Source organism: Choristoneura fumiferana, chromosome 12, assembly GCF_025370935.1.
Source record: "Choristoneura fumiferana chromosome 12, NRCan_CFum_1, whole genome shotgun sequence".
NCBI classification, from domain to species: Eukaryota; Metazoa; Arthropoda; class Insecta; order Lepidoptera; family Tortricidae; genus Choristoneura; species Choristoneura fumiferana.
This window is the reverse complement of record NC_133483.1, coordinates 22204456-22275805: the sequence shown is the minus strand read 5'-3', so window position 1 is coordinate 22275805 and position 71350 is coordinate 22204456. Positions and strand designations below refer to the sequence as shown.

Here is a 71350-nt window from a genome sequence, read left to right as displayed (position 1 = left end):
AGGTGGTCCTCGTAGGCTAACGTTCTCGTTGGCATAATGTCTGCAATGTAATAGGAGCAAAATGACCATAAATTAAAAGGCACTATTTGCAATTGTGCAAGGTCCACCCGGATTGCTACCACCGTCTTGCTCGCTAATCCTGCCGTGAAGCAGCAGTGCTTGCACTGTTGTGTTTCGGCGTGGAGAGTAAGACAGCCGGTGAAATTACTGGCACTTGAGGTATCCCATCTTGTGCCTCTAGGTTGGCAATCTCTTACCATCAGGAGACCCATTTGCTCGTCTCCCACCCAGTCGAATAAAAAAAGCAAAATGTCATTATTACTAGAACAACAGCAACTTAAATGGTCACAGGAACAAAACGTCCGCAATGAAAATAGTACTTTTTACATTAGACAAATATCACACATGATCAAAGGCATGTTCAATAAAGAGTAAGCTTTATTTTAGCTGAGTGGCCTGTGTCCAGCAGTGGGACATTAGGGTGGGTTGATGATGATGATAGAATGCAATACCAGCAGGCCTCTTGCGACTGAATTCTATGCAAGCGTTTGCCCGATCGCTCAAGCGCAGCGCAGATTGCCGGCGAGCTAATAAGCCAGCCCGGATGCGGCGTGTGTACACTGCCTTATTTGCCATGGCTCTCTGTTAAGCCACTCGCTTCTCAGTGAGTTGTGTATAAACAGTGCCACTTGAACTCTTGGGGTGTTACTAAGTCGTGTAGCTACATGGTCTGCGTTCATATTGGCTTTCCTTTCGAGCACACATTGAAAAGGCTCTTAGCAAATGGACCCTCTACATCCCCATAAAATTTAGACATGTAACCCATGTATTTTTTTCTTATCAAAGTAAATTATAAATATATACCTTATATTTGTAATTTACTTTGTTTTCCTAGTTTTTATAGTTAAAAGAATTGTAACGTAATATTTGTTTGAAAAGATTTTACAACAAAAACTAGAACCGACTACAAAAAACCATGAAAATAATTTTCTACCAGTCTGAAGTCGGTGCATCAGCACGAGCCAGCAGGAGTGATTGAAACCCAATATACTCGTATAGTTGTAGGTGAGATAGACGATTATAGGTCCACTCCTGCTGGTTCGTGCTGAGGCACCGACTTCAGAGTGGTAGAAAATTATTTTCATGGTTTTTGTAGTCGGTTCTATTTTTTATCATATTTTTTTTTTGGAGTCGGTTTTACTTTTTGTTAGAAATTTTCTTTATTTCTCACTTTTTAGTGATTCGTAGCCAAAGTACATCTCACAACGACTCTATTAAGCCCAAACACGACTTAGTTACGTTGTTTTATAACAGAGTTCCGTTGCCTACCTTCTGACTTCAGCATCAGATCAGTTAAAAAGAATCATTAACTTTAAGCTTCTTTTTAGTCGCTTATCTAGGTACTCGTATATTAATCATGATCGTTTATAGACGAGCGAGCATTACTTAGCTCTGACGAGTTCCATTAGTCATTTACGGTCTTCTTCATCAGGTCCAGGTTACCAAATGATACTTTCTGAATGTAAATGCTTTTTTTAATGCAAAAACTGCCAAAATCGTCATAGGTGTGCCTATTAAATTTGAGGTTTGCTCTCAATTTCCCTAGGATCCCATCATCAAATCTTGACTTAGTGACAATGGAACCACCTCACAAAAATACTCTTTCGAATAAAGAAATAATTTTGAAAATCGGTCCACAATTGACTGAGTAATCGGTGAACATACATTAAAAAAAATACAAGCATTGGAACATAGAACCTCCTCCTTTTTTGAAGTCGGTTAAAAATGACTTTCTGCCAGGTTACTTATGGCGTATTATTTTTGGCGATGATGGTCTTTCCAAAAACGCTGGTAGTATAAAAAATGAAGCCCTTTGCGACCTATTCTCAGAATCAACGTTTTGATTTCGATACCTCCTACGTATACTGGTACAAGTGACAAATTTCTGATTTTTAGTTTTTTGCAATTTTGTGATTAATATTTCCTTATTTACCTACCACAAAAAATTTGGACGGATATTCCTATTAGTTTTGGAAATAAAGTGACGTATATGAATGCATCTAACACCGTTTTGCTAATCGGTACAACGTATACTGAGGCAACCGACATGCACCACTATACGCGGCACCGATATTGTCGCGGGGCCGGGGAAGTCGAGTGTAACTGGCAGTTGCCTCAGTGTACGCGCTAGCCGTCGCTGCGTGCGGACCGTTTAAACTGTTCTACGAGCACATAATTTGATAGTATATATAAAAAAAACATGTTTTGGTTTGGCAAGACCACAATAGCCGTATTTCTCATAGACAGTCATGGAAACTAAATCCAATGTGAAACCTTTTCGTGATCTATTTCGCTATGATTTCTTTGGCAAATGTATGGGATGTCAACATAACATTGGTAGTACAACGGTTCCATCCCAGTACCAGTACGTGATTCAATTTCCTCGGCTATACCTACATGTACGCGTGCTAGAAATATAAAATTGCAGTATTACATTGCATTTTGGTAGTTGAGCATCCCCAAAAAGAAGGCGAAGGCATGCATGCTTTAATTAAAATGAGAACAGTAAATTTCAATATACCTACAGGTTGATAAAAAAAATCCTTTACTATACTGTAACCCATATTAGGGCTACTGATTACTAATACGATATAAGTGGGAAAACATCGAAATTAGAAGTCTTCTTGCGACTCCACTTCCATACAAAACTTTTTTTTTTCGAATCACAGTATTTTTCTACTTGGATCATATTAGTAATTAGTAGCCCTAATGTGGTTTAAAGTATAGTACAGGGTTTTAATAACACCCTATACACATTTTTTTATACACACCTAAGAAATGGTACCTGGCTATGTATATGGCGAAAACGGGTAAACCGTATAAAGTTATAAAGTTTCCCAAGACTCAGAAACAAACACAAAATTTAAGTCTATTGTCAAGAAGACATTAATATATAAGGCGTATTATTAAAATTAATGATTATATCATGGATAGGGAAATTTGGAAATAATTCCGATCCACATTGGCGAGTGCTTACTCCAAATAGCGAATTGAGAACTGTTTTAAATATGTAGTTGTGTTAAATACTTGTGATGTATAGATATCACTAAAATATGATTGTAAATCTGTTTACAAAATATACCTAGGTTTATTGCCAGACTCTTCTCAACAGAGGTTTTTACGAACCGGTGGTAAATTTTTTGACATTCATAAGTGCTTGTTACAATCTAAATGAATAAAGATATTTTGACTTTGACTCAATATTTCATGTCAAAGCTTGTCTTAAGCAAAGTGCCAATCAGACTCGCGCACGAAGGGTTCCGTACCATCTATACAACTTCATTAGGATTAGCAAATAAATGGCAAAAAAAAAACATTTGTTGTATGGGGCCCCTTAAATATTTATTCTGATCTATTTTTTGTTATATATATATTATATCGACTACAGTTATACATAATCTGTGAAAATTTCAACTGTCTAACTATCATGGTTCATGAGATACAGCCTGGTGACAGACGGACGGACAGCGAAGTAGTATAAAGTAGTAGGGTATTCGTTTATACCCTTTGGGTACGGAACCCTGAAGAGGCACAAAAAGCTAAACCGTTATGTGGATACAAATGGGTGCGATGCGATATATGTATCACATGAGGAACCTTTCACAATAAAATATGAGTACACATTTGAACAGGAATACGAATCCATTGAATGTGCTTCCATTAATTTAAAGCACTTAATACAATTACTTTTCTTAATAAAACCATTTATATTTCAAGTGAGGTTTTTATAAAGGTATATTTCTGTATTTTGTATAGCACGTTTAAAACATTACTAGCGGTATATTTGGTACAAGTGGCATGCTAATGTTAGCGTATAATGATGCAAGTGATAAAAACGTTTATAAATCAATAGATGAAGGTAAAAGAGCATCTGTTTTATTGTTCATTGCAAGTCATATAAGTATTTCATCTAAAAATTCATATACAATATCAAAATATCGTTAGATCAGTAATCTACGCATTACGCCGTATACTGGAGCAAGTGGTAATTAGCTCAGTATACCGCACAACTACAAGATGTAAAATACGCGTATAGTAGTGTATCTGCAATTTTCTCAAAAACTATAAGAAATTTCAAAATTCCATGAATACAGGTAGAAAGCAAATATTTTCTTTAGAACCAATGCAAAATTTTGAAAAGTTATATCATCAAATGAGAAAGTTACAGGTTTTTGAACCTTTGAACAGCTCTCCTGTAAATTTATGATTATGCACTTGTACCAGTATACGTAGGAGGTGTCGATTTGTTATTAAATTTTTGAAAAAGGAACATGTCGAACGTTCGAAGACGACGAAGACGTTCACTATTGAAGAAAGGTTCCCGGGTTCCGTTCAATTGTCCTACAAACTTATGGCATAATTTCATTTTAGTACGCTCAAAAATAGCATAGTTTTAATTTAGTATAAAAACGGAGTTTATTTAGTTTTACTGTTGAGGTTTTAGGCTACTTAACGGATTTATAGAATGCCTAGATGCCTACTTACTGTTTTTTCCCTTGTACTTTTTATTTGAAGTTTTTAAAGCACTCCGGTTTTCAATGTTTTTATGTATTCATAAATTTTCCACCAGTTTCTTGGACGCAAAACGCCATTTTATCCGGCAACACCATTTCCACCCTTAACCGCGGCAGCCCCACTCGTGTTTCTTCCCGGGATCAGGAGCATTATCCTAAGCACCCCTTTAAAACAGTACGTTTAACTGAATATAAAAAACGTGGGAATATCCCAGTAGAGAACAAATGGCGGGTTGTAAAAACGACACTTTATTCCTTGTTATTGTCGCCGGCGATCTGTCAGCGCTAAGTTCCATTGTCTCTTGGTATTAGCAAAGGGCTACTCCGAAATTCAAAACACACATCATACCGTCATTCTTACTCTCCTCTTTAATATTATAAGCGTGAGCGCAACGACACGATACGAAGTTCGAATTTGAAACTTCGCGAATGTAAGGCTAGCTTTGCTACGCTAGACTGGCGACGCGGCGAGGGTGTTCTCTGTTCATTGCGTGGTCGACACATCTGTCGTAAAGAGGTTATCAGGCAGTGCAAGCAATGAACAAAGTAAATGGTCGCTGCATCGTAGTTCGCGCGCACTCGTGGCTAAGCGGTAAGAGAACAGATTGATAAAAGACAGAGGCTCTAGTTTTTAAACACACTTATAATATTAGCTTCAGCTGGAACTATATTATATTACTAGCTTTTGCCCGCGGCTTCGCCCGCGTGGAATTCGGTTATCGCACGCTGATCCCTCGGGAACTGTGCATTTTCTGGGATGAAAAGTAGCCTATGTCACTCTCTGGCCCATAAACTATGTATCTCTATGCCAAAAATCACGATTTGTTAGATGTATTTTCCGATATTTCTATTTTCTTGTATAGTAAATTCCGATCGTCTTTTTTCCCTGTAGACTATTTTCCGAACGCCTTCTTTCACTTTAGATATATTTGCCAATATATTTATATTAAAGTACCTATGTATTATTATTGTAACAAAATCTGCGAATTGTAATAAAGATGAGGGTAGTTGTAGGACATCGACGGCCGCGCCGAGTAGTCGAGCTGCTAATGCATTGGCGCGCTGTTCACGGTTGGCCTCTCAATTGACCCATTCTTTACAAACATTCACGGATTAGGTACATAATATACCTATAAACATACAACGACAGAGATAATACCAGACACTAATCATGATGTTGATATTGTAATGTAAGTACGCATGTAAAACAGAAAACCTAATCACGTGCTCCAGAGGCATGCAATTTTGCAGGAGGTTCATGAGGTTGGAATTCATTGTAGAGGTTTAATTTACCTTGGTGAGTAAAATGCCGAATGAAATAAAGAAACCCACCCGTCCCTCGCTTGACAACAACTGAGTGCCCGGTACCACGGAACTCAACACAAGCGCCGCCCGTCATACAGTTTGCGATAATTAAGCGACAGAAGCTATTCCGAGACGTAATCATAGTGCTTTTCAAATAACTGCGGACAGATTATGGGTACTGATGCATCTGTCTTTACTAGACTGCACCCACAGTCTTGCTGCATTCCGCGGGAGAATGCATTTGCATACAGATGGAAAACGTCACAGCAACATTACTTAACTACTGACAGGCAAAAATGCAGCATGCAGTTTTTATTACAGGGACGCAAGAGATCATTTTGCAATGCCATTTAGCTGTGTGATGCGTTTACTAGCAATGCAATGCAATGCCTAAAGAGAAATGTCTTTTATTGTACATAGTGAACTATTTAAACCACTGGCAACAGAGTGATATTGAATGTAACCCAGTTTGTTTCTTGAATAATTGTTGCCATTATATTAATGCTTTTTAGGGTTTTCTTGCTAAAAACGAATCCCAACACGACATAATATGTGCTGTATATCCTGGCTGCAGCATCAGCTCACCCTGTTGCCACCATTGCATTGTATGTAGAATCAAATACTGATCAAAACGAATCCAAACACGATATATCTGCTATGGTTTTATCAAAAGTGCACCGACTAGTGTTCTGGATATCCTGGCTGCATCATCAGGCCGAGAATTCCATAATCTTGCATAGTTATATAGCAAACATATGGGTGTTTCAAATTTTAGGCCTGACATATGTTTGAAAGTAAAGTAAATACCCATTATGCGTCTAAGATTCCTACCGCAGCGGACAAAAGAGCTGATGATCTTAAAACGGCTGAACCGATTTTGATAAAACATATATGAGAACCATCGCTAAAAAACCTGCTTTCAAATAAATAAATAAATCATTCAAATCGGTCTACCCGTTTAAGGTGTCACAGACAGACAGACAGACACAGGGACACACCATAGCGGTCAAACTGAAAACCAGCGCTGCGGCTTGCCGTGGCAACACGCTGAGTATGGCCCTTTTTGCTTCTTTCGCCACAATGTCTTTTTCTTTCTTTTTTAGTATGTAAGAGTATGTAATAAGGTTGCCTTATTTTTAATTGTATTTTTTTTTCTTTTTGCTTTACCGAAATTTGGCAAATAAATTTATTCTTTTCTTTTCTATTCTTTTTTTTCAAACTTATAACACCCCACTTTTTGCGTCGGGGGTTAAAAAAAGGCAAAGGATCGTTCATTCAATCCTATCCCAATGGCTGCTTGTCTGTCTGTCTGTCTATGGAATCATCACTCTTAAATGGATGGACCGATTTCGCGGTTATTATTTACATGAAAGTGAGTTGCTTAAGCCTATAGACGATGGATTAAAAATAAAGTTCATATTTAGCCGACAATGCCACGGGATGCCGCTAGTGTTGGCTGAGATAAGGTTTCTAAAGATGATTGGAGTAGGTCTTCCCTGCGGACAGAGATGAGCGATGAGAAAATCCTCTGTACAAAAAAAAAACAACAGCCATTGTGGGCGGGAAAAAATGGTCATGTGCAAGTTGGACTCGCGCACCGAGGTTTTCGCTTGTAATGAGATTTTATTTTATTTATTGGGGCGCAATAACATTAGTACATTAACATTATAATGCAAGCTAATTACATTAAGAATATGATAATTACAGCATCATTAAAGGGAATCATCATTAATGGGAAGTGATAAATACGTTATACGAAGATTTTTGTAATTTTGTTAGATATTTAATTTAATGAAGATAATTAATGATTTCAAATCCTACTAAAATTATAAATGCGAAAGTTTGTATGTGTGTGTGTATGTTTGTTACTCCTTCACGCTGTAATGGCTGGACCTTTTTTGATGAAATTTGGTATTTAGATAGCTGAAAAACATATAGGCTACTTTTTATCCCGATATTCCCACGGGATTGGGATGAAATCTTGAAATCTCGATCGCTGACTTTAGAACCGTGGAATTTGGCACGGTATTTTTTAAAGCAACGTCCATGAAGACAACAATATAATTTTTGTGAATCCCCACGGGAATTTTGTAAAATCCCAGAATTTCGATTCAACTGCTGGTTTTATAATGGTTTACGCGAAGCCGCGGTTAAACAGTATAGTAACTGAATAAACGCTATTCTCCTAGTTTTGTCCAAACATAAAGTAATTGAGACATCTCATACTCTCTCCCTCATCTCAGACCGATGATATTGAATTCTATATCACTCGCGCGGCGTATCGAATTGTATTCGATTAATAGCGTAATTACACTTGTAGAACTTAATACAAGGTGTTTGGGGCAATCAGAGGTTACGAAAATAAGCTTTTTGTAAAACTAGAGTTTACCCGCGGTTTCGCACGCGTAAATCATTCAATACAGCATTTGAAATTAAATTCCGGTATTTTACAAAATTCCCGTGGGAATTCCCGAAAATTACATCGTGGCTTTCGTTGACATTGCATTAAAAGCCACAATGCCAAATTTTGTGACTTTAAGCCCATCGGTTGTTATTTCGAGATTTTATCCCTATCCGATCCCGTGGGAATATCGGGAAAAGTAGCCTATATGTTATTCTAGACGTCCAGCTATCTTCATACCAAATTTCCAAATTTCATCCAAATCCGTCCAGCGGTTTTAGCGTGAAGAAGTAACAAACACACACACACACACACACACACACACATACACACACACACACACAAACACAAACTTTCGTATTTATAATATAGGTAGGTATACAAGTAGGATAAAGCGGTAACAAGCATGAGGGGTCATTTGATGGAAAGTAAGTACCGCAATCCATAGCAAGAGGGCAGGTAATGTCATCTTTGTAATCCTATTTTAACGTCACAATATTCAAATGTCGTGGTAGCTTGATTTGACTTATTGTCTCTCAAACAGAGGGTCACGGGTTCGAGTCCAGGCTCGCACCTCTGGGTTTTTACAATTTATTTGCGAAGTTACACTTGAAATTTACCATAAGCTCTACGGTGAAGGAAAATATCGCAAAGATACCTGCACTCACCGGCGAACAACTACGGCTCATGCCCTCTAATTCCAAAAGGAGGCCTGTACCCTGCAGTGGGTTGTATACATATAGAGGTTAATTTGAAGATTATAAGAAGAGTGGAAATGATTACTTACTATCATGCTTCCCACTTGCACTTCTTGGAGATTTTTACGGTAGGGTAAAGACCCTACCGTAAAACCTCCTGAATCTCCCATCGAATTTCCTCACCTGTTTGTTTTCCAATGGCATCAATATCTCTATAAATTCGTCGATTCCAAAATCCGCGTATTATGTACGAATAGAGATTATTCACGGAGCGCGCCTTTTATTCCATACCATAAAAGTTTTATGCGCCGTAAAATTGCCCAATATTGACTCGCGCTGGCAGCGTCAACACGCGACCGATCGCTGCTTCAAACCTTCGAAAAGTTATTGCAAAAAAGTATTTTAACTGACTGCAGAAAGTATTTTAACAGACAGACACTCGGACAGGTCATTGAATATAATAAAGTTCTTAAAAGACTATGGGTTATATGCTTATAGGAAAAGTCGTCTAATTTTATGTTCGATCTATTTATTTGCAAGGAAACCTAACAGAGAGGTTACTCACGCTGAGTCTTCCGGAAGCTGATTGCCACTCAATAACACATTGGCTCTAATTTACTTCGAACAATATAATATCTCCCACTGCCACTTAAGCATAGCAATTTTTGGGCTACATAGTTTATTTCAGATGCGGGTCTTCTTAAAATTCTTCTTTGACCTTGCAGAGATACTCCGAGCATGCTTTCCATTGCCCTTTATTTAAAGAAGTACATTTTTAACACAGTAGATTCGCTACGTAAGGGATCGCCATTGCGGATCGGAATTATTTCCAACACCCCTCCATGATTATAATCATTAATTTAATAATACACTTCAGACACTAATGTATATGTCGGCGGCCGATCATAAGATCTGCCAGATCACGAAATTCCTAGCCATATCGTAAAATGGCGCCATTTCATGAATTGGCTAAAGGACAACCGCCATATCATTCGAAACTTATCGTTTAACGATTTGCCTAGTGACGTTTTGGCAGATCATGAAATTCCTAGGCATATCATGAATCACCGCCATATCGGTTCTGGCACTTCGCCGGCCGCTGCCGCGGCACGCTCGCTTCGCTCGTCGTACCTAAATCTTTCTTTATTTCAGCATATCACGATGTTCCCGGTATAAAGCAAGGAATATAGACGAATGCGTTGCTCTAATCGATCTGCCGTATTGTTTCTCAGGCACATCGTGCCTGGCCATCTTTTAGCTATATCATGAAATGGCGCCATTTCATGATGTGCCTAGGAATTTCGTGATCTGGCAGACCGACATATACATAGGTAACTATGTAGGCAATTCCTCAGAAATGACTTATTGGTTTTAGTCAGCCTGTAAAATGGAACTTTAAGCTAATCTGTATTTTTAATAGCCTTTGGCTTATCGAAATTAGTGGGAAGGCTGCCACGCTTAAACCATGCCAAACTACAAGAAATGTGTCTTGGACGCAAATCACATAAGAGCAATTGTTTGCTGCCGTTAGGCCAACGTGTCGCACGGGGCATTGTAGCTAACTAACTGGCTGTGTTTAACTCAAATCGGCCCCTCGGCGGCCGTAACCACTGTCCGTGACAGCTCACGCAGAGTAGAACAGAATGGTTAGACCTACTTATAAACCTGACAGGCGATTGGTGACCGTGATAGTTCAGTCTAAGATAAGTTTTATAGGGAATATAAAGCTTGGCAAGCGCAGCGTAGGACGTCCACCAACGAGATGGACGGAGGACCTGGTTAAAGCCGCGGGTTTATGGTGTATGCAAGCCGCTGCCAACCGAAGCGACTGGAGGTCTATGGGGGAGGCCTATGTCCAACAGTAGACGTCCTACGGCTGAGATGATGATAATGATGATGGTGATAAAGCTTCGTCTAAACGGAACTCAAATCAAATTGCCCCGATTAAACTCGTGTTTCAAATTGTCAGAGTCGAAGAATTGATTGACTTAGGCGCTACTTCAAACTTAAGAGTTACTCTTGTCGGTGGAGTATTTTCCACTCATCCCTCCTATGAGCCATCCTCTTGACCTCTTAATACGACGCGACGCCGACTTTCTCCTTTATTTGATCGACGTGGCTGCGCCTAGGTCGACCTCTTCTTTTACCCTCGATGTCTCCTTCTAGAATCCTCCTTTCTTTACCAAATTACGCAAATTTCCCACGTCGCGTCTAAAGTGTTGAAATGAGTTTACTGTTACTTCTGTTGCTCCAAATAGAACATTTACGGCGGGTATCGTCAACACGCAGATGAGCCCGATCTGAACCCTGTCCCGACCGCCATTCCGCAACAATTAATAATTAATGCGTAATTATAGCCCGCTTCACTTACAGCCATTGTTGTTCTGACCAAACTAAAGCCCAGTTTAGACCTAAAAGAATGTCGTGCAAGTTGCACTACATTTATTTATGACTTGTTCTACTTATCTATTAGGAAATTCCCATATATGACAATTTTGTACCGTTTTATTTTATTTATTTTCTTGATCATTGTTTTTGGAATTATTTGAGCTCTAGTAGTTAAAATGTGACCTAAATTATGAAACAAATAAAGAAAAATAAAATAACTAAGTAGCGTTTGACCTAGATTGGAACCTCCAGTTAATTTACAATGCAATATTAAATCGTTAAGCACCACGCTGATGGAACAGCTGTCAATATTACTGATCTTAATTGCTAATCGATTTGATTTGAATTGCTATTATAGTGTATAATAAAGAGTCATCATTGTATTGTATTGTAGGTATCTTGTTGCGCATGATTGGATTAAAGATACTCCAAAACCGAAAAACACGCTTTTTCCCAGAGATTTCCAAGTTACATCGACTGCTTGCCCCCCAAAAGCCCCCACATAGCAAATCGTTAAAGCCTTTTCAGAGATCCTCGAAAGAAAGAAAAAAACGAGAATTCCTCGTTTAAAGATGTCAAATAATTATGAAGACAACGAGACAAAGAAACAACCACAAACTGTGTACTTGAAGATGATTGTTTTATTTAGAAATCGATATCATAACTGAAAATTGTACGGTTAGAGTCCCCTGTACGCTCACGTCCCACTACAAACGTAGTTGCGTTCTTATTTACAAGCAGTCTACGGATCAAAACTCAAATTTGCAACCATAATGGGGGCAGCCGTTACGATGTTTATAATTAGTTATGGTTAAAATAAAAAAACAATAACGAATTTCCATTTCTCATACAAAACTTAAAATTATTGTGATTTTATTCTGTTACATTGAATATGAACGAAAAATAATTATAAACATCAAAATAGCTGCTCCTATTATAAGAGTAGTCGCATAGTTTTTTTTTGTTTCAGTGTATTGTTTGTAAATTAGAACGAAACTACTGTGTATCAAAATGCGATCAGCGGCGAGCGTACTGGCGACTCTTAAGACCTCTTTTTACGAACCGGTAACTCCAGCACTGCGGTAAAAGCAAGAAAGGAGCCACCACAGTATTTTGCCAACTAAGCCGTCATCATGAATATTCACTACTAAAAAAAATACCTCATCGTTGAGTTTCTTTCCGGACTCTTCTCAACAGAGGTTGTTCCGAACCGGTGGTAGATTTTGTTTTGACGTTCAGAAGTGTGCTTATTATAAGTCTAAGTTGAATAAAAATCTACTACTCGTCTACTCGTGATCACGGCCACTGTAATGTGGTCGAAACGTCGAGGTAAATATAACTCGTGTGTTTAGCGAAGGTTTAGCGTGATAAGTCCCGGTTGTGGTATTTTAATTATGAGTGAAAATAGCCAAAGTTTTAAACATTACAAATATTCTGAGTTTGACTTCGACTTTGACTGATCCTCAACCGAGGACCATGCTCACTGTCAAGAAGGAGACTACCTTCAAAGTATGAAAGAAAAGTATCAAACAAAACACCACTTAGGGCCGACCGCGAGCGGCGACGGGACATTAGAAGTTGCCGCGGATGAGCTCGCATCAGCTTTTCACTTTGTCGGGATTTTATTCGACTCCCGCGTATCTGATGGCCGGGTGGTTGTGCGTGGTTAAGCGGGAGCGGGAGCGGAGCCGGAACATGCTGGGCCAGTATATTTTCCATACTTACCTACATCTCTATGATCACCCTGACTGCGTAGATACTTTTGACGCTCTTTAATATCTGATAATTTGAACTCATTATGTGTTCCGAAATTTATAAAAAAACAGCTCTGATATTTAAATGTTATGACAGTTTCATATTCTGATGTATATAGTTAACCTTATCTGGAGTTATGGATTTAATGAAACCTAATGTTGCTGTGAAATTTTGAATACCTCGTCCCGCTACGAAATATTTGATGGCGACTGTACGGATTCCTTGATTCCGGCTTAATCGAGGCCACCGGTTGGTCACTTGACCGGTTTAGTTTTCGAAGTATACAGCGAGTAGTACAGTTACTTCATCATCATCATCATAAGCCGGAAGACGACGAGACGAGAGATGGGAGACGAGAATTTAATATAACAATCCCGGAATTTCAATTCAACTGCTGTATCTAATGATTTACGCATGCGAAGCCAAACGCTAGTGCTAAATAAATAAGCAATGATTACTCAATAACTACACGGACAGTTTCAAAGGCAAATATCCCTTGCACTCGCTCTTAGAGCGGGAGCAAGCGATACGTCCTGCTTGTTTTGGACAACATTGCGAAATAGGTACGTTGCAAGCTCTGTCCAACATAGCAGTACCACATACATAGATTAAGTGTTGCGGTACAAAATGTTCCCCTGCGTATTCTCCGCTTAAACGTCCAATGTCCGCCAATAGCCGCCCCATACCCTCTCCCTTTCCCTTCATTGATCTCCGTCTCACTGAAAGGGTTCACTTCTAAGCTCTCTGTAGCCCCGAAAGGGCTTTGCCAGATAAGACTTGTTTGGGCCAATCTCTCTACAAAAAGGCCACGTTATCAATTTAATCATGGGATACGTATATGCGGGTTTTTTTTCTATCAACGATACTTTGGCCTAATGTGCTTTAATGCTTTGAGGTCTCAAAGGGATTTACGGTATCAATACAATTAAATGTTCGAGGAATATATTCTAAGAACGTTTTGGGTTTAGTATGTTTTGTGGGAACAAGTATCTTTGGGTCTTATGAAGAGGGAAATGAAGTAAAACTTACGAAAAAAGTTTAAACATGGATTTATCTGGTTCATTGATGTGGCGTTAGTTCTGAAGTGCCTGACTGAGGCGGTGCAAAGCTCGACGCCAACAACGATCTCTCTTTCTACTCTACAGTGTAATGAAGAAAAAGAAGAAAGAGTGTATATCTGTTTAGCGTCATGTACGTCTTGTATTTGTTCTATGTTTGTTTTTATGGCGTTAAATAAATTTATTTTCTTTCTTTCTTTCTTTCTTTCTATACTCTTCTTCATTACACTGTAGAAAGAGATCGTTGTTGGCGTTTCGATTATTTGTAATCATCCTCATAATCAGTTGACTGACACTCGTCTCTGGCAGCTACCTTCCTTGTGCATGCGTGCGGGACCTACGACTGCATTTACTAGGTCAGTTCATCTCACAAGTGACTGCTACGTACTTTAGTGCTTTCGAATCCTGGACCACCAGCGGTCTACTTAAGACCTAGACATGGTTCACTAGCTCTGTTATTTTGGAACTCCGTCCGCGTGGAATTCGGTGATCGCTGTCCCGCGGGAACAATGCAATTTTCCGGGATAAAAACTATCCTATGACCTTCCCCGAGACTCAAACTATCTGTATATCGAATTTTATCTGAATCGGTTAAACGGTTTAGGTATGATGAAGTAACAAACAAACAGACTTACAAACTTTTGCATTTATAATATTAGTCGGATATTTCAGATTCTTAAATTATTTATTCAATTAATAATTTGTAGTTTATTAAGTACCGGCCGCTATTTTTAGTGTTCATTGATCCATTATAAAGTACGCGTGGGCTCACATGGATAAGTGCCTAAAGAAAGTAAGAAAGCGAGCCTGCCTGGGTGCACAGCCAAACCGTCGCATGCCAGTAACTCGCCGCCAGTAGCTGCACTGGCCTCTCCAACTCGCCCCGCTGTGACCCGCACATTACTTTGCATGCAGGTGAAGCGACCCGTATCACAAAAGCCGTCAACAGAACGCTTTTTAATCCCGACCCTGGCCAAAACAATATAAACCTTATAACGTGATGCGTATAGTTTTGTTTTGCTGAGGATTAGCTTTACGCGATGGTAACCGGAGTTGCCAGATGTAAAAGGATTCGCGAGTTTTGGGAAATTTTCTCCACGGTATGTTATTTACGAATGAGAATGTTGCCGTTGTCCGCGTTGTAGAATTTAATTTAAAAATATTTATCTGTTTGAGATTTGGAGACCTTATACATCTTCATCTCTTTATTTTAATAATTATTATTATTCTTTGACCTTGGAGGCTTGCTCCACCTTTGAAGATTGTATATTTAATTAATTTAATTAGTTTACTTTGTCATTTCGAGACCATGTATAGGTATACATCTCTGAATTATTTGGATTAGGAATTTTATTATTAACTCAGGGACTTTATACATCCCCGTGCTATAGTTAAAGCTGTATATTGTTAAGCTTATGGATTTTAAACTTGTATATTTTTAGTTTCAGACGAGTCGAAGTTCCCAAGGCGATCCCATAGAGCTTATGGGAACGGAAGCAATACCATGCCCTCGGTACCGCTCTGCTTTCAGAGCATGGCATGAGTGCGTGTGAGCTAACTTTGGAAGCGGCAGACGTGAGCTTGCCTTCGGAATCCAAAAGCTTAATGGTTACTTGACCTGAAAAGTATATTTCAGAATTAAATTATTATTTTTATTTAAATTTATGACAGTGGAAGCATTATACACTTCCACTGAACCACTGAACGTAGATATAGTTAGTGAGTAGTAAACTAAACATAGTTTTGTAACTAAGGGACCCCATACATCCCTGTATTATTATTATTATTTTGTATTTTTTTCTTTAATTGTATACGTAGTTTTTAAGTATTTTATTTTGAAAAAATGACTCTGCCAAGTTTCTTGCGGCGCATTCTTCTTGGCAATGATGGTCTTTCCGAAAGCGCTGGTAGTTTAAAAAATGACGTGTAAAAGTGCCCCTTGCGGCCTTTTTACTGAATGAATTTGAATTTTGATTTAAATTTGAATTTGATCTTGGAAATTTCGAAAATAGGTTTTTACATCGGCATTGATGACGGTGAACTTATATTAATACCACCTCCGCTTACTTACTCTTAAGAGATCACCACCTCCCATAAACATCTGCAACCCCAGGGGTATTGCAGATGCGTTGCCAACCTAGAGGCCTGAGATGGGATACCTCACGTGCCAGTAATTTCACCGGCTGTCTTACTCTCTACGCCGAAACACAACAGTGCAGTGCAGGTTCTTTCACATGAAAAGTTTTTTGTGGGTTTACTTTAGATTACCACTATTTTGTAGTAAAATAAATTTTGATCGCTTAACCTCATTTTTTTTAAGCTTTTCATATTTATTTTATTGGGGGTTAAGTAGTAACTTATAAAGGTCCTTGCGAGGGAAATCCTAAAACGACCTAACAAAATATCCATCAAACATGAAATAGATCAGTATTTCCGCATCTGTCGCCAAAATTTTCAACAATAGACACTAAAACACAGGGATTAATTTGCTAGTCTGACAACACTGACGCTACGCGATGAGATATTGCGCGAAACCGCAACGGCTTTATCCAATGCCGCGCTCAACTGTACCCGTGACGAATGGTATAGTCCGCCACATAAGGACGATTACAAACTAGCGATTTATTTGCGCGCATTATTAATTATTCTGTGGTGTTAACGCACGTAATGAGCTCTGGATGGCTAGTGGAGGGGATACGTTTGCGCATCTGTCAACTAACAAGCCAATGGCGTGACGGCCGCGCGCGCGCTCCTACCTTCCTCATTGGCTCCTACGCCCCCTCCCGCGTCCCCCACTGCTCCGCCGCCAATTTGGTCCGTATTTCGCTCACTGCGCAGGTATATCGCCAGGAGCTCTTTTTACGTGCGTTGATTTGTATAGTCGAACCATTTGATTCCTGACCCGATATAGATAGCGTAGGGCGTTCGCTGTCAGGGTAAACATGTTGGCTTGCAGGTTCGCACGCTGCACAAAAGAGGTTAAAGTAATTTTGTTTAAGGCGTACTGCCAGTCCTTTTATGCGTGCAACCTCTGGATTAGCTATACCCAAAAGTCAATCAGCGCCCTACGCGTGCAATATAAACATGCTCAGGATGTTGTTGGGGTTGCCAAAATAATGTAGCGCCTCTGGTATGTTTGCTGAGACGAAAGTAGATGGCTTTCATGCCATCTTGCGCAAGCGAGCTGCCTCCTTAATGAGGCGTACTCATAGCAGTGCCAACAGTATCCTGGGAGTGATAGCGAGTAGGTTGGATTGTCCCTTTGCTAAGCACTGGAACAGTTTGCATGTTAGCACGTAGATTATAATTTTAATTTTAATACTAATCATAATTTAAGTACTAAACTAACACATTTTTGTAGTAGGTAATCGTTTTATTTTCTTTGTATGTATTTTTTTTATGGAACCAAGTTTTCCGAAATAAATGTTTATTATTATTATTATAGAACACTCACACAGCAAGTGCCATAATGAATTCCCTTGTTAAAGCCGGGGTTATATTAGAGCCACGCCGCGTGTCGCTACGCTGCCTGACTCAATGGGCTGTGATTATACTACAGTATCGTGTAGCCGCGCGTGCTGATTAATTTGTATGAATGCGCGTAGCCACGTGGTGATTATACTAGCGTGGAGCGAGCCAACGCGTCACTTCCCCATCACCTAGCCCACGCCGATCGAAATCGAGCGGTCTGCGTGGCGTCAGCTCGCTCGGCGACGGCGACACGCGGGGCTGTGCTAATGTAACCACGTTCATATAAAATGTATGTAACCGATTGCAATCCCACGCGTTGCGACACGCGGCGTGGCTTTAATATAACCCCGGCTTAAGCAATGCGATGTCACTATGACTTTTTCTACGAAAAGGTTCCACAGTGTCACGATTCAGTTGGTTCGATAGTACAGGCGCGGTTTTGTTTTCTGTGAAAATTGACGCGCATTATAAGCTCGAATAAGCAAGATCGAAAACATTTCTTTTCAGACCAGCGTTTTATACACGCGTATAATCTCGTTTTTTAAGCGCATGTAGGCGCGTATTGTAAGACGTTGCGCTTTTTGTTACACAGTTTAATGTAGCGCACGTATAAGTGAAACGCGCAAATAAGAAGCTAGTCTGAACCGCCCTGTGAGCGCAGAAAAAACGCTAGTCTGTAATCGCCCTAAAACGTAGTCTAGCAGATCATGCATGCTTTTAAAATAAATGTCAACCTTATAACAAACGCCATTAGGATGGGAATCGGTAACAGTAATTGTCGTGATATACACATGGATATAGACGGTTTGTGTCAAAACGACGAAAGCTAAAAGAAACCTTCTCAGGATGTGATAGCGATGAAATTTGAATGCGGTTGACCCGTATGCAGGTATTGAAGTTTTTTAGCGAAATGTTCGTTTTGAATTTGTTGCAGTCTGTTATTTGATTTTTGAACGTCACTTCACTACTATGCTTTTTAATCTGGAATAGTTTTACATGTTCATGTTACTAGATACAAACATAACATATCTATAGGTACCTATTGAATAATTGAGGTATTCATCATCATTATCACCGTTTCGGCCTATACGTCCTACTGCAGGATATAGACTTCGGTCCGTTCTGGCGTCATTTCAGTCCATCGTTACGGAGCTCCGATTCCGTTTCCGTTAAGTCGGAACTTCCGTTTGGTTTTACACATCTGTTTCGGTTCCGGTTCCGTTACTTTTGAAACAGAAGTTATATCGGATGTCAATGCTTAGCGCGGCGGCCGAACTTGAACGGCGTACATCAAAAACAAACAGATTTATACCAGTCATGGCAGTCACTCGCTCATCGCCCCACTTGCCACGTGCTACACTAACATCTCGTTCACCTATCACTCGGGCTCCGGTTCTGGTTCCGGTTCCGTTTTCGGGTCCGATTCCGTTTCAGGTTCCGATAAACTAAATTGCAGAATGATGGACTAAACTAACGCCAGAGAATGAGTGTGTACCGAAGTAACCGCGTAGGGCATAGGCCTCCTCTCAGAATGGGAGGGCTTGGGCTGTAGTTCCCACGTGGGCCCAATGCGGCTTAGGAACTTCACACACGCCACTGCATTTCTTAACAGAGGTGTGCGCGGATTTGCTCACGATGTTTTCCTTCACCGTAAAGCTCATGGTAAATTTCAAATGTAATTTTGCACGTAATTGTTGAATAACCTAACCTAACCAACAAAAAGTTGGAAAATCCCCGACTTTGTCATTTAAAAGGTTCAACATCTCAAAACGGCTGAACCGATTTTGATAAAACATGTCTAAGAACCATCGCTAGAAAACCTGCTATCAAATAAAAAAACGCATTCAATCGGTCCACCCGTTTAAGAGCTACGGTGCCACAGACAGACAGACACACACACAGACACACAGCGGTCAAAAAGAGGGGTGGTATAGGTAACACCCCTCTTTTGGCGACGGGGGCTAAAAACAGAGGCCCGGGATCGAACTGCTTGAGAGAGTATTTTTCAAACCACTAGCCTACCACGGCTTGTGAGCCATCAGCACCAATATCTGACAACAAGGCGTGCATCTGACACGCCTCTATTTATAGGGCTGGTAGGACGTGACGTGTCAGATAATTTTTGCATGATCCGCTATGGCAGGAATAGCAGGTAACTTTATAGTCCGGAGCCCTTAACAGCATTGTCATCATCATCATCTCAGCCGTAGGACGTCCACTGTTGGACATAGGCCTCCCCCACAGACCTCCAGTTGCTTCGGTTGGCTGGTGGTTGCATCCACCGTGAACCCGCAGCTTTAACCAGTTCATCCGTCCATCTTGTTGGTGGACGTCCTACGCTGCGCTTGCCGATCCGCGGTCTCCACTCGAGAACTTTTCGGCTCCGTGCTATATGGCCCGCCCATTGCCACTTCAACGAGCTAATTCGCTTGGCTATGTCGGTGACCCTTGTTCTTCTACGTATCTCCTCATTTCTGATTCGGTCCCGTAGAGAAACCCCAGCATAGCTCTCTCCATAGCTCGCTGAGCAACTCTGAGCCTATTTATAAGGCCTGAAGTAAAGCACCACGTCTCGGATCCATATGTCATCACTGGCAACACACATTGGTTAAAGACTTTCGTCTAAAAGCATTGTATGGAGACTTAACACGTACCTTATCCCCGACCTTTCCCCTTTCTTTACCCGGTATTAACCAGCTGAACAGCAGTTTGCAGTTAGTTACGCTGCATTGTGATCGCAGATTGCGCTGCGGATTAAATAATAAATTTGGAATGCATGCGCATGCATTGGAGCGATGGGAGCGAGCGCCGCTTGCGACGCCTAAATGCATGTTGTAGCCGGGTCGGAATAGAATTCCTTTGTTACCTATTAAAAAAGTCAAAATTCAAAACGTTTCTTCCGCAAGCACCGCGAAAGCACTTTGAAAGACCATTATTGCCAAGAAAAATGCGCCGTAAGAAACTTGGTATTCTTTTTTTTATGGTATAGGGGGCAAACGAGCAGGCGGTCGCCCATGGACACCTGCAACACCAGAAGAGTCACAAGTGCGTTGCCGGCCTTTAAGGTAGGAGTACGCTCTTTTCTTGAAAACTTGAAGATCATATCGGTCCGGGAATACCACAGGCGATAGTTCATTCCAAAGTTTTGCTGTGCGAGGCAGGGGAAAAACGCACAGTAGAGGACCGCCAACCATCTAAAAGGTGTGGATGGAAGTGTTGTCGCGTAGGTCGGTGGCGAAAGGATGCGGCAGGGATCAACCCGAATAACTCCTCGGAGCACTCCCCGTTGTACATGCGATAGAGGATGCACAGTGAAGCTACAACCACTGAACCACTGATCGACATAGTATTTTATGAGCTGTCAAAATGTGATTCCGCATAGATTTTCTGTGGCTAATAACACTCGAACTTGAGTTAGCTAAAACGCGCAACGGTAGGTAACTAAAGTCAAACAAATTGAATCATGTACCAGGGTGGAATCATCAGGGTGGGTGACTACTAATTTCATTTTAACATCCCATACTTTTGTCAAGCAAATCATTGTGAAATTGATTTAAAGGGTTCCACTCTATTGCATCAGTGTGTTCGACTGTACAAGTCAAAATAGAAGCTCACAACAGATCAGATTTTAGCCAAAATTATACGTTTTCTTGTGTCCACTTCGCAAGGCTTGAGTGTACAATATTTTACTGCTTATTATGGACAAATCGTGTACTAAATCGAGAATGCTAATTTTTTACAGCATAGTCACTTATCCTACTAATATTATAAATGCGAAAGTTTGTGAGTGAGTGAGTGAGTGAGTGAGTGAGTATGTTTGTTACTCTTTCACGCTGAAACGGCTGGACGGATTTGGATGAAATTTGGCGAAAAGTTAGTTTATAACCTGGATTAAAACATAGAATACTTTTTATCCCGATATTCCCACGGGATAGGGAACAAATCTCTTAATAACAACCGTTGGGCTTAGAATCATGAAATTTGGTATGTAGGTAGTTGGACATCTGGAATAACACATAGGCTACTTTTTATCTCGATATTCCCACGGGATAGGGATAAAATCTCGAAATAACAACCGCTGGGCTTAGAGTCATGAAATTTGACATGGGTGTTTTAATTTAACTTCAATGAAAACCACGATGTAATTTTAAACTTCAATTTAACTGCTGTATATAGCGATTTACGCGTGCGAAGCCGCGGGTAAACGCTAGTGTTTAGATAATAATATTGTGTTTTCAGGCACAGCAACAAGCTCACATTTTCCATTTCAAAAAGACAAAATTGCAAATCAAATAAACATCTAACCTGTTTACTCGGAGCGTTATATTTCGCGGCGTTTTTTATTATTACAATGATATTTATGGCAGCGGCTGAGTAACTCCGTAATGCAGAGAATTGGGCCCAAATGAAAAACTGGCGGTATATGAAGTCGAACGCGCGGGCGCGCGGGACAGCCACCTCAATTTAATGGTAGGAGTTATCAATCCAGTTTGAAGCTCGTAATACTCATGTTAGATACCTCATACCCCTTACGTGCTTTCTAAAGCAATGTTTCCACCAATAATATGCGAGGAATGTGATTTTCATTAACCAATAGAAACGGACGCTTCATTTACAGATTTGAGAGATTTGAGTGCAGTGCGTGCAACGCTCGGAAACGGACGTGTATCACTGCACCGAAAGATTGCGAAATCGCGTAGCGCGGCCTAGCCGCTGCCCGTTGACGTCGCTATGAGTTCGCAACAACTCATTGCGAATGAACTGTTGGCGTTCATTCAAAACGCCATCGACACCATGGATGAAGTCAGCATCGTGCAGATCTGCAAGTCCAACTTCAAGGAGGATGAGATTTGCAGTGGCAAGGCGCTGCTCTTCCAGACGCTCGGCAAGGCCGACCAGATGCCGTCTCGCAGAAGGGATGGAGGAATAAAGAGTCTCCAGGACATTATCACGATGTTCAAGGCGACCGATCCAGACGAAGTGCCCTCTTTTGTGGCAAAGGAGCTGCGGAAGCTGCCCCCTGTCACATTCGACCACGTCGACGTCACCACTTTGCTAAAGGACATCGTGACCCTTAAGGCAAATCTGGCCGAACTTTCAAGAAAATTCGATGTATCGCAGGATACTATCACCGAGTTGCGTAAAGAAATCACCACTTTACGCAATAGTGCCCCGGTAACTCGGTCACATGTTGATGCGTTGAATTCTAATGTAAACAATCGACTGGAAGCAGATGACGATTCAGCGGCATCAAGTTTCGAGTCGAAACGACCGCCGGTGCAACGTGAGAGGCCTGAGCCTCGTGTTCCGCCCGCCGCCCCGCCGCCCGCGCGCCCCCCGCGCGGGCCGCAGCACTCCGCCAACAAGCAGCCAGCTGGGCGCGGGTATGCTGACGCGGCCGGCCGAGCCGCCGCGCCCCGCCAGCCTCCTGCGCCGCCTAAGGCTACTGAACCGAGGGCTACTTCGACGCCGAACAGGCCCTTGAGCACTAAAGTGGACGAGGAGGGGTTCATATTGGTGCAGAAGAAAAGCAAGGCTCGCAAGAAACCTTGTAAGAGTCTGTGTGGCTCTGCTGAACCGGATCCAGGCTCCGGGCTGAGGGCGGCCACACCGAATACGGCACTGTATGTGTCGCGTCTGCATCACACCGTCGCAGTCGCAGATGTGGTGGAATACGTCCGCCGGAAGAGTGGATACACGCTGAGGGTGTTCCAGCTGCAGTCGCGCCACTACGTGCACTTCAGCTCGTTTGTGGTGCGCGTGCCGCGGCTGCTGATGGGGGGGGGGGACCATCGCGAGTGCTGCCTTCTGGCCGAAAGACGTCGTGTTCCGGCGGTACCGGGGCACCATGCCGCAGATGAATGCGACGTCGGGGACGGTGACTCAACGGGGTCACGCCGTTTTGTCACCAAATTAGTTTTAAATATTGATTATAAATATGTATGTTAGTCTGTAAGGTATTTATTGTATGGGCCAAGTTGCCCGAAATAAATGAATTTATTATTATTATTATTATTATTATTATTATTATTATTATTTACCTCGTCTCGCTCCGCTCAGCTGTTTCCACCAGAGATGTGCTGTGCGAGGATGTGTAAATGAACCGTTTCTATTGGTTTATGAATATCACATTCCTGGCAACACATCCTCGGAGCTTAATCTACAGTTACACAGAGCTATACCAACACTACATCTGCAGTAAGCTTACTCTGTGTTGCGACGGTTGACACACGTGTCTACACACATTATACTATAGATAGAGTATCTACTTCATAAATTTAATAATGTTTTAAACTTTTATAATAAGTCCCGGTGTTGTAATAGTTATCTGTGAAAATCACAAAAAATTTAAAGGCCACTTCCGAAAGATTGGTGCAATTGGTACGACAATTGGCGCGGATAACCAGATGTGGACTCAAATCCTGTTCAGCGCCACTGGCCTTTAAAAAACCATAGCTTTTATTAAGTAATCTTAAGTTTTTTACTATCGGAGCTATGCACATCTACCAGGGATAAAATATAATTTATTTTTCATCACACTTGCTCGTAAACAGTGTCGTAACATGCAGGCTACCTTAGTTGCAACCCCCCATATAAAACCCTAGACCTTAATGTGCTTGTCATGAAACCCGTGGTCGGTAAATGAGTCATTGCGCGTACACATTTTCTTGTCATGAAGCCCAAGGTCGGTAAATGAGTCCGTGCCCGTACTGATGGCGCTGCGCGCGCTGCTGCAGGACCACATGGACCACATGCACACGCACGTTGCGGCGCATGCTGAGGGAGGGGGAGGTTGAGGGCGACGCTGCCAAGAGCACAGCCTAAGGTATCGCCAATATTTGGAAGAATTATATTTTTTCTTTTACAAATATAAAATTTTACTTGCAAATGTGATGAAAAACATTGTATGTCGCACGGGCGGTACTAGAATTACGAACATCGACTCATTAAAGCCCTCAGTCTTCGACTTCGGGCTTCTAATAGACTCTCGTTCGTAATTCCTTATTTACCGCCCTTAAGACACAATGTACTATTACACATATTCTATAAACTATACATAGAAAGTAATCGTAAGTGTTAGCATTGCACAAACAAATAATATAAGAAATATATCATTATACACAATGCTGAAGCTGCCCCCGCCTCGGCTGCGGCATGACGCCTTCAAGAGCTCCAGTAATTCCACCATGACTTGTGACTGACATTTGCATGCCCAAATTTAATTTAGCTACCTGACACCTCGATGCATAAAACATCACGCACTTCTCCCTGCATATCCATCTGGCGAACTTTTGTATTTTAATGAGGAAATATTTCTTGGGGTAAATATTTTTCGGTGACCTTTTTTAATTAATGAAGGCTTTAATTTTACGCGAGCTGAATGTTAATGTCGTGGAGATCACGTCGAGTTGAAGTGGCGGCGCGTTCGGAATTATTAGTGGGGCGATGATAACGCTTCAAGCGCAGAACTAGTGATAAATAAGTTATTTTGAAAGAAAGAAGACAAGAAGACTAACACAGAAGACACACATATGCAGCAAAAATTACACAAATGAACCAATAAATAATAATAATAATAAATTACAGAAAATATTTATTTTATGTATATTTTTTTAATAATGATAGGTAGGTAGGTACAGTCAAGGGCAAAGATATCGACACGGCCAAAGTTGCAAAAATATGTATATACGGCCTTAATGTTCAGTGCATAAAGTGGTGTATATATATTTTTGCCTACCTATTAGCCAAAGGAATACTATTTTTAGTTTTTTCAGCGAATATGCAAACACAGGGTTTATACCCTTCGAAGAAGATTTCTGTAGGCCCCTTAAGTTTATTATTGAAGTACCTAATTAATGTAATTTTATTGTAATTTTAAAAAGTCTTAGCATGAATTGTTAAGTTAAATTTTATTAGTGTGATCTTATATTTTTCGTACCAGTGGCAGTGGGTTTGTGTGATTTCCTTAACTTTTTTTTAATTGTATTTTTGTATACTTTTTATGTGCGTTTTGTATCTACTTATTACAGCGAATTTTACAGCGCTTTGTTGTTTAACCGTAATTATGTATTTTTTATTGATACATTATTACCTAAATAGTCAGCTGAAATCGTAATCCCGCCCGCCGCCTTCCTCTTTATAATTTATCAATTTGTCAAACGCACATGAAACCGCTATTTCGTATGACACAAATAAATTCACTGTGACACCGCGTCACGTCTGTCAGATTGCGTCACAGCGTGCCCTCGTCTCGCTTGCCCCGCCACATCACGCGGCCACGTGAGCCCCAACGACAACAGAGTGTGACAAAGCGTCTATGTTTGACGGGTGGGCAAATATTTGGGCGATGGCCGGTTGCGTTGAGCCGACAGCGCGAGCGTGGTCCCTGTTCATTGCGCGCCCGAAACGCTCTTCCACAAGACTCATCAACAAAGAGTAGACTCAATTTTCATTTGCAGCACTGTCTTTACTTTTTATGTGGTCTGAGTTTCGATTGTAACGTAGCCATCTTGTTCCTTGTTGAGCGCGAATAGACGCCTGACATAGAGGGTTGCTACACAAAAAATATTTGTAACGACTGAACGATACAATTATGTGACTTTATATTAGAAATTACAATACAATTATCAACGACAAATATTTTTAACAAATAAAATGTTGTGATCTCAAACTTACAGTGACATCTATCTGAAACAAATGACAAGATGGCGGCGCTATCGACGTGAATTAGTACGGTATAGGCGACTGTCCCCCCCTGCTCATCAAGAGTCTTTCATTCTAGCATGGTGCGGGTGACAGCTGACAATATCACAGACGAGAGTGTAAGTCGATGAAACCAATAATTTAAAATCTTAATCATAATTAATGTCATCATTAATTCGAAAATTAGTAAATTCTAAGTTGGAATATCATTTGCCACTTAAGTAAAGGTTAAACGGAGTTTGCAAAAATGTTCGTTACTATTTACCAATTAAGTACCGATATAACTCAATACGATTTTCGGCTTGACGCTCTTTTGAAAGAATTTTTAAATAGCATAAAAAAACTAAAGTTAAAAAAAAATGTGGAATGGTGTAGAAGCTGTTAAACTTAAAGTTCAACAGTTGGTTTCGTTAGTTGTTATAAATATTTCTTTGACAGAATATTGATAAATATAAAGTTATTTTAAAATATGTATTTTACAAACCACCCTGCGGTTTTTTTACAATAAAAATTTCCTTTAATAATAACACTAAATATTCTTAAGTAAAACTCAATTTTTTTATGTTTTTCTGTTTGGTTTGCTATTGTGAAGCGTGTTTTTAGTTTCTTTTTACTATTTTTTCCTAAAGGTCTGCAACTTTTTATGATCAATATTTATTATTTATACTTGGTATACAACCAGCTTGTCAGAACCCGTTGGAGCTCGCCGCCTGTCACAACAAACCCGTGGTGGCATTTCGCTGAACAAACGTTTACTTAACTGTTCCAGCACCCCTATTCAACACACTCTATTATTTTCAAAACCAACAATTACACTAACTATCCTCTTCTCACGTATGAAATGTAAGCGGGAGAGGCAGCTTCAGGTGTTGCGTTGTTTATCGATTTGGAATGGAGTTAAGCTTTAGACTAATTTCATAACGTGTTTGCAGGGTATCTTGTTATCTAGTACATTTGGATAGCGATAATATCTATTGTGTTATAGTAGAGCTTGTGGTAGGAAAGTTCAGCGGTGACCGTTAATTTCAACAAATGTGGCAGTCGCGCACGCTAATAAACGCTTACTTAAAAAAAGATGTTTATTAACAAAAAAAATCGACCCCAAATAAAGTTTTTAACCAAAAATTTAACCAACTACAAGAAATATATATTTTTCTACTAACTAGTTTGAAGTCGGTGCGTCAGCACGCGCCAGCAGGAGTGGACCTTTAGTCGTCTAACTCAATTACATTATATAGAGCAGTGGTTCCGAACGTATGGGTAATTTTACTCTCTGAGGGTATTAAAGAACCTAATAATTAAGACCTAATTTAATTAAATACCTAGCTAAATAGTCAAAATTAAAAATGATAGATCGCAACCCAACCCAGTAAGCACCTATCGCAGGTGGCATCTCTTTCTAGCTGTTATTTTTACTTATTCTAAAGACTGATTTTAAAAGTTCAAAGTATTTTTGTGATGAATAAGATATTTTTATTTGCTTGCGTTGTATCTATTTATTAAATTTTAAGGGGGGGTTAATTTAGTTTTCCCAGAAGGTCATATGGGTAACAATATTAAAAAGTAGCCTTCGTTACCTATAGAGGTATATTGGGCTTCTATCTCTGCAGCACCTGCTTTCAAACCGCCGTCTAAGTTGTCTCCGAGTTGCACTTTCGTTACCAGCGTCTTGCAAATTTCAATTTCAGGTTAAACATTCTAGACAAGCTCCTAGCCGCAAGCAAACGCTCGTCCGGAGTCCGGAACAATAGTTTATCGGACAACAGATCACGGACAAATCGGACATCGCTGCAATTAATGCGCTCGCCTCCGGCAGAAGTCGCATCACAAGTTTCAGAGTGCCATCCACCAGAGATGAGAAACTACGGTACTGTTACCACAACCAGGACACAGGCTAACATCAAAGTCAAAGTCAAAATATCTTTATTCAATTTAGGCTATAACATAGGTGGTTTGAAAAGCCGTGGTGGCCTAGTGGTTTGACCCATCGCCTCTCAAGCAGAGGGTCGTGGGTTCAAAACCCGGCTCGCACCTCTGAGTTTTTCGAAATTCATGTGCGTAGTTACATTTGAAATTTACCACGAGCTTTGCGGTGAAGGAAAACATCGTGAGGAAACCTGCACAAACCTGCGAAGAAATTCTATGGTGTGTGTGAAGTTCCCAATCCGCACTGGCCCGCGTGGGAACCTCTGATTCTGAGGGAGGCCTGTGCCCTGCAGTGGGACGTATATAGGCTGGGATGATGATGAGGCTATAACAAGCACTATGAATGTCAAAAAAATCTATCACCAGTTCAGAAAAACTTCTGTTGAGAAGAATCCGGCAAGAAACTCATCATCATCATCACAGCCTATTTACGTCCCACTTGTTTTATTAAACGTACATTGGTCTACACACATGTCTAATTTGACTTCACGATTAAGAATGACGAATCTTACTTCACCGTGATACAGTTTATAACTAGTACGGGGAGTAAAGGACATCATTAATACTCAAAGTATAAACCTACAATATATGTACCTACCCACCTTTAGACTAAGTAAATATTTACTTTGCGTGATTGTAAAATGTTTTGTTGTTGTTGGTAAAATAAAGTTTTATTATTATTTTCGAAGGATTGCTTTTTCTCAGGTCTAGGCTGGTATTAACTACACTTACGGGTTATCCACCAAGTAAATGTAGCAAGAGTTGTAGAATCAATATTTTTTAAGAAGATTGCGGAGGGCTATTTTCAGGGTCTAGTTGCATTATTATTATTATTATTTTCAAAGGATTGGTTTTTCTCAGCTCTAGGCTGGTATTAACTACATTTACGGGTTATCCACCAAGTATTATTATTATTATTATTATTATACTGCTGCCGTATGAGAGGGCCTGGGCCGTAGTTCCCACGCGGGCCCGCTGCGGATTGGGAACTTCACACACACCATTGAATTACTTCACAGTTGTGTGCAGGTTTCCTCGCGATGTTTTCCTTCACCGTAAAGGTCGCGGTAAATTTCAAATGTAGTTTCGCACATGAATTTCGAAAAGCTCAGAGGTGCGGGCCGTGGTTTGAACCCGCGATCCTCTGCTTGAAGGCGATAGGTCAAACCACTAGGCCACCACGGCGTCACTGTCACGCTAACAACGAGTAATAATTAACACGCAACAACAGCACACATCCACATCACACATCGCGAGCTCGCATCCGGAGCACACGTCTTTACAAAATAAATAACCTAACCATAAAAATTTCAATTTTGATACAAGCTTTTTTTACTGACTGTACTTTTTGTTGACCGTACTTGCATTGTCACCCAAACTACAATTGCACACCATATTTCAAGTCTACTAATTAAGTATAGGCCGTGGGAGCCAAGTGGTTTGACCTATCTATGGCCTCTCATGTAGAGGGTTTCGATCCAGTGAGTTTTTAGAATTTATCTGCGAAATGACCACTGAAATTCATGAGCTTTACTGTGAAGAAAAGCATTCTGAGAAACCGTGCTTACAACTGAGAAGAAATTCAATATGTGTGAAGTCTCCAATCCGCACTGGGCTTGCGTGTGAACTATGGCCCAAGCCCTCTGAGTGCGTGAGAGAAGACTTATGCCTGAGACATACATGCATGGGCCAAGACGATGAGACAGACAGCTTAAGTTTGGTATAATAATGCTCGAAGCTCCCTAGAATAGGTATAGATTAGGGGCTAAATCTATAGTAATGGAATAGTATGTATGTATGTATGTAAATACTTTATTGTAGAGTACAAAGGCGAACTTATCCCTAAAAGGGATCTTTTCAAGCTAACCTAAACAGGAAAGGAAAACTTAAAGATAGGCGAACAGTAGTTTATGCACAGTGAGAAGAAAGGAATAGGTATATAACATATAAATAGAAACACTTAATAAACAACAATTAGTATGATATACACACATATACAATTATGAATAAACAATACATATAAATAAAAATAAAAAGAATACGATTACCTACTCCCACAGTTTCTTCAATCTATCCCTGAACGAGGCCACAGGCGGCAATAGTCTGCTCTGAGGCTGCCGTAGCGGCACAGATTTAACTATGAATCCCTCCAACCTCATTGTTCTATTTCGCAACACGCCCATCATACCAGTTTAAACTTGGTTTAAAATAAAACATCCTCATTCAGCTCTAGAAAGGATCGAGTTATAAAAGGAAAACAATGAATTATACAAACTGAATACACGACCTGAAAGATTCCATGAGAACTGGAGTGCATGCAAATTTAATTTGTTCGGAACTAGCTTTCAACTTTACTTTAATCTTGGTATTAATATTGGATGTAGACGGCGTGCCCGAGATGAGAAGCAAAAAAGTTAAGCCTGCAGAGTGATACTTGAGAACTCAGCCGAGAATTATAGAACAAAGCATGGTTATAATTATAAAATAGCTCTTATTAGCACCTCTCATTTGGTATTCTTAAGCTTAATTTTATTGTAAAAAAATACGTATGTAGTAAGTTTCAAGTCGATACCCATACCCGTTGATGAATTAACTCTTGCAGATACAATCATGGCCGGCTGGGCCACCAGAATTTTACTCAAAGATTAATTAGATAAAGATTAGTTAGATTTTCGCCAAATTTATAAGTAATTTCAGCTCTATAGAACACAAAGAAGTGAAATGAATTTTTGAAACCAGTACTACCAAAAATACTAACGTTGTAAGTTAAATAAATGCTTGTATCCATAAAACACGTCATAAAAGTTCGCTATTGATTTTCAACCGACGACGATCACGACCACTCAGTCAAAACTGTAGCTACTTAAAAGAAAGTTACACAGCATATTTAAAATGTAATTTTTGTAAAGCTTCTGCCAAGGTAGCAAAGACACATCGATCTTCAAATTCTGCAACCGCAATTCACTTTCCTATTTGCCAACAGCGCTCCACCCGAGCGTGGGGATGCGGCGGACGTCCTGCGAAGCCAACTCAGACTTAAACAAGGCATTGTTCTGGCTTAGCGAGACCTAGAGCTGTTAGACGACGAGATGTCTATGCTGAACGTTGTCGACGACGTATTGAAACGGTATTATGAAATATTTAAGAGTTTAAATAAATAATAGTACAAGCAACAGTGTTTACACAATCAACCTGGCAGACACACTCTCATAAAAATGCATTTTTTTTTTACCCCAAACACATTTACTCTTTCAATTCCGTCCTGGGTAAAATGGATATGAAAAACGGTAATCAATTAAAATAAATTTGGTTAGATAATTATTTAGATTATTGATGTTTAATTGTTCAACTTTCATCCACAGAAGCTTCACCTTGCCTCGCCGCACGTATTTTTACTTCCAATTTACCGTAATTACTTAATTGGGGTCGCTTTATTCCAACTTTTCAACTATGTTAAAATTCACTTTAGCTAATTGCTTCATGTTGACGAAAATAAATCCAGCCATACATTTTGGTGGTGGCCTAGTGGTTTGACCTATCGCCTCTCAAACAGAGGGTCGTGGGTTCAAACCTGGCTCGCACCTCTGAGTTTTTCCAATTCATGTGCGGAATTACATTTGAAATTTACCACGACCTTTGCGGTGAAGGAAAACATCGTGAGGAACCTGCACAAACCTGCGAAGCAATTCAATGGTGCATGTGAAGTTCCCAATCCGCACTGGGCCCGCGTGGGAACTATAGCCCAAGCCCTCTTGTTCTGAGAGGAGGCCTGTGCCCAGCAGTGGGACGTATATAGGCTGGGATGATGATGATGATACATTTTGGTTCAAAATTAAGTGTAGCTTTTTTATGACTTCCACGTTACATACCAGTATATCAGTGTCGTGGCTCAGTGCTTATGTAAACAGCCGCGACACCTGGCCGTTAGCACTGATTTAGCGCAAACCAGGGGCGATAAACACTAAATTATACTTAACCCACTACGGCACCCGATGCACGGCTGCATTTCTAAATGGGGTAGTTAGAACATGGAATGTTCACCTGAAATACGCCAGAAAAGAACACCGTTGAAAGTCTAACCAGAACTGTATTTTTACTGACGACGTGTTTTTGTGGATTATTTGCTTACATCATGTGCCAACAGTATCGAAACTATTTTAAATGAATATGCTTCAACTTCATAATAATGTGACAAATTCAATTTAAAATTTAAAACAGCAGCAAAGTTTTTTCATCCAGGTTTTAAAAAAAAGGTCATTTAAACGCGTATTCACAAGTTTAAAACGAAACTTTTCAGCGGCACACGGGCTTTGAGGTCGCAATTAGGGATAAATCTGGGGACGAAAAGCACCGAGCTACCGGACAATGGAACAGTATTATTATAAACAACATGATAACCCGTCATTTGCTGCACATGACGTGGAAATAGTAAATAGTCGGTCATAATGGTATATCAAAGGGATCTTGGACGACCAGAATCGCCTCAAGCATCTCCTTTATACAATGTAAATGAAAATATAATGACCCGGATAACTCACGTCTTAAATCGAGTTTAGCTCGACATGTTTCGGGCTAATCCGTAGCCCTTCGTCTTCGGAGCAACGCGACTCAGCGGCTGCTGCAACACGCGCACTGCGCGCCGCCGCTCTGCTCGCGCGACTACCCGACGAAACTGACACCGGCACACACAACTACCCGCGTTTTCATCATCATTACAACTGTCAAATGTAGGGTAGCACACAACACTAACAATATCGCTCTGCAAAGGTACGTTCACACACACCGATGACGCAGCACGAGTATTTAACACCGTTTTCCAACTCGGAGGTACCGTCCAACCACTATCCCGGTTGAAATTCGGCCGACGACTAATCTCGATGGCTTCACGCACTTTCCGCGGAATGAAAAATTTCTCTCTCGCAAGTACAGATACCTTATCAAATCTGATATAGTGCGTCGAATCCGAGTTCATTGAGTGCTCAGCCACAGCAGACCCCTTGTCGTCCTGTTTCCTCATACTGCGTATGTGCTCCGATACCCTTGTGGAAACGTTCCGTCCAGTCTCTCCAATATAGCTCTTGCCACAGGCACAGGGAATCATATATACCCCGGGCCACTCAGGGGCTCCTTATCCTTCGGCGAACGTACCAACTGTCTGAGCTGCATATGAGGACGGAAAATCGACTTGATGCTATATCTTCGGCGTAACAAGTGTCCGATTTTATCCGTCACCCCTTTATAAACGGTAAATATACCGGAACCCTCTCAGCTCCCACCGGTCTATGACGAGTATATTTACCGTTTATAAAAGGGGTGACGGATAAAATCGGACACTTGTTACGCCGAAGATATAGCATCAAGTCGATTTTCCGTCCTCATATGCAGCTCAGACAGTTGGTACGTTCGCCGAAGGATAAGGAGCCCCTGAGTGGCCCCGGGTATATATGATTCCCTGTGCCTGTGGCAAGAGCTATATTGGAGAGACTGGACGGAACGTTTCCACAAGGGTATCGGAGCACATACGCAGTATGAGGAAACAGGACGACAAGGGGTCTGCTGTGGCTGAGCACTCAATGAACTCGGATTCGACGCACTATATCAGATTTGATAAGGTATCTGTACTTGCGAGAGAGAAATTTTTCATTCCGCGGAAAGTGCGTGAAGCCATCGAGATTAGTCGTCGGCCGAATTTCAACCGGGATAGTGGTTGGACGGTACCTCCGAGTTGGAAAACGGTGTTAAATACTCGTGCTGCGTCATCGGTGTGTGTGAACGTACCTTTGCAGAGCGATATTGTTAGTGTTGTGTGCTACCCTACATTTGACAGTTGTAATGATGATGAAAACGCGGGTAGTTGTGTGCCGGTGTCAGTTTCGTCGGGTAGTCGCGCGAGCAGAGCGGCGGCGCGCAGTGCGCGTGTTGCAGCAGCCGCTGAGTCGCGTTGCTCCGAAGACGAAGGGCTACGGATTAGCCCGAAACATGTCGAGCTAAACTCGATTTAAGACGTGAGTTATCCGGGTCATTATATTTAATATGAGTGAGTCTCACGGTAGTTTCTTGTTCAAAAATGTAAATGAACATCACATTGATGATGGTTTAGGAAGGATCTTGGTTCAAGTTTTAAGGTTTTTTTTACCGATGCCATCAATAATTTAGCGAGATCCCTATAGTCTACTATATTAGCACCAAATATAATCTTCGTGTATACTATGGTGAGAGCTCATACTTTTTATTTTTTGTTATACTTACATAATTTTATCGAATTAATATGCTTTTGGTTTTTTAGTTTGTCCCTTTGTTATTTCTGTTGCAGAGCGACTTGGTGAGTTTTAGTGTTTGCTTTCTAACAAAATATTTAACAACATTTTAGTAAAAGCAACAAAATAGGTACAGTCCAGTTCACATGCGACGGCGATAAAATACGCCAAATTTACGAGGTCCGCGCAGCGTGACAAACATTCACGCGGGTATGACTAGTATTAGATAAAATTCAATTTAGCTAAGTATATATAATGGCCGCGCGGCTAGACAGGTCGGTAACCCTTTAGAGAGTAATTTCTTATGTGTTTACTTTTTCTTCTTTAGGTTCTTGGTAAGACAAATCAGAGCTCTTAAAATTGAATTGTTCTTTGAAATACAATATACATGAGTTAGCTAAACTTAATTTAATGAATCAGGTGTTACTTTGCTGAGGTCCATTATCATCTGACATTTATTAGCATGGTGAACGGTTGTGGTGCTCTGGAGATGAACTCTGGTTGAGTTCGGAACGCGTCAGTTTTCTGTGGTGGCGGTGATAGTCGGATTTGTGTGTGTTTCTACAGTGAAGTGGTGAAAGAGCTGAATGAAGACACATTTGTTATTTAGATCCTATCCTAAAGTTGTGAGTGAGCAAAGTAATTGTTTAATTTAGCTGAACATGCTACAACGAATTTTTTTAAATTCTATTTGAGGGCACGGTAGTGTCCGCGCCAAGTCCAGGGTATGACTAACAGCCGTCCCATCTTTTCTTAAACCATTTCGGCGTATACGTTAGAGCAGTGATTCCCAAAGTGGTCCAGGTGGACCCCCAGGGGTCCACGGGAGACTTGCTGGGGGTCTACGTAGGCGTGAACAAAAAATGGGGGTCCATAAGATGTTAATGGGGGTCCACGAAAATTTATCTGCTTTTGATAGTAAAGAGCCAAAATGTAAGCATAGTTTTTATAAGGGCCTACCTACATTGTTTTAAGTACCTAACTAAGCAGATAATATTTTAATAAGGCAAGCGACTGGACAGAACTCAGAGGCGACTCAATTTTTATTTTTTGGCGACTTAAAGAATGTGGTAGAAATTTAGCAGCAGGGGGTCCACCGAAACCAGTAAAATTTTGAAAGTGGTCCACGAGAAAAATAAGTTTGGGAACTACTGCGTTAGAGGAACGTACTAAATTTCAACAGCTAAATTACACACTGACTTTTCTTTATAATAATTATTATTGCGCGGAAAAAAAACAAATGCATCACAAATAACAACGTCGTTGGTCAGATACAGGTTCAGCGCTTTGCGTAATATTGTTCCTCATAACCGTTTCGGCAAGTATTATTTAAAAAGATCACACTAAAGGTATTTTTTTATGAAACTAAAGTCAATACAGATGCTAATTCTATGCTCGAAATTCTTGCGACATCCTTCCATTGTGCTAATACCGTGGGATGGTAATGACGTTGAACCGAGCAGTCAAAACGCTCGAGTCACCTAAAGATGAGAAACAGATGGACTAAGTGATAGTTAGGTTTTAAAAACTCGTTATTAACACACAAAGTTTGCTGATAAATAAATAACTTACCGCTGAAAGGCTTCAGAGCAAGTTGCGCCCGCTTTGTCACAAGTTTAACAATATCCACTCTCTGAGATTATGCGCCGAAGTTGGCGAACTTACCTACCAAGTTAACGATTACAAGCTTTTTGTTAGTAAAAATGGTTTTGAATCATGTATAATTCTAGTGTTTTTGTTCTGTATTTAAACTAAGATTACTAGAGCTTTACTGATATTATAATTAAGGTAACGGCGCCTATTACCAGGGGTATCGAAATCGGCGGCCATCATTGCGGCAATTTAAAATACGCATTTTATGCAGCGTTTCCACCAATAGTGTACGAGGATGTATTTCGAAGGATGTGTTTTTCATTAACCAATAGAAACGCTTCATTTACACATCCTCGCACAGCACATCTCTGGTGGAAACAGCTGAGCGGAGCGAGGCGAGGTAAATAAGGCGTTTCTATTGGTTAATGAAAAATATAATTCCTCGCAACACATCCTCGCACATCTCTGGTGGAAACGCTGCTTTATAATCAAACCGATCGATTAAAAAAATATTTTTCATCACACTTTCTCGTAAACAGTGTCGTAACATGCAGGTAACCCCCCAAATAAAACCTCGACCTTAATGTGCTTGTCATGAAACCCGTGGTCGGTAAATGAGTCATTCCCCGTACTAATTTTCATTTCATGAAGCCCAAGGTCGGTAAATGAGTTTGTTATTGCATGGCATGCAATATTGTAAAGGAAAAACTAATATACAATTGTACTCGCAAATGTGATGAAAAACATTGTATGTCGCACGGGCGGTACTAGAATTACGAATATCGACTCATTAAAGCCCTCAGTCTTACGATAAAAGCTTATTTAGTCGACTCATGGATCTATGAGCGCTAGTGTATGTGAATGAATCAAAGATCTCGCAAATTGTGATTTTCCGAAACGCCACCGAAGGAAGAGGCTTTGCCATACTAACGCGTGACACCCATACAAGCTTTAGAGGGATCTCTTTCAGTTGACCCTTGAAAAGTACACGGATATAGAACTTGAAAACAAAATGTCACTTGCTTTTACTCTTTTGATGTATTTAATCGACACTTAACTCCGTACCTCCAAACTTTTTAGCCTTAGGGCTACGATGACCTTTCTGAGAAGTGAGCGACCGTGACCTTAGTAGCTTACATTGGTACAAGTGTGGGTAGTAACAGCTACCGTGGGTTGGTAGACACAGATTGAATGCTTTCTGAGTCTCTTACAATACAATACATTAAAAACAGTACAATAAAATTCCTTTTAATTGAACCTGACAATACATACTCGCAGTAAGTACCTAGTGCAGAAAACAGATAATATTTTGTATGCGAAAAAATATGAATGGGAGATTTTTTTTACTGTAGCATAAAATATGGGTATCGAATGAAAGCTAATAATTAGATTATTTCAAATATACATATATTGTTATACGCTATAACAGTTTTAAGCTACCATTTTTATAAAAATACTAGCTTATGCCCGCAACTTCGTTCTTCGGATCTAGGTAATCGCGCGGTGGTGCCCTCTACCGGTATAAAGGTATTCTATGTTGATCCTTGGGGTTCAAACTACCTATATACCAAATCTCATTAAAATCGGTTCAGTGGTTTCGGCGTGAAAACGTAACAGACAGACAGACAGAGTTACTTTCGCATTTGTAATATGAGTAGGGATCAAACAATATAAAATACATAGGTATAAAGTTAATTAAGTTATTATAGAAAATTGAAAATCATTGTAAAAGTATAAGTATACCTCGTTGAGTTTCTTGTTGATACTTCTCAGCAAAGGTGTTTGGACTTTGACTTTAATAAAAAAAAACAGGAATGCTTTAAAAAAAACTTGAAAGGGGGACTAAAATAAAAAAAAAAAATAAGCTTAAAGCTGAACTAGAATTCTAGATTGCTAGACTTATCTTTTCGTTTCTAGTTTTTATTCAAAGTTTTTGTAAGGCACTTCGGTTTTCTTTTTTTTTACTTTGTGTCTACACTATGTCCAAAATTAAGATCGAACTACACTTTAAAGTATCGCTTCTCGGATCGGCCAAGTTTCCGAGTCTGGCCTCAGGCTCGATTTTTATCGAATGCCGCTAAAAGCGAAGTCAGTCGGCAGTGAGATGGAAAAGTAGTGCTGTCAAACTTAAGCACTAGAATAGTAGCGCTTAGTTGGAGTACAGTGGGAGCGATGTTTCTTATTTTAGAAACAGATTAGTTGTCAATGTCTCCTTGTCAAGCAGTTTTTACAAGCTTATCTTTAGCTTGCCCTGTTTATTTATTTGGGTCGAACCTTGGAAGCTAAATTTGACCCACATCCAGTGATCCAATTGACTTGAAATTTGACATACTTACTTATATAAATTTGGTGAAATAGGTATCATTGTATTCTTCGCGATTTTTTTTAAACCTTATTTCATAACTATTTTTCTTTTCATCGATTCATTTTTAGACTCTTACACGCGAAGTGTTATTAAATATACTATATCAATCACCTTACTCATTAACGTCAATCTAAAAATTTGCACTTTATCTTAAAGAAGGAGAAAGTAGTTAAGGAGAAATGTGATCCTACAGCATTGAGTGACAGCAGCGGCTGGCATAGCGCTAGAATCAGTTATTTTTTGTTAAATTGGGAATACGCACGTATGGAAATTTGTAGAAATAGAAATATATTAAAATGAGAACCTGCAGAAATGGGATTCTGTGCAATTGGGAATCTGTAGAATTGTACAACTGGAAACAAAAGAAAGAAGTAACAACAAAGCTGGTACAGATTATGAAGCGACGAAAGCGCAAAAAAAGCCACAGCTAATATGCATATCGTATCCAATCCCGAGTATTTGCTCAACGCCCGTCGATAATTGGAACTCAAATAAGTGGATCATGGCCGTCTTCGTAGGCACGTTCCAATTGAAAAGTAATCCCATTCCAAACATTTGTACGTCTCAATAGGACCCTCTCCACCACTGTACTCCAACTACGACACTTATTCGAGACCCCATCGTTTTGTTATCACTCCATTTCTGCTCGAGCTCAAGCAGAAATTTCAAGGTTGGTTGTGAAACAGCAATGGTCGGGAGCTATGTGGGAAGTGAAAGTTTAAGGATGTACGTGGTGAGAAGGTATTTCCTAGCGGTTATGAATGGAAACAGAGCCGGTCCGTTCGATATCATTATACAGCAATGTAAATATTTGCACTGCGATGCCCTGGGAACGTTGAGTGTTAACTAAAATTGAAATGGATTTATTAAAATAAAGCATTTCATTATAGCTGTGTTTAGGTGCGTTTTTATGTGAAATGTTGCCATTATGATGTTCTATTACAGTTTTTAGCTTGGGCCACGTGTGGAAAAAGGTTTAATTTTATCTAAGTACTAGTCTTTACCCGAGGCTTTGCTCGCATTAAAAATTAGATCTATTCTGGCTTTTAATTAGAATTAGTAGTAGCAGTAGTAAAACCCTTTATATTGTACAAAAAGGAAATACAGATAGAACGTTGGACGTATTTTTTTGGGATTTTTAAAAAAATGTGGTCTAAATCAACGTTGCATAAAAAACACACGTGTCAAATTTCATGTCTACAAACCTAGTTAAGATTTCGGAATTCTCACGGGAAAGGTCCTGTGAGAATATAAAGAGAGAATGTCGCTTATGTGTTATTTTTATTTCAGTGTAGATATTCAGCTACCTATCTACATTCTAAATCCAAATAGTAATCAAAAACCCAAGGAGTAACGGACACACACGCACACACTCAAAACTTGCAAATTTACAATATTAGAACAATCTGAGTTAATATGCCATGCATTAGATATTTGACGAAAATCGTGACTAATTAACTCAAGCAATACAATATGACATAAGTAATAATATTATTATTTTGAATCAACAATGATGATTAAAAAAACGCCAGCAAAAATAAAAATAAAAACGCCCGAAAAAAACGCTGCTTGAAAAGACAATTAAAAAGTAAAAAATAATTATGCGCTACCTAGCTGTTGCCCGCGACTTCATCTGCGAAGAATTCGTTTATCTTTATCCCGCGGGGACTATGCTGATTTCTCGCAAAGTTAGCCTAAGTTAATTTAGTATAAAGTATCTAGTAATATTTTTTTATCTAAGCGTCGTCGGTGTCGGGGGACCGCTAAGGTTAATACTTTAAAAAATACAACATATTTAGTTTCATGGTAACCTTAGCGGTCCCCGACACCGACGACGCTTAGATAAAAAATATTACTAGATACTTTATACTAAATTAACTTAGGCTAACTTTGCGGGAAATCAGCATAGTCCCCGCGGGATAGAGATAAACGAATTCTTCGCAGATGAAGTCGCGGGCAACAGCTAGGTAGCGCATAATTATTTTTTACTTTTTAATTGTCTTTTCAAGCAGCGTTTTTTTCGGGCGTTTTTATTTTTGCTGGCGTTTTTTTAAGTCGGGGGTTTTTTAAATTTTAAATTTAAGTTTTTATTTCATGTTTTTTAAACTTTGATATATATTTTTTAAAGTGTACTAGTGTGTTGGATATCCTGGCTGCAGCATCAGCTCATCTTGTTGCCACCATTGCATTGTATGTAGAATCAAATACTGATCAAAAGGAATCAAACACGACATATCTGCTATTATTTTTTATAGAGTGTACTAGTGTGCTGGATATCCTGGCTGCAGCATCAGCTCATCGTGTTGCCACCATTGCATTGTATGTAGAATCAAATACTGATCAAAAGGAATTAAATACGACATATCTGCTATTATTTTTTCAAGAGTATACTGGTGTGCTGAATATCCTGGCTGCAGCATCAGCTCGTCGTGTTGTCACCACTGCATTGTATGTAGAATCAATTACTGATCAAAACGAATCCAAACACGACATATCTGCTATTATTTTTTCAAGAGTATACTGGTGTGCTGAATATCCTGGCTGCAGCATCAGCTCATCCTGTTGCCACCATTGCATTGTTTGTAGAATCAAATACTGATCAAAACGAACCCAAACACGATATATCGGCTATAGTTTTATTAAGAGTGTACCTACTAGTGTTCTGGATATCCTGGCTGCAGCATCAGGCGAGAATTCATAATCTTGCATAGCTTTATAGCATACATGGGTGTTTCAAATTTTAGGTCCCAAATATGTTTGAAAGTAAAGTAAATATCCATTATGCGTCTACGATTCCTACCGCAGCGAACAAAAGATCTGATGATCTTAAACCGGCTGAACCGATTTGATAAATCATGTCTAAGATCCATTGCTAAAAACCAGCTTTCAAATAAAAAAAACCGAATTCAAATCGGTCCATCCGTTTAAGAGCTACGGTGCCACAGACAGACACACAGACATACAGACACACAGACACACATAGCGGTCAAACTTATAACACCCCTCTTTTTCGTCGGGGGTTAAAAATAGTTTAAGACAAGAAACCAAATGAAAACATATACTTATGTATATAAGTAGCTAATAATACATTCACCGTCTTTCAAATCTTAATGCGGTTTTGCTTACATTAAAGAAAAAAACAGTTATTAAAAGCAAAATCCCTTTCTTTGAAGATTACAGTCCTTCTAATATAGCCTTTCCAGTCAATGAGGGATTATATTTTACATTTCCCCAGGCTGTAAAACTAGTAAATTGGATATTGAGTCAATATTTGGGGGTTATTGAGTGGGGGGTAATGGTTCGAGACGGCCGAGTGGCGACGGGAGAGGTGTCGCGGGTACCAGTGAGGCCTATGTAGTTGTAGAACTCGTAAATTGATAGCGCAAGAGATGAGCGGGTAAGAGTGGGTTTAAAATTAATTTATAATGAAAATATTGCTAAAATTGTGATGAGCAAGACACAGCAACGGACAATAGAGCAAAATGCATAAGAGAAAAACGTTAAAAGATAGACAAATGATCCTACTAATATTATAAATGTGAAAGTTTGTGAAGATGTTTGGATGTATGGAGGTTGGATGTTTGTTACTCAATCACCTCTAAAACGCTGAACCTTTAAATGGAATTCAATAAACAGATAGTTTGAGTCCCGAGGAAGGACATAGGATAGTTTTTATCCCGGAAAAATGCATAGTTCCCGCGGGATAGCGATAAACGATGTGGATGGAGTCGCGGGCCACAGCTAGTATCAAATATGGTGGAGTGATAATTTCGTTATGACAACCAAAAAACAAAAAAGACCAGAAGCAGCTGGAAGAAGCCTATGCGCTGTAGGATACGCTGAATGTACAAGAATTCAAACTTTCAACAAAGGCTTTGTAATTGACGCAGGATTGCTAAACTTGCAATGCAGCTAACTAGTGGCCTCAGCAGTCTCCCGTGTGTCACTGAATACGTACTGACGTGTGACATAAAGAATAGTCGGCATATGCTGAAAGATAATCTATTGGGACCAAATCATTGACCTTCACTGCTTCTCCTTTAACTAGCCATTAGCATCAACCGGAAAAAACCTTACGAATTAAAATTTTGATTTCGAGTATCAGCAAAAAAGTCTGATGATCTGATCCAGCTGATTTCGGCCATGGCCATTTATGCAGGTGGTAGGACCTTGTGCAAGGTCCGCCCGGATTGCTATCACTATCTTGCTCGCTAACCCTGCCGTGAAGCAGCAGTGCTTGCACTGTTGTGTTTCGGCGTGGAGAGTAAGACAGCCGGTGAAATCACTGGCACTTGAGGCATCCCATCTTAGGCCTCTAGGTTGGCAACACATCTGCGATACCCCTGGTGTTGCAGATGTTAATGGGCGGTGGTGATCTCTTACCATCAGGAGACCCACTTGCTCGTTTTCCTTCCAGTCGAATAAAAAAAAGGCAATAACTAACTGCGTCGGTATTGATCATGTGCTCATAAGTGCTCTTAAAATATCATATTTTAGTCATTGTGCGCGGTGAACAGCTCGCAAAAGCATAAGAAACATAGTTTATTCCTTCACCTTCAGGTTCTGTCTTGGACTGGACCAAAGAAATAAAAACAATATAAACTGTTGTGCAGATGAAAAGTGACGGGCGGTACGCTCGGCTGTAATATCGCTCTCGTTCCTCTACCTGAGGAGGGTCGAGTTATTGATAACTATGGGATGAGTCGTGTAGCACTATATTTACTGGTCGTTTGCGAGCCAGTATTAGCTGGGAGGTTTGAAAGTCATTGTGATCAAGCTTCAGCCATTGAAAAGAGAGCTCTAGATGTTCAATGTAAAAATTTTGCAGCGCTATTGTTTTAGAGTAGAGTGTTAGTATAGTAAATTGTTCATACTCGTACTCATATTATGAATTTTAATGTTCGTGAGTATTGTCACTCGTTTGCACTAAAATAATTTAACGGATTTGCATGAATTAAGTAGTATGTTGATAGCTAGATTTCTGGAAGGATGGGCTACTTGTAATTCCGATTTCTTATTGAATCAGGACTTCCGTAAATAAAGCAGCAAAACCTTTCTCACTAAGTCTAGAACCTTTATTTTTTTAGACAGATCCTCGTAAAGCAACGCTAAACACCATGACGTGAAGACAACACCTGTCATAACAGTTTTGATCATTATTATTTCCTACATAATAGTATGTATAAGCTAACCTAGGTGTACGTCAAGGTATTGTTAAATCCAACACGTTCCATACCCACATAATCTCACTCCATCCTAAGTTGAAATGACGGAAGCCACATAAGGGTCTGTGTGTGTTAATGTAAATACAAATATATTATTTTTCACTTCACATGCTCTTAAAATGTTAAGTACTTTAGTCTACATATCGGGACTAAAAAACTCCTCATTAATGTCTAGGGATTAAAGTATTTTTTTAATTTACTATGGAAACCTCTAAACAGCCAATAACGGTGTTTGTTAATGGAGAATTATCGCTATTTTCAGTGATTGTGTATAGACAATTTTAGGGCTTGGAAATAACCTCAAAATGACACTGCAAAAATATAAAAAAAACGCGATTTAATTTTGTGAAACTATTCATTAACTAATATATATATATATATATTAATTAACTAGTCATTATGGCTTGTTTTAGTCCCTTGTTGAACAATCTACTATTAATGTTCACGAGGAAATTTGCCAATTAAATTTTTACACCGATTTGTTACGCTAAACATATATTATTATGTTTAGTTTTGTATGGGTAATCAAGTAGAACACTTGCATCGATAAAAAGAATATATCGGGTCAAAAAGAAGTTATCCGTTATTCTAAATCATCAGTGTATTATTATACTGATTTTAAGCCGCGATTTTTGTTGCGCTATTTAGTTTCTTCAACTGTTATAAAAACATAATGTTACGTAACAACATTGCTCCTTGTTTGTTTTTGTGGCAACACACATCATCATCATCATCCCAGCCTATATACGTCCCACCGCTGGGCACAGGCCTCCTCTCAGAACAAGAGGGCTTGGGCCACAACACACATCCAAATTAAATTTGTATTGTTATCAGCCAGTACTTGCAATTTGCTTTTTTTTTGTTTCTCTTCAACTGTATTCTTTTATTCTTTAAAATTAAAAAAAAAAAAACTCTTGTTATTAGGCGAAATTATCTTTCTTTTGACCCGACGATCCTCTGTTTGAGTAGCTTTAGATCAAACCACTAGACTATCGCAGATTTGTAGTTGAAATCAAATCACTATTTAATTTTATTGTACCTAATATACATTTTTTTTAGTTGGACCTGTATTGTTCTGGAAATAAAGCCATTATATAGGTATTAATCAATATTTTTAAGTGAATCATTTAATTTTCAAGACTACAAACTGGTATAAATTATAATATTCATGCGTAGACAAGCAATCAGCCCCCGAGATGTGTGTATTGATTGATCAAATTGAGATGTTAATTTAAATGAACTGTTTGCTGATTCCTGAGTTGGTCGCATTAATTGTCATTTGTGATAGCGGGTACGTGTAGCTAAATGGAGATAATAAATTATAACCATTAAACCTTTAGACTATACGTTAGACTAATATCTGGAAGCATGGTGAACAGTTGTTGCTTTGAGCATGAGCTCTGGTTGAGTTCGAAACGTCGTGCAGTGTGGTGGTGGTGATAAATAAGTTTGTGAGATTTGTGCGTGTTCCTACAAATCCTACCATGTTATGGTGTTGGAACAGCATGAAAACAAATTTCTTGCATAAATTGAGCTATCATAAGGTCGCGGGTGAGCAAAGTAATTGTTTTGTTAATTTAATTTGTTCTTTGTAATAAATTAAAGCTTTGTAGGATCACTTTATTGTCCGTTTGTCTGCTCGTCTCTCGAAACTTTTTTTTTTAGGAATTCGTGAGTCAAGCTGTAATTGTATCAAAAAATCAGATCTATTCCAAGAAGCAGTCAAAAAATCAAGCTAAGTCAATGCAAGCAAAATATTATTTATTAGAAAACCTAAAAGGTATTTTTTTTATTCGACTGGATGGCAAACGAGCAATTGGATCTCTTGATGGTAAGAGATCACCACCGCCCATAAACATCTGCAACACCAGGGGTATTGCAGATGCGTTGCCAATCTAGAGGCCTAAGATGGGATACCTCAAGTGCCAGTAATTTCACTGTCTTAATCTCCACGCCGAAACACAACAGTACAAGCACTGCTGCTTCACGGCAGCATTAGCGAGCAATTCCGATTTTACAAGAAATTTAAAATTTGAAATGAAGGTAGCTCTTATAGCTCTACCATTGAAATAAGCCTGAAATAGTAGATTGTACAACAAGGGCATAAAACTAGTCATTTTAAAAATGGAAATGGGTTTGAGGCTTGAGTTTTACGCTCTGCTTTTCACTTCGATTGAGAGGAAATTAAATAGTAACAGTGGAAACACTTGTTCACTTACAAGGTACCTTTTGTTTTTCATGCATTGCTTTACGAGCATGAGAAGTTTTATTTTATACCTCAGCAACCGTCATATTCTGAGAGGTGGCCTGTGCCCAGCAGTGGGACGTATATAGGCTGGGATAGAACCACATATTCATTGATTCCTTCAAATTTCTATAGAATCTTCGGTGCGCGAGTGCAACTTGCACTTGTTCGGTTATTTATTGTTATTGTAATGCTAACTGTGGCTTTTCAATACATGCGACCAGAAAGTGATAGCGGTTAAAATTGATTGCAGAATTACCATTCACACATCTAAGAAACAGTTATCGCTCCACAAATTCGAGGCTAACATCGCTAAATCGCTTGAGTACATCATCAACTCGTATTTCAACTGCCGGTCAGCGAGCTACGAGCCTCGGGGGGCCGCAGTGTCAACGTCACTTTCCAACAAAAACGACGCAACTATCAACACTTTCCTATGTAGATACGCCCTTTTTTACTGGCGGCTGTGACTCCTGATACAAAAGGGCGTAACTGCGGAGTGTGGTATGAACATACGCTCTTTTGTTCTAAGTGAGGCGGTTAACGACGTGATGAGGCTGTGTCGCAGATAAACTGAGAGGAGGAACGTTTTATTAGGGCTTTAAGGGTGGACTTGAGGTGTGATCACTCGTTTAGTGGGTGAGTGATTTTGAGGCATTGTTGAATGTAAAAGGGCACATTCTTGGTTCTTAAACTCGATTCATTGTGGCGTAACTTGCGGAGGTCTGTCAATTAGGTACTAATTTTTAATGTGCTTACAGCTTCAGTCTTGCCATGTGTTTGCGGAGTATAAGGGCAAAAAATTGGAGTTCATTAAACTTGTAATCATAAAACTTTTTGTTACGATGCGGTTCAACATAATATTCAAATTTTACGAACAAGTTTAGGTAACAAAGGGATTAGCTAATGCCTAGTTTTACTTTTTATTAGTTTTTGTTGTAATAATTTTTTTGTTAGTATTAAAATTCGTGGAGGAAAGTAGTAAAGTTGTCTTAATTAAGGAAAGAAATCGTAAATTAAAATATGTTTCGGACAACAATATTATTATGTTTACATTAATAATGTTTTGCTTGTAATAATGATACCAGGAATTTAAATTATACTTATTGATTCTTATTTAAAAGAAAGAAAGAACTTATTGATTCTTATTTATACTCCAAAAACAAAAAGGAAAATAAATATTACTTATTTGCATATCGACGGGGAAGAAGTAAATTCTCCTATCTCACACAGGCCTAACTTTACAGGAGAAGGAAAAAACTGAATATCTTTTTTGTTTATAATTTTACCTTGATCTGATGTTCTGAGGGTTTGTTTGTTATCTAAGTAGTTGTTTTTTTAAACTAATTATTATTTAGTAGTGCTACAGGATTTAAAGTAAGTGCAAGTTAGAAGGTATTGTTCCTTGTGTTGTGTAGAGTATTTTGAAGTTAGACGATTTTTCCACTAGTAAAGATTCCTTCAAATTCCTAATATTAGTATAATTTCTCTGTGTAAACAATGTTCTACAGCATCAAAAACCTTATCTTTATTTAGAATAATATCAATAAGTACTTTATAACATAAATTAAGCATGATTTTGTAAGATAGGAGGTATTGCTTATTACGAATCCCAATTGAGTTCAAGTTAGAAGATATTTCAATGGAATAGGGGAAGAATTAGAAAGTGAATATCTTAGCTGAAAATTTACACATACAACATAATAATTAAATATCGTTTTGTAAATAAAAAATATATAAATAAGACGCCAACACCGTAATAATATCTTTATTGAAGATATAAACTTTAAACAAAATTACGATTTTATTATTCTGTTAATAGTCGATAGATTAACGTTTAGGATACTTGGGTCCTGTGTCATCATCAATAAAAAATCTTCTCTTTACTGCTTCCGATGGTTTTCCTAGCAAAAATTAAGTAAACCCAGAGTTATAGTTATTAGTAGGTAAATTAACAAATAACAAATATGCGTGCCTTGCACGTATTAAGGAATCAATTGAGCGGAACCAGGGCTCTAGTGTTCGTAAAGAATTCGTCTATTGGAAAAGCCAAATGACTAAGTTGAAGATCGACGATGGCAGTATCATCTCATCGAAACCGGAGTTGTTGAGAGAGCTCGAAAGGTTTTACGAACAGTTATATACCTCGACACAGAAGCCCGTTGTAGGTGCAGCTCAAGATACCAGAGCTAAACTAATCCGTCATTACACTGAAGACATCCCATCAGCCAGTACGAGATTAGAGTGGCTCTCAAACAACTTAAAAACAACAAGGCTCCGGGGGATGACGGAATCACGACAGAACTTCTGAGAGCGGGTGGTAAACCGGTACTTGTAATCCTCCAGAGGTTATTTAATTCCGTCATACTCGAGGGTACCACGCCGGATGCATGGCACAGGAGTGTGGTGGTGCTCTTCTTCAAAAAAGGCGACAATACCTTAATGAAGAACTATAGAACCATCTCACTTCTGAGTCATGTATACAAGTTATTTTCGAGGGTCATTACGAATCGTCTCGAGCGAAGGTTTGATGATTTCCAGCCTCCCGAATAAGCTGGATTCTGTAAAGACTTTAGCACCATAGACCACATTCACACGCTCCGCCAGATTATACAGAAGACCGAGGAGAATAATATGTAATGTAATAATAATATATAATATGTTTAGCGTTTGTGGACTATGAAAAAGCCTTCGATTCAATCGAGACCTGGGCTGTATTGCAGTCCCTTCAGCGATGCCATATTGACTATAGATATATCGAGGTGTTAAAGACTTTTTACAGCAGCGCCACTATGTCGATCCGGTTGCAGAACGAGAGTACACAACCAATCCAACTGCAGCGAGGTGTGAGACAGGGAGACGTTATTTCTCCGAAGCTGTTCACAAATGCGTTGGAGGACGTTTTCAAGCTCTTGGACTGGAACAGGTTCGGCATCAATATCAACGGCGAGTACATCACCCATCTTCGTTTTGCCGATGATATAGTCATAATGGCAAAGTCGCTGGAGAAGCTAAATACTATGCTCAGTGACCTCAGGTGGGTCTTAAGATGAATATGGTCAAGATTAAAAATCATGTCAAATGTCCATGTCACACCCGTGCCGGTTATCGCTGGGAACGATGCACTCGAAGTTGTTGACCACTATGTTTACCTTGTACAAGTTGACCAATTGGGTAGGTCCAACTTCGACAAAGAGGTCGCCCGAAAAATCCAACTCGGATGGGCAGCGTTCGGGAAACTTTGTAATATCTTCTCGTCCAATATTACGCAGTGCCTGAACATTGTAATTAGTTATAAGATAAACCATCATAGGTATCTATTGCACACGTAAAATGAAAAATGAATGCCTGTCGTCCAGGTTCGCCGTTAGTAAGATCTTCTAACTTCAAAGTATTAACAATGCCAACATCTCTTTTTTACGTTATATACGGAGATAGGAGGTATTTTTAAAACAAAAAATCTGCCTTGTAAACCTACTACCTTGTAATCTATATTGTAAAACTTACCTTAATCATTAACAATCCAACACAAACTAAACATTATTTTCTATTTTTCACAATATATTTCACGAGATGCACGTTAAAACTTGCACTTGTTGCTGTGATATTAGTAAGCAGCGGCGCGGTTGTGCAAACTGAGCGAAGCTAACACCATCTGTATAGACGGACTAGAACCTCCTAGACATCGCGCGATCAGCCGTCAATACGTTACGCGGTTGTCAACTCAACACACCAGTCAGTCGCGCGAGCGCAGCGGTCGAGTAAACACGTTTCGTTATGCAGATAGGAGATATTTTCAGCAAAAACACGCGCGAAACAGATAGGAGTAATTTCTTCCAGCAGAAAGGAGGTTTTTTCATAAAAATGTTTACAAAATATAAAAGCTGTATTTTAAGAGCTATTTCTATTTGACAAAAAATCGCCTAAAACTTGAACATGTAGATAGGAGATCTTTACAGGATACGTAAAATAAAATTTTACATCTAACTACATTAAAAAGTCAATTTGCCCAAAAATGTAAGATAGGAGGATTTACTTCTTCCCCGTCGATATTCAAGAAAAAATCATCCATTGGAAGAAATTTAAACAGTTAAAAGAAATGTTTTCCTGATAGAAATTGTACTGTCATTAAACTACCATTGTTATATCCTCCTTATATCAAATTATCAATTAATACAAATGGTGTGAAATTCAACCTGTAAGATTCCAAACCAACATTGCCACTAGTAAAAGCTTGTACTAGTTTTAACTCCAAGTCCCCACTCTAGTTTTTCTCCTCATAACCGTTTCGGGAAGTATTATTAAAAAAGAGACGATGCTCAGGGTTATTTTTTTATAAAAACTACTACTTGCGACTTGTCCTTCCGTTGTGCTAGTAAAAGTGAGATGGTAATGATGAAAATGATGTTTAATGGAGTGCTCAAAATGCTCGAATATTCAAACATTGTTTTGTCCCGTCAACAAGGAAGTATTTTCCCGGGCTTAAAGAAGTAGGGAAGAGTTAATTACCGGGAGACCAGGTTATTATATTAGCGGAACCTCAAGCCGTATCCCGTTAAAGCGCTTCCTAACCTCGCTTGTTAATTTGTCCGTCTTCCCGGCCGCAGCGGGGGAAACAGATGAATCAGTTTATTATATAAGCTTTTGTTTATTAAAATGATGGAAGAGATTTAATTAGCTTACTTTGGGACTAGGTTAATTGATGTGAATTGTCCCGTGATATTTATTTATTATTATTTATTTAATTTAAGACTAAATTTTAAATTGGCTGTCATTTATTTTGCTCTTGATTAATTATTATACAGTTCTAGTTTTTATGATAAGTGTTACGTAGAGATATTGAAACCTTAAAAATATTACTTCTGAAAATATCAAAGTATTTTAACCAAAAGGTTCTTAAATAAAATAATGTAAACTGTATAATCTTTCCACATATTAAAAATCATATAAAAAGTCAGTCCATTTTTTTCACACAAAATCATGCACATAGCACATGCAATTTATAACGATAATAAATCTCCGAAATTGTCCTTCCAAAGTTCAACATCTCAAAAACGGCTGAACCGATTCTATATTTTTTGCGTCGGGAGTAAAAAAAAACTTTTTCACTCCTTATGCTCCTAAAGTTCGTTTTTATGCTAGGTCTAGGTGACATAAAATGAGTGCATAAAGTAATCTTCGTCTAAGACCAAGGCAACCAAGTGTAAACAGCCACAAAGAAAGAAGTTTTTACATATTTTTTTTAATAGTTTTTAATTTACATAAAACTAAAAATCAATCAAAATAAATCAATAAAACTAAAAAAAAAAATTATAACAGTAATGCGTGAACAATAAAAGGTACATAGTAAGTGAACAATTGTTTCCACTGTTTCTATTTCATTTCCTCGCCATCGAAGTGAAAAGCAGTGTGTAAAACTCGAGCATTAAACCCATTTTCCCCTCGAGGTGTCTATCCACCGGAGCCGGACCCTAGCCGTACCGGCTCGGGTGGCTATATGAACGTCTTGGGTAAAATGGCTCGTTTTATGCTCTTGTTGTACAATCTACTATTAAGTAAAGGTCTCATCTCATTTAATAGGTTTAATAAAAATCACGTGTCTTATAATTACCGTCATTACCAAACTGTGACTTGTTGCTGGCGGGTAAATTTTAACGTCTCCCCGCGTAGGTAAATTAATAGCAGGTGCTGCAGTGTTGCCAAGGTATGGGATATATTCCCTGGTACTCCAAGGTTTTGTCGGGCACACCGTTGCTTTGATAAAATTATATGTTAGGCTAAAAAATGAAAGAAAATAAAACTGCTATCGGATAAATGAATTATTTTCTTCGCAGCTGCCTGTAACATCGTAAAATTTACAGATATTATGAGTGTGAAAGTAAAAAAAAAACATTACCGTAAAATATCAATCCGCTGTAATATGAAGAAACAAAAGAGCTATATGAAAGTAATTGTTTCATTGTTATGGTAAGTAATTTTTGGTTGAACTTTTCGTTCTTTCAATTGATATAATCGAGTAAATCTGTTGATGACGTTTTAAAAACTTTAACGGATGGTAACAAAAATTCGAAGTAACCACTACTGGAGATCTAAAGATGAAGAGGAAAATTAAATAAAAAAAGTTTTTAAAATGCACCTTTCTGCGCATGTATTCAACGAGACCCATCGTTACTCACTCCAAATAAACACAGAAAAAAGCCTTCATCACCCGCGCTACCGCTCTACAATAGACAAAATTATAAATAATGCCATAACGCCATAAACACGACAAGATGTCCCGTCCCGGTAAATTACCGCAAATAAAAATATAGTGACGCAACCCCCAAACACGCAAGTCGGGAATAAAAATGTTGATTTATGGCAACCCGTTTAAACGAAGGGCGAGCGCTCAAAATGCCATAAAAGAAATGACCGAGCCGCCATTGAGCGATATTGCGAAAACATCCCTTCTCACTTCTGTCATACCCTAATAAAATATAGTGGATGCTGATCATTTCTGTTTGTTTAGTGATCGCATTGCTCTAAAGTAATCGGCTTTGTTTAAAGCGAGGACCGAAAAATTGCGGGCATTTTATGTTGGATTTCTCTGTATGGCCATACTTTATATTTCTCGGTCTCTTTGGTTCTGTGTGTCCGACCCAAATGTATACAGAGGTTCTCTATTGGATGGCATAACATTATTTGTTATATTATTGTTACGCATAATTGCTTTTAGCCGATATAGCGATGTGCATAGTCATCATTACGCATATTTTGTTACGCATAAAATTAAAAAGCATAAATACAGAAAGCATCATCTTCATGAAGACTAACGTCAAATAGCATAAATACAAAAAGTCATTATACTAAATTTGCATCATTACAAAGTGCATAACCACAATCACGAGCCTGATGCACTACGAGAAAAGGTTAGTTTTGTGTTAATATATATTTAGGAACTAAGGCGAGGTCGACGAAGCTCCTCCTATTTCTGCGTTGCTTGGGCGCTTCGCGCCCAGATATCATACTAACTTAACCTAACTACTAATGTACCTAACGTGATCTTACCTAACCTAATATTTTGTTGTTAATTTATAACAAATAATCAATAGCCCAAACAATAATCTGCATAATGTGTATTAGTCTAATACAAATTAGTCCAACTGAAATTATTCTAATAGCTTAATATGCCGAAAAAGTAGTAGGCCAAAGTATTACTATGTGACAGTACAATTATGCCAAATCAATTATGCGAAACAATAACAGTCTAAAAAAATGCGATTGAAGGGGATCCCGTATACAGATGTTATTTTTCCATCACTTTTTATGGGAAAACTTCGTATTTACCGTGCTCTCTCAATTAGCTGTAATATAGCCGTTTTGACATTTGAAAATAATAACACTTAAAGTACGGTTAAGGACTTTAGTTCATGATGCAGGTGGTAGGACCTTGTGCAAGGTCCGCCCGGATTGCTACCACCATCTTGCTCGCTAATCCTGCCGTGAAGCAGCAGTGCTTGCACTGTTGTGTTTCGGCGTGGAGAGTAAGACAGCCGGTGAAATTACTGGCACTTGAGGTATCCCATCTTAGCCTCTAGGTTGGCAACGCATCTGCAATTCCCCTGGTTTGCAGATGTTTATGGGCGGTGGTGATCTCTTACCATCAGGAGACCCACTTGCTCGTTTGCCATCCAGTCGTATAAAAAAAAAAAAAAAAATGATCCACCATGGAACCATTTCACAGTAAACGTTATAGTGACATCGCATTAATTAACAAGGCAAAGAGAGTGGATTACGAGTAAAGTTGATCGTACCATATTAATGGATCCATGAAAATGTCATTTAATAGGTAAAATAATTGATTGACACTTCGAGTGCCTTCGTGTTCCAACTTTTCCTTGTGAAAATACATTATGCACTGACTGTAGTATAATTTGACATAACTATCATAAGGTGGGCATAAGGGGGTAAAATTATGTCCACGACTTAAAAATAGGTTAGATTATGTTAGCATTTCATCAAGGTGCGAATCACCTCAATCATACGGGAAAAGAGCTTCTTCTACTTTTCATTGTTATCTAAAATACCGTATACTTACTAATAATTTAATTTTTCAATATGACTAATCTTTTATTATAGCAATAAGTAATTATGTAAGCCGTCGTCTGCAATTCGTTTATATGCAAAGGTTTTTTTTAATGCAGAGTGAAATCAGCACAATTGGCATTATGCTAATCATTACACAGCCTATTGTGAGTAAACCTACAGCATTGTGTACAATTAAAAAAAAATACGCATCGCGTGTTCCATTAGGTAAAGCCCTTTATTTCAAATCAAAAATATTTCACTGAATGAAAAAGCCATTCCGTAAACAATTATTGTGCTCCGAAATCGTATGGATTGTCTGCTAAAGTTTTCCAATATAAGTTAGCTAGTCGATCCGATGTCGCAATGAACGGAAGACCGAATGAATGAACGAGTCACAAAAATGAATGGCGAATGGAAAATTACGCCGGGCCACGCAAAAGTTTGCACAAAAGTGCATTTTTCCAGACTGAAAAAAGTAATTATATGTAAGTTTTTCTTTTAACGCGGCGCGCCAACGTTTTTGGATATAAAAGGTTAGTTTATTTTTATTTTTCTGTAGTAGATGTGAATGTTTGGAAACAGTTTTCATATATGTTTCGATGACAGATTATATAAACGACTGAAAGCTATATTTATTGAGATTTAACTACTTTAATCAACTTTAAAAAATGGCGATTGTTGAATATTTATCATCAGTGTCGAGTGCAAGCATTCAAGCTGACCATTATGTACAGTCGTGACTTCAATCAGTCGGGCGCCGCCGGCTACCGTCATGTCAGTCGCGAATGCACGTGATTCGTTTGGTGATGAGATGACTGTACTGCAGGCAAATGCTATACTTGCCATTTTATCGAAATACATTTTTTGCTAAAAATGTTGCTGAACGTATGAACCAATTCCTTTAAACTATTTTAACTAAATGAATATGTGATTTGAACATGAAACTACCGTGAGACTCACTCATATTAAATATAATGACCCGGATAACTCACGTCTTAAATCGAGCTAAACTCGATTTAAGACGTGAGTTATCCGGGTCATTATATTTAATATGTGATTTCATTCGAACTACTACTTACTTATTAACCTATACCTTACCTTATTTACTTATACTTAACCGACTGCCTGAAGCTATGAATTTTGCCCGATCCACATCGTCTATTTTTAACCCCCCAAGCAAAAAGAGGGATGTTAAAATGTTAACTTTAATTATTTATCTATTTGTATGGCTTATTATTATATACAACCGTTCAATCTATATTTAATTCTGTATCCATTGAATTGCGTCGTTGACTTTAAGTCTATATGTGGCATCGTAGTTTTTAAAACGGATGGGCCAATTTTGATGCGGTTTTTTACGTGAAAGCGAGTTTCCTAAAGTTAGTTCTTAGCTATGTTTGATAAAATCGATTTATCCGTTTTTGAAATGTTGAACTTTGAAATGACAATGTCGACAAAGATAGCTTAATTGGTGTGGTCCTCGCTATTTATTGTGCCTTAAAGTTGAACTTAAGCATTTTGATTTTCTGCTTGTCACTCTTTGTAGTCTCACAGTTTTTTCAATATATTATAAATACATTTGAGATAAAAATGTACAAATAGTTGGCCAAAAAATCGTGAAATTTTTAAAGATAAAAAAATGTGGGTGGGATGGGTGTTAATTGTCTCAAAAAACAAATCCCAAAAATGTCTTTACCTACCTGCCCGAGTCATTTGACACCAGATCTGCCGAGCACCTTGTATAATAATAAAAACTTGAATGATTATAAAACCATAAAATTCTATTCATTTGCAACTTACATATAAACAAAAAATACAATATAAAAATCAGGAGCGTTAAAATTTACATTAACTGCAAAACGTAAACCTATAATTTCCAGACGAGACAAAAAACATATTTTTACGCAAGCGTCAACTGACAGCCGTTAATCCGCGTAAATTACGCAGTCGCAGCGAACGCGCCGTATAAATCGTTGATGCGCCAAAGCCCGCTCCAATACGTTAAAGATAACCGAACGAATAATCGTGGTTGCATAATGCCGGAGTTTAAACAGTACGTAAACTGCTACACCACATCATTGTGGATTCAAATCCAAGCTCTCACTTTCAAGTTTTTCGAAATTTTCCACGACTCAAGGCAAATATTGCAAAGAAACCTGGACAAATTGGCGAAGCAATACTTCCAATCCGAATGGTTTCACCGGATGACCAGCATCGGCCGCAAGGTCAACACAATGCTGAGTTGGGACCATTTCGTGACAATGTCTGTCTGTAAATATCAATTTTCAATATAAACTGACCCCACACTGCGTACATTTTGCTTAAGAGTAGGGCTGTGCATACACTGGATGTATTAAATCACTCGGAAAAAGCGAGAAATATCTTCAAGACACGATTCCCGTTTACTTACATACCTATAAATGTGTACGGAACCCTCGGTGCGCGAGTCGCACTTGCCCGGTTTTTATGAAAGGGAGGCAGACGAGCATAAGGCATCTGATGAGAAATGATAACCACCGCTCATGATTACCAACGTTAAACCAGCAGCCATCTTGTTCGGTTACCGTTTTTTGCATCCGACTGTGAAGGGTAGTTGCTAGCGCGGACATTTGCATTTATAAATGATTCATGGGAGTCGTGTCCGCATCCTGCAGAGAAAACATTACGCTCGATCGTTTGTTCGCGAATTTTGACGACTGCCCCTAGCGCGGCGATACGGTAGTAAGACGAGCGATTATTTCAAAAGTAGGTACAAGCAGATCATCATCATCATCATCTCCCATAGACTTCAAGTTTGGTTGGCAGCGGCTTGCATCCACCGTGAACCCGCGCCTTGAACCAGGTCATCCGTCCATCTCGATGGTGGACGTCCTACGCTACGCTTGCCGATCCTCGGTCTCCACTAGAGAACTTTTCGGCCCCAACGGCCCTCTATTCTCCGTGCTATATGTCTTGCCCATTGCCACTTCAACGAGCTAATTCGCTTGGCTATTTCGGTGATTCTTGTTCTTCTACGAACGTGTCTCCTCATTTCTGATTCGATCCCGTAGAAAAATTCCTAGCATAACTTTCTCCATAGCTCGCTGAGTAACTCTGAGCTTATTTACAAGCAGATCAGAAGAAGGAAAAATAATGTTACTGAAGACCATCAATTGCAGAAGAGGAAATATGATAGGACACATGATACGACACGACAATTTCTTTCTAAACCTGCTGGAAGGTTAATAAAATGTAATATTTTTAGCGTAGTATCCAAATACTGGACAAAAGCATCCCCTCTTGACCTCCACAACACATGGAGGGTGACTGAAACTGAGTTGCAATCTCGTCGACATGGTGTATATTGCCCGTCCTGACCTACGCTGGCCAAAACATCATGAACTAAAAGTACATAACTAAAAACGAAGAACTAGAAGTCCAAACTCAAGTTTATCTACGAGCTGTGGAGTGCACTAGGGGTTTAAAGGATTGATCAAATGAGGAATACCACATGGGACTTCAAAACTTGATATATTGATGACGGCCGGGCATTATTGACATGTAGTAGGTCAGTTCCAGGGTCAGCTACTAGTTTGCGTCTGCAGTAGCGCGTCAACCCACCGCAACAGTATAGGCAGCACTAACACTGCCTACCCTTAATACACGTCTCAGCCGGGCATATCTAACATCCGTCAGGCATATCAGCCTCGTGCTGTCTCGTCAAATACTGCCACGATCCGCTCTTGGTGCAAATTTTGTGTATTTTCAGAAGCGTGCCTAAAATCAATATTAAACTAAATCCCGAAATACCCGCTAACTCCCAAGCCCGTTTCACGGACCCAAAACAAATATCCAAATGTGTTGCCAGCGTGCAAACTAAAATATTGTGCTTTAGTTCAACTGATAACACGAGTTACGGACTTCATAATGATCGTAATAATAGATAAATGTTTTCGCTTCCGGAACAATGGGTATTGGGTCGGGAGTTTGGTTCTCGTTTGGGTTTAAAGTAAATAACGTGTGTACCTAATAGCGGATGGGAGCCAATGTCCGAGTGGGTGGAACTTTGGGCCATTTGTTTAGTCCTAGATTAAACAAGGCGCTTAACAGAATTAGAAAGTTTTCTAGCGCTGTCAACCAGCGATGTTATGTCGACGATATCATGTTTTAAAGAACAAAGTTTGCATTGCAATATGTACTCACACTAACCCGGATGGTGGAGCAAGTGGTTGTGTTACGCTGACTAAATCTTTGAAAACCTATGACTGAAACGAAAAGAGGTGGTCATCTCGGTCTTTATGCATCACACTGCTGGGTGCAGGCCTCCTCTTAGTATGGGTTGTAGTTCTCACGCGCTGCTTCGGCATTTTATAGACACCATTGAATTGCTTCGCAGGTGTATGATTCTTCGCAACTCAACTGATGGTAAGCGATGACCTCCACCCATGGACACCTACAGCATAATTAAGACTGCGGGTGCATTGCCGGCGTAAAGGAGAGGGGGATAGAGGAGGGGGGAAAGAGGGAGGGGAGTTAGGCCTGCGGATCTCCCACTAACAGTGCGAAACACCAGTAGCAAAACTACTATTTCACGCCGGTATTCTGTGGGAGTGTGGTACTAACCCGGTCAAGCCGGCCCATTCGTACTGCAGCCAGCCAGTGATTACAGTAAGGCTCTACCACATGTAAATTATATAAAATGAAACAACTACTACTTATTTGTACGGAACCATTTCTAAAATAATCTACACCCCTATAGTAATTCCTCAATTATGCGTTCAAAAACAATAGGTAATGACCAGCATTACGACATTGGATTCTATTATGAACACGGCTGTATCGAGATTTCATACATCATTACAGCACGGGGGGAGGGGGGGGGGCACGTGCAGCAGCGGCCGCAGCTCGTGGGGCATACATACCTACCTAGTTCTCGCTAATGCATGCATTTTCAGTGGTTCGCGAAACACATGATAGAGGATTTAATATATGGATATATAGATAAAATATTGTATGCAACTGTACGTAATTAGGCCTTAACACTCATGTGACCCTATTAAGCCGCGTATCCATTAGAGCAGTCTCAGGCCGAGCACCGCAAGCCGAGCAATATTTTGTCGGTTTTTTGGCCGTGCTCAAAGGAGCCTCAGTCTGAGCCGTGCCTTTGGCAGCGTCTCCACTTGCGCGGCCACGGAGCGAGGCAGCCGCTCGGGCCGAGGCTGCCTCTAGTGGATACGCGGCTTTATGAAACTCGGCTACGCCTCGTTTCATAAACCCACACTCGTGTTTTAAGGACCCCTATTACGATACAGTTGCATAAAATACTATTGTTTTATATATACTAATAATAATCAAAACGTAGGTAGTAAACACAGCGTATTCGCTGCAAGAAGCATCACTGCGGATAAACCGCTCATGACGTTTGCATGCGAAATTTAATTTCGGTTGCTTCAGCCGCCGTTTAGACGCAAACAGTACGTAATGCATAAAACATGTACTCATACGTCGCTCGTACACTTTCTGCACGGGCCAGGAAATAAGCTCAAGTAAATGATAAAGCATTTAAGAGAAGTCTCTTCGTGCCATTCTCCATACAAACGTAATACCGGTCTCATTTGAAAACTAGGCAATAGAAATAGATGACATTTTGTAAGTATGGACTAGACGTAATTATATAGATAATTGTGCCTGTGATTTTTCAGATTTTCATATAAATGTGTAATTTCAGAATTACAGGAGCTTAAAAGTGATTTATTGAATCAGGCGTTACTTTGCGGAGGTCCATATCAATGAACTAAAATAATTTCCTTGCTCACCCGCGACCTTACGATAGCTAAGCTTATGCAAAATATGCGTGTTCATGCAGTTCCTCCACCTCCACACTGTAAGAACACACACAAATCACACAAACCCATCTATCACCACCACCACACTACACTGACACGTTTCGAACTCAAACAGAGCTCATCTTCAGAGTGACACAACCGTACACCATGCTACCAGTTGTTAGAGCTTAAAAGTGGTCAAAAAAAGATGTCAACTTTGCACACATGAATTACAGACTAATAAAGCATTTTTACAAAAATCTAAAAAACCACAGGCATAGAAAATATAATTATTATGATTATCTTGATTGTAAAATATCATTAATTTCTCTGCTATACTTTTCATATGATATGAGGACAACGAGACCAAAAACAACCGCCTAAATCTTGAAATCCTACAGCTATCTCGATATAAATTACGGACGTCGTTGCGGAAGGCATGGGGGAGCATGGGAAGACGGCTGCGAGCGCTTATGTCACGAGCGATAAAGACAGCAATATCCCAAACGAGTACCTAACGCGGCCGCAGGGAAACTTCTCTTTAGAATTTTGTACGGAAGTCGACGAAAGGCAAGTAAGTATTAATTTTGATTTTTTGTCATTTTCTGGTAATTAAGTAGGTATGCTTTGTAATTAATTTCAGCCACTATTTCTACGTTATAGTCAAAGATAATTATAGTAAGTATCGAGATCTTGAGAAAGAATACTCGTATAGACTACTTTTTAACCCCCGACGCAAAAAGAGGGGTGTTATAAGTTTCTGTGTCTGTCTGTCTGTATGTCTATGGCACCGTAGCTCTTAAACGGGTGGACCGATTTGAATGCGGTTTTTTTATTTTAAAGCAGGTTTTCTAGCGATGGTTATTAGATAAAACATTTTTTGTTCTTAGATAATACATTCAAAATCGGGTCAGCCGTTTTTGAGATATTGAACTTCGAAGTGACAAAGTCGGGAGTTTTCTAACTTTTCGTTGGTTAGGTTATTATTTCGTAAAATCCAAAGAGTTTGGTACAAATTTATTGAAAAAATATAACAACCTTACCTGCTTGCAAATTTTTATGCAAAAAATGTAAGTATGTTAAAGTCGGTTTTGTGGCCACAGCATTAGCTAGGCAATATAAAGCTTTGACGATTTTCTTTTCAAGACTTCAAGCGCTTTAAATCCTTAACCGACACCGGATAACACAATCGTATATTTAAGTACACCAAATAGAATAAAGTGGGATTTGCGTATGAGACACATTTTTGACACAGTTTGTTTCTGGGGGGGCTACTACGAAATTTTAAAATCGAAGTTCGCATCGTGCCGTCCTTCTCACTCTCGTATTAAATAATATAAGCGTCAGCGGGACGGCAAGATACGAAGTTCGAATTTTGCACTTCGAAGTATTGGGCCTGTATCTAATAAAATGTAAAGTTCCTTAGTCATTCATAAACGCTTGTAATTTGTAATTGCAATTGTAAATTTAACATTCGTTGACTCACGCATTTTATATAGAATCGAAGCGACACGTCTGAACATAAAATGAAAATAAAAGAGACTATGGAATGAAAAAAAAGGCACTCTAGTGAATATTTATTCGATGAATCGTCTCTAATATTACCTTCTGAAGAGCTTTTGCATAAGTACCTAATAAGCTTTTCTTAAGATTTTTTAATAAAGGCATTTTTTCTTGTTTGCGTCCCTTTGCAGGGCACAGGCCTCTTCTCAGAATAAGAGAGCTAGAACTTTAGTTCCCACGTGGCCCAGTACGGATTGGAAACTTCACGCACACAATTGCGCGCGACTTGCTTCGCAGATTATGCAGATTTGCTCACGATATTTTCCTTCACTCGCTCGTGATAAATCTTACACATACAGATATAAAACAACAAGATATACAAGCAATACATACGAATAAATAAACAAATCATTTAAAAAAAATTAAGGTGTGGTGTGAGCCACTGAAGTAAAAAAAAACTTGTGTATAATGTACTGAGCGGCAAAAAATCTGGCCCTCAAATGTATGCAGTAATAGGTAATTTTATATGTAGTGGGCCAAATTATGTGCCGCTGAATATAATATATATGTATCAAAGAAGATAGAAGAGAGATAGTTCAGATAGCGTGATAAGTTCCGTTAGTGGTATTTTGACTATGAGTGAAAATCACGAAAGTTTAAAACATTAGATATTAGTTCATTGAAAATAATGAAATAGAACGATCATAAATATGAAAATATTCGTGTATAAGCTTACAGGCCATTGCAAGGGGGGTATTTGAGCTGGCTTCGTATGCTAATATCCTGTTGGGACGTTCGAACTTTGTTCCCGCAGGTCCCAGGTTATTTGGAGGTACTTTTATATGTTCTTGCCTATAATTTGTAAAGAAAATATAAAACAATTCAAAAAGAAATTTATACTCAAACATTTGTTAAGACTTTGCTTACTGGTATTCATTCACTCATTTTTATTAAACAAGGATTTATAAATAATTTCAAGATTTCAAATAGCTTCCTGTTAAAAATTTAGTTTTTACACAAGCTTTTTTTGCTAATTGTACTTACTTAATGCTGTACAAAAGTACATTGTGTCTTAAGGGCGGTAAATAAGGAATTACGAACGAGAGTCTACTAGAAACCCAAAGTCGAAGACGGAGGGCTTTAATGAGTCGATGTTCGTAATTCTAGTACCGCCCGTGTGACATACAATTTTTTTCATCACATTTGCGAGTAAAATTTCATAGATCTAAAAGATAAAATAAAATTGTTCCAAATATTGGCGATACCTTAGGCTGCGCTCTTTTCAGACTTTCCCAGACTGACCGATCTAAATGAGCCACCCTGTATAGGGTGTGGGTTATATTCTATGCTATTTTATAATTTCGTCGATCTGTCCGATTGTAAGCGGCCGGGTCGCCTCATGCAATATTAATAGGGCGCGGCATCAACGCGAGATGCTAATGCCGCCGGTCGTCTGGGGTCAAATCGACGCAAGCTCTAGTTTTAACATCGAATGCAAAGAAGGAATTGCAGTCCACATTGCTTTGCAATTTTGAACATTACTCGCCACCTTTCAATAACTGCCACCTTATAAATAACCTAACCATAAAAATTTAATTTTTAATTCAAGCTTTTTTCGCTGACTATAGTTTTTGTTGACTACTTGCATTTTCACCCAAACAACATGTGCATACCAAATTTCAAGTCGATGCTATTAACCGTTGAAGAGTTGCGTCCTGCGGATACGATTCTGGCTGGACTACCAGGATGTCACTACTAGATTACTGTATTGTCACGCGATTTACATAAGTATTCCAAATTTCAAGTCAATCTGATTACTGGAAGCTGGTCAAATTTAACTTGCAAGATTTGATTACAGACAGACAGACAGATAACGGGACAGGTGAAACTAAAAAAAAGCTTGTAAAAATTCTAACATTACACGATGACGTTTGGACGGTGGGGATAAGTATACTACTCTTGAACATGGCCATTGTAATATGGTTGAAACGTCGAGGTAATTTTAATAATAAAGATAGTCGCGATTAAGTATTGGACGATTTTTTTCCATAAATCTGACAGTAATTGGCCCCTATCCCATCTGATGTAAAATGCAGATGAGGCTAAAGGTGTATCTCACTGATTCAGTAAAAGCCTATTCACTAAGGCCTGAGGCCGTATTGGCTAACGTTTCGACGCTCGCGATCGCAATCAAATCACAGATTTCGCATTAAAAACTGTCATTTGATTGCGATCGCGAGAATCAGAAACATTAGGCAATAGGTACGGCCTCTTTCCTTAATTAAGGGTCGTGCGCTCGTTTTACTTCGAAGATAAATTAGTAAAGAAGTAGTTGATGTGTTGTGCTTGTGATAATTTGACCTGTGTAACAATATACCGGCTAATCTTTGGAAATGGAGGAGAGTAGGTTTCTCCATGAAAACACATGCGTCTTGGAGTGAAACAGAAGAGTAGGTTGAAGTTCATTGACATATATATTATATAACTTACGCAAAACTCATCCCAGTTCGTCTGCTGCGTCATATACGTAGCGTAGAGAAGTAACATTCCCGATCGCTTGCGCAGTAAAGGCCGTATTCAAATGAAGGGCCCCCGAGACTGGCGGGAAACAATGATCATATTACAAACTTGTTTACGCGCGGGCCAGGGAAGCTGCGGGCGAGAAATTAGGTTTTCATCATCATCATCCCAGCCTATATAATATACGTCCCACTGCTGGGCACAGGCCTCCTCTCAGAACAAGAGGGCTTGGGCCATAGTTCCCACGCGGGCCCAGTGCGGATTGGGAACTTCACACACACCATTGAATTGCTTCGCAGAGTTGTGCAGGTTTCCTCACGATGTTTTCCTTCACCGCAAAGTTCGTGGTAAATTTCAAATGTAATTCCGCACATGAATTTCGAAAAACCCACGACCCTCTGCTTGGGAGGCAAACCACTAGGCCACCACGGTTTTTTAGGTTAATTAGATTAAACGTGCAAGTAAAAGGAAGTGGTAGGCTAGTCTAGTGGTTTGACCAATGGGCTGTCAAGTAGAGACTCGGATTAGAGTTAAAAATTTGAGTTTATCGGAATTTATATATGACACTAAACTTCCCACAGCTTGTAAGTATACGCGTAAACTGACAGTTGATTTTAATGTTCGTGTTTTTACTAATTTCCACGGGAATTACCGAAAATTACGTGGTGGTTTCCATTGAATAATGATTTGATTTGATTTATTGAATAATTAACAGCACAAAATAATAAAATACAATGTTTTACAACAATCTATGTTACACATTTACGTTTGCATAAACGTCAAATTTCATGTCTCATTTTTTCCTGATCCCGTCATCCTGATTCCTGAGCATTAGGGTACGCGTAGCTATCTGGATTAAAAGTATTTATCTATACTTAGTGTAGATAAACAGTAACACATAGTCTTTGTGTAACTGCGCAAGCGTCCAACTATCTATGTATATGTCGGCGGCCGATCGTAAAATCCGCCAGATCACGAAATTCTAAAGTTGGCCAGGCATATCACGATGTGCCTGAGAAACAATACGGCAGATCGATTAGAGCAACGCATTCGTCGATATTCCTAGCTTTATATCGGGCACATCGTGATATGCTGAAAAAAAATAAAAAAATTAGGTACGACGAGCGAAGCGAGGAGTGGTTAGTTTGAATTGTGACCACTACGCACGAGCCGAGCTAGCGAAGCGAGCGTGCCGCGGCAGCGGCCGGCGAAGTGTCAGAAACGATATGGCGGCGTTTCATGATATGCCTAGGAATTTCATGATTTGCCAAATCATGAAATGGCGGCGTTTCATGATCTGCCTGAACGTCACTAGGCAAATCGTTAAACGGTGAGTTTTGAACGATATGGCGGATGTCCCTTAGCAAATTCATGAAATGGCGCCATTTCACGATATGCCTAGGAATTTCGTGATCTGGCGGATTTTACGATCGGCCGCCGACATACATACCAAATCTTATCTAAATCTGTTTACCCATTCAAGGCGCAAGCCACACAGAAGAGACGTTGGATGGGGGCGTTGGACGGGGCGGACACGTGGCGAGAGTGTCGTCACCTCGTCTCTGCTGTCTCATTTAGATCACGAACGTTATATACATTTAGTATGAAAACTAAGTCAAGAGACGCCGTGACTATGACTCGCCCCCTTCCCACGTCTCTTCTGTGTGGCTTGCGCCTAAGAATAACAATCACATGCACATGTGCAAATAGTCCCAGCCTATCACTTAGCTCACTTAGCTGTACTTTTTTCAATGTATAATGACCAGATGGTCCCAAAGGAAGACCAGCGCCGTTCGCAAGACCGGCAGATTGCTGATTTGGGACCATTTCGTGACATGCATACGTAACAATTTTTTATTTTATTTTTATTATTGTTGCTGTCTTTTTTAATGTCACGAATAAATGTTTTCTTTCTTTCTTTCTTTCTTTCTTTCCTATATACGTCCCACTGCTGGGCACAGGCCTCCTCTCAGAATGCGAGGGCTTGGGCCGTATATCCCACGGGGGCCCAGTGCGGATTGGGAACTTCACACACACCATTGAATTACTTCGCAGGTTTGTGCAGGTTTCCTCATGATGTTTTCCTTCACCGTAAAGCTCGTGGTAAATTTCAAATGTAATTTCGCACATGAATTCCGAAAAACTCAGAGGTGCGAGCCGGGGTTTGAACCCACGATCCTCTGCTTGAGAGGCAACAGGTCAAACCACTCGGCCACCACGGCTTGTGCAAATACTCACAGAATATTCTCAAAAAAGTCTAAGCGGCCGTCTTTTCTAAGGCCCGGCCTCCACGAGCCGAAAAAGCGCGAATAGCCTTGAATATTTACGCGGAGCGGTGTGGGCGAGCCCTTAAATTACAGTCAAAATGCAAGAGGTGTTGGGGGAGCGCAAAACGCTTTGCGGATGCGTGGTAAGTTCAGTATTACGTATTAGTGTCGGTTTTTGTTTTAGCGGGTTCGTGTGATGGCTCATTTATGGGATAAATAGTGTTTAATTTTGACAGATTTTCTGTATCTAGAAATATTCACGGGGAATCCGCTGCCACGCAGAAATATTGAGAGCAGATTTATAAATAAAATGTAATTTACTCTTATGTTTTTTATGTTAAATAAAAATAATGATTAGATTTTATTCTTGGGTATGTTTATTTTATTGTATGAGCGTGTTAAGTATTGTACATCAGCCAAGTATGTGGTCTACCACCCTAAAGTTGATAATCGTTTGCATGTCATAAAACAATAATGCCAATAGACGTGTCTGTCAACTTGAAAGTTCGACTTTAGCGACATATTCATTTGATAGGAACTTGTTTAAAAATTGATAGACCACTTATTTGGCTGATGGGTACCTAAGTGGGATTATTTTGGTTACGAAGGGAAAAAGTAGTGACTTATAGTGATGTTTAGTTCTTACACGAAGAAATTTTATAAACAAAAAAAAGTAAATAAAACAGTCCATGATTCATAGTTTTGTCATGCCGAACCCTCGATAATACGTGTTTTTAACCCCCGACGCTAAAAGAGGGGTGCTATAAGTTTGACCGCTGTTGTGTCTGTTTGTCTGTAGGTATTCCTGTGTGTCTGTCTGTGGCACCGTAGCTCTTAAACGGTGGACCGATTTGAATGCGGTTTTTTTTTGAAATCAGGTTTTCTAGCGATGGTTTTTAGATATGTTTCATCATAATCGGTTTACCCGTTTTTGAAATATTGAACTTTGAAGTGACAAAGTCAGGGGTTTTAAACTTTTTGTTGGTTAGGTTATCTTATAGACTCAACCGATTTAGCTTGGCAAAAAAATGTTCCTTCAAAGGTGTTTAGTAGTTTTAACAACCTGTAAAATATCGCAATCCCGTGTATGGGCATTCCCTTGAACATACACTATGTTAGACCAAACCTACGAGTAATAAATTACTTCTTTAGCTACTTTACACAACACCCTAACCCACCCTAATTACTACGGACAAAGAACAAGAAGGTACCTGATACCACGCATTTACAATAAAATCATATCTGAAAACGAGTGTGAAACGAAATAGTTATTTGTGCAACAAGAGAGCAAAGTTGTTTTTTGTTGCGAGTGTTGATTTTGAATCCCGAGTAAGCGAAGGATTCTATAATTGAATCACGAGCGTTAGCGAGTGATTCTAGGTTAGAATCCTGAGATCAGCAAGGGATTGAAATACACGAGATGCAAAAAAACTTTGGTCTCGTGTGACACATACTATTTTTCACCTCAGCAGCGAGAACATAATTTAAATGTAACATAAGAATAAAACCACATATACCTACCTGTTTACGAAACAAACACATTTTTTTTAAAATATAATCCGATTATTATCAAATATAATAATTACATTTAAAACCATAAAAAGAGTCCAGTAGCTACAATACAAATCGCATACTCATAACATGCAATCTTAACTTCTTGTACTAATGTCACACTTATTTTATTTTTTAATACTGCAAAAAGCCTCATCTCGGGGTAATTGAAAAGGTTGAACAATTAAATATGATTTTTATTAAGATTTCTATTACAAACAAAATAGATTTGTTAAAAAATCATTCAATTTAACACATAATAATTATACTGTAGATGCCGTATACGGAATTCTTTTATAAAAAAAAAACAAGAGAAGCGGCTTTCGTGTAACGAGGTTGCATACTTTATTAAAAGATCGGGAAAATTTACATTTTGGAAATATTTCGATATATTTTTAATACCAAAATTTAATTTAAGTTTGTAATCGACAAATTTGATCCTATCTCTTGCTTTTTTCGAGTTGAAGTGAAATGACAGATCAAAGTAAAGTTCAAATATTTGGAATTCAGTGAGTAGACCCAACACTGTACTCAGCATTTAAAAAAAATAATTAAAAAATTACTTTGTCTCACGGAGTGAGCAAAATGCGATTTTGCTCACTGATTTCTCATAGCAAAACCTGCCTGTTTGAGGTGCTGAGGTGAAAAATATATTTAAATCTAAAGTAAAGGCGTGTTTGATGGATACCTTCATTAAAGAAAGTGAAAGTTAAGGCGCATAAATACTGTATGCTTGTGAATTTGTGTGTTTATGTTTGTCTTGCTTTGGGTACGTAAGTAAGGTAAATGTCCCAGTGCTTGAAGTTGCTCTAACCGGATGGCAAAGTGGTTAGAGAACCTGACTACGAAACTTTAAGGTCCCGGGTTCGTTTCCCGGCCGGGGCAGATATTTGCATGAATAATGCGAATGTTTGTTCTCGGGTCTTGAATGTTTAATATGGATTTAAGTGTGTATTTAAAGAGTGCTGTCTTCGCCAACAAACTGCTTAGCAGTTTGGCGAAAGTATTTTTAAGTTGTTATTTTTGTAAAATGTGATTAATAAATTTAAAAAAAAACCCTAAAGAAAATAAGCGGTACCTAAATAAAATTTTACTAGCATTTTTCTGCGTTTAAACAAATTAAAACTTAATCTTACTACTTGTATATGGGTGAAATTTGACTTTTTAGATTCAGATTCGACTTAAAACATTAATTTAAAACATTGATATAAGAAACTTTATATCAAGGTTATATAAAACTACTAACTCATATAATTCAGAAAAAACGTTGTAACCCACTGGGCCTTCGCTTCCGCCGCCTGGACAAAAAGAACTCGCAAAAAGATAATATTTTTTAAGGAGGCGGATTAAAATAACCATTCTTTATCCCCCCTCTGTCATCGCCGTCTCTAGACAATCAACGCACGAAGATTACACACGTAACAGGGGAAAAATCGCGGGCTATAATACTCTATATTATTTGCTCACTGGTCACGTCGCGCCGCATTGATGTAGGAATGCGGAGGTATCTTAATATTTTGGAAAAAGTGAGTTTATTATTTTTATACCCCCGTCCAAATTGTTTATGGGCAATGGTTATTAACCTCGTGGGTGCACAGTGGTGAAATCAAGGAAAATAGACAAAAGGAATGTTAAATAGTTTTTTTTTAAGTTTTGCGAAATTAATTTATATAAATGTACACGTGTGGAAAAAAAGTGTAATTAGTTAAAATAATATGATTCTGGTGCGTGTGTGTGTGCTTGTGTGGTTAAAATGTGTATGTTTTTACGGGTTTCTTTTTAATTGGGTTCAACAGAAAAAACGCGGAGTGCGGCCAAATCTATACTTTTAAATTTTTCATTATTTTTGATAAAGCAACTTTACTGACAGACTTATAATGGTTTTTAGAACATTAGCCTAAAAACTGCAACTACTGCTGGACTCTTACTCAATACTACTTTATTGGTAATATCATTATTACATGTAATTTTGTTAAATTATTCTATTATATTATAAAGCTATGTATATATATATCATCATCATCCCAGCCTATATACGTCCCACTGCTGGGCACAGGCCTCCTCTTAGAACAAGAGGGCTATATATATACTTAGCTATAAAACAAAACTATTTTGACAAATAAAAAAACCTAAGCATCGCTATCATAATTAAACCCTCAAATTACACCCGTGTTTTAATTTTACACATTAAACTGACGGCGTAATGAGGCGTAAACCCTTTACGCCAAAGTTACAGGTCAACGTGGGAGCCCAGTGTGCGCGGACAAAATTTATACGCCCGCCGGGAAATTAATATCAGGTGAACTAGACGAGGAATGAGCGGTAGTTAAATGTTAGAGCAACGAGATAGCGACGTTTGAAGATGTGCTGTGATTAATGTGAAAAAATGTGTGACGGCTAAATTGAAAGCGTCACGAGAGCGGGGCATATTTTGTGGAATAAAAAATGCGAAAATTCTATGCGTGTCGAGCGATGCACAGTGGAGAGTTCCGAACCAATATGAGACAAATAATATTCATATTAAGTTTTTGGTAGGACCTTGTGCAAGGTCCGCCCGGATTGCTACCACCATCTTGCTCGCTAATCCTGCCGTGAAGCAGCAGTGCTTGCACTGTTGTGTTTCGGCGTGGAGAGTAAGACAGCCGGTGAAATTACTGGCACTTGAGGTCTCCCATCTTAGGCCTCTAGGTTGGCAACGCATCTGCAATACCCCTGGTGTTGCAGATGTTTATGGACCGTGGTGATCTCTTACCATCTGGAAAACCACTTGCAAGTTTGCCATCCAGTTGAATAAAAAAAAACTTGTACAAATTATCGAAAATACAAATTGAAACATAGATGCGCAGAAAAACCAGAAAAGGAGACCAGCGCTAAAACGCTCGATGAGGGCTAAAACATAGATGTCGCTAGTGTCGCTGCTTAAGTGACTAAATAAGAAACAAACAAGCTGAGATATGTGGTGCATAGGAGAAATTTGTGTCTGTATTCCTGTCCAGTGGTGTTGTAGAGGTATAGCACGCAGAACGGAATGCTGAGGACCTGGGTTCGATTTCCAGCGCTGGTCCCTTTTTCTGGTTTTTCTGTGCATCTATGTTTCAGTTTGTATTTTCGATACGGATTTTACGGAATGACCGTAAAAGTAACAAAATTTGGAGTTGAAATAAAAAATACAAAAATACTCCAAAAACCAATCTTAATTTATTACAAATTAACTTGTCAAGCCTATAGTCATAAAACTAGACCACGCAAATAGCACTTAGTCATATTGTATAACGCTCTAGCGCTAGGGATCGTTTTCACCATTTCTTTTTACCCGAATCCTATACCATGTGACAGAAAGAAGCGATGAAAGCGATCTTGATTGCGATTGCGTTAGACAATAATGCCTGAGGTCGACCTGCATTATTTGTTTTGTTAAGTTATCATCATCCCAGCCTATATACGTCCCACTGTTGGGCACAGGCCTCCGCTCTCAATGAGACGGCGTGGGCCGTAGTTCCCACGCGGGCCCAGTGCGGATTGGGAACTTCACACACACCATTGAATTGGTTCGCAGTGCAGGTATCCTCACGATATTTTCCTTCACCGTAAAGCTCGTGGGAAATTTAAACTTGTAATTCCGCTCATGAATTTCAAAAAACTTAGAGGTGCGAGCCGGGGTTTGAACCCACGAT

General features: G+C 39.2%; 1 protein-coding gene across 1 annotated transcript; it reads left to right on the top strand.

Moving 5' to 3' along the window:
* The first annotated feature begins 22381 nt into the window (after nucleotides 1–22381).
* Nucleotides 22382–32708, top strand: LOC141433736 (uncharacterized). Its single transcript, XM_074095828.1, has 2 exons — nucleotides 22382–23356; nucleotides 32577–32708. The coding sequence occupies exons 1-2, from the start codon at nucleotides 22382–22384 to the stop codon at nucleotides 32706–32708; spliced, it is 1107 nt and encodes a 368-aa protein (XP_073951929.1).
* The last annotated feature ends 38642 nt before the right edge of the window (nucleotides 32709–71350 follow it).

What these genes read in the sequence shown, in the direction of transcription:
- LOC141433736 (XM_074095828.1), top strand. Translation starts at nt 22,382, where the DNA reads ATGAGTTCGCAACAACTCATTGCGAATGAACTGTTGGCGTTCATTCAA. An exon ending in AGAGTGGATACACGCTGAGG is followed by an intron (nt 23,357 to 32,576) that starts GTGTTCCAGCTG and finishes GAAACTTTTCAG; the next exon opens with CGGCACACGGGCTTTGAGGT.